Source organism: Zophobas morio, unplaced genomic scaffold (assembly GCF_036711695.1).
Source record: "Zophobas morio isolate AGI-343-1 ecotype UQ-CSIRO unplaced genomic scaffold, CSIRO_AGI_Zmor_V1 ptg000021l, whole genome shotgun sequence".
Classification (NCBI taxonomy): Eukaryota; Metazoa; Arthropoda; class Insecta; order Coleoptera; family Tenebrionidae; genus Zophobas; species Zophobas morio.
This window is the reverse complement of record NW_026972126.1, coordinates 1,605,830-1,677,918: the sequence shown is the minus strand read 5'-3', so window position 1 is coordinate 1,677,918 and position 72,089 is coordinate 1,605,830. Positions and strand designations below refer to the sequence as shown.

The 72,089-nt window shown below is 36.3% G+C and overlaps 5 protein-coding genes and 1 pseudogene across 5 annotated transcripts in view; 4 read left to right on the top strand and 2 right to left on the bottom strand.

The window, feature by feature from the left end:
• LOC135132585 (protein split ends-like) overlaps nucleotides 1-16,882 on the top strand; it is a 20,086-nt gene extending 3,204 nt beyond the window's left edge. The window contains exons 3-4 of the mRNA XM_064060711.1: nucleotides 16,345-16,506; nucleotides 16,560-16,882. Coding sequence (XP_063916781.1) covers nucleotides 16,345-16,506; nucleotides 16,560-16,709 — 312 coding nt within the window. The 3' untranslated portion in view covers nucleotides 16,710-16,882. The remainder of the gene's footprint in view (nucleotides 1-16,344; nucleotides 16,507-16,559) is intronic.
• Nucleotides 788-1,466, top strand: LOC135132893 (meiosis-specific nuclear structural protein 1-like; annotated as a pseudogene).
• On the bottom strand, nucleotides 1,962-2,462 carry LOC135132127 (uncharacterized). The gene is made up of 3 exons (XM_064060090.1): nucleotides 2,406-2,462; nucleotides 2,186-2,351; nucleotides 1,962-2,116 (listed from the first exon to the last, which is right to left on the bottom strand). The coding sequence occupies exons 1-3, from the start codon at nucleotides 2,412-2,414 to the stop codon at nucleotides 1,962-1,964; spliced, it is 330 nt and encodes a 109-aa protein (XP_063916160.1). The 5' UTR covers nucleotides 2,415-2,462.
• Nucleotides 16,883-24,174: 7,292 nt separating the features above from the next.
• Nucleotides 24,175-29,493, top strand: LOC135133233 (uncharacterized). The gene is made up of 8 exons (XM_064061560.1): nucleotides 24,175-24,372; nucleotides 24,431-24,715; nucleotides 24,968-24,991; nucleotides 25,036-25,171; nucleotides 25,230-25,286; nucleotides 25,356-25,451; nucleotides 25,507-25,748; nucleotides 25,805-29,493. The coding sequence occupies exons 1-8, from the start codon at nucleotides 24,175-24,177 to the stop codon at nucleotides 29,462-29,464; spliced, it is 4,698 nt and encodes a 1,565-aa protein (XP_063917630.1). The 3' UTR covers nucleotides 29,465-29,493.
• A 1,171-nt stretch (nucleotides 29,494-30,664) lies between these two features.
• On the bottom strand, nucleotides 30,665-33,161 carry LOC135133232 (uncharacterized protein F54H12.2-like). Its single transcript, XM_064061559.1, has 3 exons — nucleotides 32,114-33,161; nucleotides 30,969-31,117; nucleotides 30,665-30,898 (listed from the first exon to the last, which is right to left on the bottom strand). The coding sequence occupies exons 1-3, from the start codon at nucleotides 33,159-33,161 to the stop codon at nucleotides 30,665-30,667; spliced, it is 1,431 nt and encodes a 476-aa protein (XP_063917629.1).
• An 18,162-nt stretch (nucleotides 33,162-51,323) lies between these two features.
• On the top strand, nucleotides 51,324-54,079 carry LOC135133224 (uncharacterized). Its single transcript, XM_064061552.1, has one exon. It carries the CDS (start codon nucleotides 51,324-51,326, stop codon nucleotides 53,793-53,795), a length of 2,472 nt encoding a protein of 823 aa, XP_063917622.1. The 3' UTR covers nucleotides 53,796-54,079.
• Nucleotides 54,080-72,089: the final 18,010 nt, after the last annotated feature.

Sequence of the window (72,089 nt, the reverse complement as noted above, 5' to 3'; positions counted from 1 at the left end):
TGTGTTGAATTGAATCAAAATCTCGAGTGAAATCAGTGTAGACTACATCAGCTTGACCTCCAATAGCAATGATTTCACTTAAATATTTCGTGATAGTGGCTAAATTACTAACTGTAGACCAATCACTAACAAAGCCATGCTGATAGGGGTAATTTAACACATCTGAACCTTTCTTCAAAATTGTGCAGATCCTGGCTTATTTCCACTTTGATGGAAAGGTTGAAATTTTAATGGCAAGGTTGAAAATAATTGACAATGGTTCTACAAATGCATATCTACAATCCCGAATAATGAAACTCGGGATTAGATCATCTCCCGCTGTGAATTTATCATAAAATTTGAACATTATATTCATAAGTTCAAGTGGACTGACGTAAGGAAATTGAAATGGTAAAGCGTTACTTGAAGATTGAGATGGAATGTGCAGAATCATTTGAGTATGATGTCGAAAAAATTTCTGCAAAAGCATTGACTATACTTTGTGGATCAGTGTATTCGGTTAAACCATTGTGAACTCGACCAGAAATTCTTGTAGAACTACATCGTTGGTTTAAATAGTTCCATAAATTAGAAGGATTTGACTTTAGATTTCTTTGAACTAAGAATTATGAGCTTCAGAAATCTTCATGTTCACTAGACTGCGAAGACGTTTAAATTCAAGTTGATATGTTGCATTGTGAGTTGTTATCCATTTACGTCTATAATTTTCTTTGTTTCTTAAATTAGCTATAATTTGAGATGTGAACCATACGGGATACTTTGTTTTACGAGGACACTTTTTTGCAACATGCGCGTCAAATTGATCATTGATGATACTGTGCAACGGATATTTGCTGAAGATGTGAGAGAACGTATGGAGAAGATATATAAAATGCAGAAGACCAAGGAAGAAATGGATGCGTTTAAGAAAGCGCAGCAGATTTGGAGGAACAAGGAGAAGGAAGAAATTGATAAAAAAAAATCAAAGGATACATGAATTCTTAACAAATAAGGCGATAGAGATGCAGTCTAGGGAGCCGAAGAAGAGTGAAATGGAGGCAGTGAAAGCTAAATTAATTGAAAATATAGCAAAACAGCTCCAGGAACAAGAGATGTAACGAAAAGAACGAGAAGAAATCATGCAAGAACTATACGAAGAAAAATAAAGACAAGCTATAGAACAACAGCACAGAGCCAGCGTTGAAAAAGCTTTAAGACAAACAATCGAAGTCCGGGAGTCTCTGATGCACCAGATGATAGAAAGAGAAGATGCTAAATATAAGAAGAATTGTTGGCGAAGATGGCCGAAGATAAACGATTCGAACTACTATCGTACGAAAAAAGACGGCTGAAGATGACAGAAAGTCGGAAAGAAGTGGAAAAAATGTTGATCGAAAAAAAACTAGAGACACGCGGAAGAGATGCAGCTGCTGCTAAAACTCAAAACACAGGATGAAATGGAAGCCGAAGATTCATTTCTTACGTAAAAACGTATTTAGAAAGCAAAGCACAAAAATGTTTTAATTAAATAAATAAAGTTCTCCTATACCTGCTTACACTCAATCTATTATTAGCATTGTTTGGCGTTGCTAAAATACATCAATATATCATCGAATAAGATACTGGTTTCAGTATCTTATCGAATGAGATACTGATTGCTAAGAGACCAGTATTTCATTGCTTTACGAATTTACTAATAAACCACTATTTATTATGAAAATGTACGCATATTTATGATATTCAAAAACCGATGCAGAACCAGTCGATGGTTCTTGAAGTTCAACGGAGTGGTTCTCCTTCGTCGCCGTTTCCACACCATTTTCCACAACATCACATGAAGACACACTGACAGAAGAATCTATTAGGAGTAGTATTTTTCGGGCAATTTTTATCTTCTGCTCTAAAGAATCTTCCACGTAGTCTGTTGCAACTTTATCAGAGGACCATCCACCAAACCTTTTAAGCGTAGTCATGTCAGCTCCCTAGTCCGCCAAAATAGTTGCTGAAGATCCTCTTAGAGAATGATCCATGTATTGTTCCGGGTTTTCAAGTTTCAGGTATTCGGCAATCACTCCAGGCATGCGATAGAAACTAATGATGCCTACTCGCTGTACTGTACATTTTCCATTGCGCATTCCTAAAAATACATAGGGATGTGTGACTTTCGATGGTCGGAGAGCCGCATATTTTCTATGTAACTCTATACCATTTACACAGCCTTCGGACAAAACCGTAAATACACGCTTCTGGTGAGTTTTCGTATGCGGAAGTGTAACAACTAGGACATTTCCTTCTTCTCGGATACTCGTTATCTGCATTTCGTGCATCTCTTCACTCCTGCAGGCTCCCGCCACTCCAAATGCAACAACAACCTACATTAAATCAATTAGTATTCCAAGTTTTAAAACATAAAAGCCTGTATGTACCTTCATCATGAGAAATTTTTCGTCAGGAGCTTCTTTCAAAAATTTCAACAATTCCTCTCTCCTAAGCACTTTTGACTTCTTGGCTTCATAATCATATCATGCTTCTTTTTTAAGAACGCTGTCAACCTAAAAAGGAAATAAGAACGATCCTTCCAATTACCGACCTATTGCGCTTCTCCCTATATTTGGAATGAGAGTTTATTTCCGAATGTAGCGAAGAGTGTTTCTGAAATTATTAATTCTAGAATTTTACATAAGCCTGGAATTATGCAGATTGGTCTGTAATTAGTAATGCTAGATTTATCTCCAGATTTAAAAAGGGGTAAAACATATGAGATCCTCCAAGTGAAGGACACACTCTTTCAGAGATGGATTCAGAGTATATAATCGAGAGGGGCCACGCTAAACTGCGACTGCATTGCTTAAGAAGATAAGATGCTACACCGTCAGGACCTGGGTTAAAACTTGCTTTGATTTTATTTAATTTGTTAGAAACAATATCTGGGGATATTTCAATATTATCTAAGCTATTACTGTTATCAAATAAAAAAAAACTCATAATAATCTCATTATTATGAGTTTTGTAGACAGATTTGAAGAATTTTGCGAACAGATTACTAATTGGATTGGAAGAAGATTCATTGCCGTAGTTCATTATATTGGGAATATGGAAGTTGGATTTACTTTGTTATTGAAAAATTAAAAAAAAAGTCTTACAGTCAGAATGAATATTTGATTGTATGTAACGCAAATACCTGACATAATTTTTGGCAATTTCAATTTTTGATATTTTTCTTAGTTCCTTATATTTGTTATAAACAAACATGTTCGATAATGATTTATAGTTGCAGTATAAGTTGCGCTTCTTTGTAATTAGTTTTATGGTTTGTTTGGAGTACCAAACCGGATAACGTAATATTCAAAGTATAGATCTTATAAAACCGTATCTCAGCAACAGATCACAGGTTGTCAAATTAAATGACAAAATGTCCCATAGACTTTCAATAGAAAGAGGTGTGCCTCAAGGTTCCATCCTCCGCCCACTGCTATAAGCGTGTAGCACATTTGACTTCAGCGCCCTCTACCGCCAAGTAATTAAACAATCGAAACATCCATTTGAATGCATGAGTTTTTTGGTGTTTTAAAAATACTTAACAATCATTTATTAGAACTAAATCTTGAATAAATCTTTGTTATTCCAGTAAATGTTGAATGTAATATTATGAAAGAAACTAGAAATAAAAAAGAGGGAAATTCAGACAATATCAAATGCAAAGGGTTTCATGGACAGTGTTCTGTTAAAGTACTGAAAAAATGCCTTTGTGGATTTTTTTTAGCAGTTTTTAATTTATTGTTAGTACACGTAACTAACGAACATGAACCTTTTTCCGCGATGTAATGTTTATATTGTACTGCCTGGAACCCAAACTGAATTATTACGTCCATTTTCAATCTCAAATATAGCATTTTGCATCTTCAATAACGCTAAACCACGACTGAAGTCGCATAAAAACAATAATTAAGCACGCGATAGAGTACTGGGTACTGACGGCGGGGTGTTTATCTACCAAATATGCAAAATTGGCCGCATGAGGGCGCTGATGCAAGTTTTATGCTACACGCCTATTTCTAGTGTTCATAAATGACTTACCGAACCACTTAAATTTGAACTCAATTTTTTATGCAGATGATGCAACCTTAATGAATAAAGCAACCTCTTTACCAACTGTTGTCCATTTGAGTAAAAACACATATTCGAAAGCTTGGGACTGGTTTCATAGGAATATGCTTTTTACCTTAAAAAAGGTAGATATTAATAATTATGACGACTCAGTAAAATTTCTAGGATGATATATTGACTCGAAGTTGAAGTGGGGTATTCACGGCGAAATGATTGCTAGCAAAATGTCAAAAGGAATATTTCTTTTGCGAAATCTAAAAGATCGAGTACCACCTAAAATATTGCGGGTAGCGTATTTCGCACTTTGTGAATCACATATTTTGTATGGGGTCAGCTTTGGGGACATTCTGTGATAAGACATCGCATCTTTTGGTTTGCAACGCAGGACAATCAGGATAATTGCTAGGCTCAAATATAGGGGAAATTGCAAAATGGCTTACACTGAACTTAGTATACTCACTTTTCCATGTTTATTATATATTCTCAATTGTCTTTTGGATGTTAGGGAAAATGTGGCAGCTTATAGATATCATGGCGATGTACACAATCATAACACTCGTCTGAAAGATCTTCTTTACAGGAAAAGATTAAGAGTAAGTAAATTTAACAACCTTTAAAGATACTGTAAAGTCATTTTTAGTATCTAAAGCTTACTATGACAATAACGAATTTCTATTAGATCCTACCTCGGATCCTACTGTTGTTTTCATGTAGTATTCTCAATTGTATAAACTTGACATGTACAAAGCTGTATAGCATTATATGTATCAAGAAAATTTCTTATTATTATTATTAATATTATTATTATCATCATTCATAACAACATAGACAACTTTTTATTGTTCAAGTGCACGAACTAACCAGGATAAAAATTCACCTATATTATTGATGTGTACATTATAGTTATAATGAGTTACAAATATTTGCAGATATCTTTCTAAATAAAAAAAAAATCTATTCTGATATTTCAGCAGCACTTAAAATGCGTGTATTATTGTAAGTTAGATACTTATTTAGTATCTTATATTTCTTTAATTTTTTAATTAGGCACAATATGTATTTTAATTAATTAATTCTTTATTATCTTAAAGTGTGTCCTAAATGATACCCTTCTTGGACATTTTGTATTTTGTTCTTGGGTTAAATATATATATTAATATTATTATTATTATTATTATAACTATTTTGAAATAATGAAAAATGAACACAGGAATACAAAATTCGCCAATTTCTATAACTCATTGTAGGTACAGCAAACGGTACTAAATTTAACAATGTTGAACTATCAGTTTTGTTATTTACAAGTTTCTGAAAAAACAATGCAGCTGAAATTATCGTTCTGCTTTGTAATGATTCCGTATTGAACATAGAAGTAATAATTATCCTGGGGACAGTTTCTGTTTGGTCATTTTTTCCAGACTTGTGAAGTTAAAGTTGTAGTTATGAATAAGAATAACGAACAGTACTATATATGTTTATTGATTCGTGAGAAAAGATTAATGATGGAATGTGTATGACCGTTTGGTCCAGAAATGAATGTTGAGTGAGTGATTGATGAATGAATGAATGATGTATGTCTACGAATTTACCTGGTGGTCCTAAATACTCTGTATTCAAAGAGGAGGCCCTTGCGGGTGCAAGGGATGGAAAAGGTATTTCCGCCAAAAGCGCTAGCAAGGACTTCTAGAAATTTGCTCTGCACTTTTTCTAATACAATTGTTTGTGATTATAATGAGGAAACCACACAAGAGCGCAGTATTTGAATCTAGATCAAATGATTGAATTATAAAGTGATTTTATGTCACTTATTTCTTTGCAGTTTTTCAAGACGAAACCTAATGTTCTGTAAGATTTCTCAATTAAGTTATTAGCATGGTTATTAAATGAAATTTCTCACCAAATACAATTCCTAAATCTTCGAAACATGTTTTCCTAGCAATGAATTTATTGTGTATTTTATAATCATAAAGTTTATTAAAGCAACGTGCAAAATTGATGACTACACTCTAAGTATTGTACAGTCGCATTCCATGAAAAAGCGTACTCTTATGTTCATTTTCTATTACTTTTTGCTATTATAAATTGGGCTAATATAGTATTATGGAGTGTCTATATAATTTTGAGATCATAACTATAAGCAAAATTTATTTAAATATATTAAAGGAACTTATAATTGCATTATTATTTCAAGACCTAAGACAAAATAAGAGTAACATTAACACAAAAATTTATTACATGTACGCTTGGACACAATTGTGATTTCAAATAACATACGTAGTGCTGACAATATGGTTATAAGCTTCGTTTTGGGAAATGATTGAGCTAGTCTATTTAGCATTGAGTGGATTAAATTTCGAACATCATCAGAGACATGGTTGCATCCAGATATCAAAGATAATGAATTTATAGATAACAGACATATTGTGTACAGGACGGACCGCTCTGAAAGCAACAGCACGAAGAGCATTGGAGGCGAGGTACTTATAGCTGTAAAAAAGAATTTTCAATCAAGTAAAATGAATTTGTTTTCTGAGCTAGAAAATTTGTGGGTAACCTTGCAAATCAATCATAAAATATTAGTTTTCTGTGCTATATACCTACCGCCTGATATTTCGGCAGAATTGTATGAAACTTATGTTAATAAGGTAAAGTTCGTTTGTTACAACAATTTGTACAGTCTAATTTTCATTCTTGGTGATTTTAATCGGAGGTAAAATGGATTTATGACCACGAAATTATAGGTCTTATTCCAATCAATGTAAGGTCAGAAAAAGAAATTCTTATATGTGATAATTTTGTTTCTTATGATCTTTATCAATTCAATGACGGTGCTAATTGCAGTGGTAATATCTTAGATCTCTGTTATTCTAACTGTGATAATATTGTTATAAGTAGTACTCAAGAACTTGTAAAAATAGATAAACATCATCCCCCATTTAAGCTGGTAATAACGGGCTGTGAAAATTCTAGTGATAATTTCTGTGATATTTATTACGATTTTAAAAACTGCAATTATGATATAATTAATAATTATCTGTATAATTGTGATTGCCATTTTACTAACGATGACAATAATATTAGTGACATTGTGAATGTATTTTATTGTTATCTAACTTTCATCTGTGATAATTTTGTATCTATGCGGAAATCAAGGAGCAAAAAGTTTCCGGTGGGGTTTAGTTGTGAGGCTCGTAATCTTGTAAAAAAGAAAAACAGTGCGCATCGTCGATTTAAAATAACTGGCGATATTAGAGATTATACTGACTTTGTTTTTTTTAGAGCAGAATGCAAGAGAATTATTTCTGAATGTTATAATATGTACATCAACAAAACGGAATCAGAGATTAATTCCAATCCCAAACACTTTTGGAATTTTGTTAAAAATATGAAAAATAGTTGTGAACTTCCGAACACCATGAAGTATAATGATAGTCATATTCTTGGGTACGAAAACATAGTAAACGCTTTTGCCAATTACTTCTCTTCTGTTTATACGAAAAGTAGTGTCAGTAGTTACCATAATTATTCCTATGAAATTAAATCACTTGTTGATATCAAGAATGTACATATTACAGAAGATATTGTATTTAATGAATTGAAGTCTCTCGATCTTAGTAAAGGTGCGGGCCCTGATGGACTTCCGCCTATATTTTTTTATAATTGTAGAGATTCTCTGACGGTACCACTTGCCAATATTTTTTCGATCTCGGTTGGCTCTGGTAAATTTCCTGATTTATGGAAGTCGGCGCGTGTTGTACCAGTCTTTAAATCTGGCGATAAACATCATATTGAAAATTATCGCCCTGTCAGTATATTGTCCGTTCCATCAAAACTTTTTGAGAATATTGTGTACAAATCTGTATTTGAGTCGTTTAAGAATGTAATTAGCTTATATCAGCATGGTTTTTGTTCTGGCAGGTCAACGTTAACCAATCTTTTGACTTTTGTTGACGAGATTCTTGATGCTTTTGAAATCGGTGCGGAGGTTCATTGCATTTACACCGATTTAAGCAAGGCTTTTTATACTGTTAATCATAGATTACTCATGTGTAAACTCTATCTTTATGGTGTAAGAGATCCATTGCTTTCATGGTTCAATTCTTACATTAGAGGCCGATTACACTTTGTTGAAGTAATGAAATTTAGGTCATTTACTTACGAGTTAACATCTGGCGTTCCGCAGGGGTCAATAATTGCACCTTTATTATTTAATATCTTTATAAACGATATTTGCTCAAATGTTAACTCTAGATCTCTATTATATGCGGATGATTTGAAGTTGTATAAGAGAATTGAAACAGCACAGGATGTGAGTGTTTTGAGAGACGATCTCTTGCGTCTGGAGATTTGGTGTAGACGCAATGAAATGCTTCTCAATATTAAAAAATGTCAAACAATGTGCTTCAGTCGCAAAAGTCAACCGTCCATTCCTTTGTACTTACTAAACAAAGAGCCGCTAAAAGTTGTTGACAATGTAAAAGATCTAGGGATTTATTTAGACAAAAAACTTTCTTTTGTTGATCATTATGATTATATAGTTGCCAGAAGTCGTAAAATTCTTGGTTGTATAAAAAGGTGGACAGCGAATTTTAAAAATATCAGATCCATCGTGATTCTTTTTAACTCCTCAGTACGCTCTATTTTAGAGTTTAACTGTATCAGTTGGTCGCCTTTTTATACATATCACTTACATAAATCGTATCGATGCTGTATAACATAGCTTTTTAAGATTTGTTAAATTTAAATTGTATTCTAATGGACTTATTTTAGACAATATCGATCTTGTAGCATCTTATCTTTCAATTCCATCACATCACTAGAAAAACGTAGAACGTATCATAAGTTGTGCTTCTTGTTTAAACTGTTAAATGGGATAATTGATGCTCCTGAGTTGTTGTGTCAAGTTGGTATTAATGTTCCTATTCGTAATGTTCGCGGTACACGTTTATTTTATACACCTTTTCATAAATTTAATTATGCACTGCATGCTCCTTTGAACGGGGGCCCGTGTAGGGACGAAAAATATTTTTCTAAATAAAATTTTACTAAAAAATATTGTGGTAGAATGGGATTGTGCCATAAATGTATTCACGTAAAATAACATTTATTAGAAAGTTCATCGGTTGGAATGTAAAAAAATTAAAATATCTGAAAATAGAAAGTTTACAGATCAAAAAGTTTTAACTTGCGTCGCTCCAGCTGTCGAAAAGTTCCTGGACCGAGTGGGCCAAAAATGGAAAAAGGAGTGGGTGGTAATCAGCCAATCCCGTGGCGTAGCGAATACAATAGTGAAGCACTGGGTGGGTGGAATGCACCCTGGGTAACAGTAACGACCTTCAAGGAAGATGAAACGAAACCCACAAATGTTTTCTTTATCGGACATTCATTTCAACTGTTATTTAAGTCTATCATAATTCATAATATGTAAGACGATTCCTGGCCAGATAGCGGCTTTAGCGCAAATTATCAACAAATATTCATTATCAATGACGGTCAAACGGCTACAGCCAATTGCAAACTACAGATTCACTCACCCCTTACATGTGACGCTCTAGTACAGGTCCGGCCCCGCGACAATTCGGCCCCAATCACGAATATGAAAACAGACACACCTGACTTATCTGTCGCTAATGATTAAGAATGGGGTCACTCACCGGGGGGTCTCCACCCCCTAGCCCACTCCTTGTCGATCAACGGTTCCAACTCACGGCGTCGTCTTCAGCGCGCGATCTTCTGGTGATGTTGTCGAGTTACCTGTAATCGCCCTAGCCGTACAGTTTGGGATGTACTGCCCGCCCACAGCCCCCTCAGAAGGAGCGCTGTCTTGGCCAAAGTGGAGAGGACACGTCCACGTTCATACGTCACTATGTTTCCTCCAGAAACCGGGTTAATCTCCCAACCTAACCAGCAAACGTATTCTCTGTTGCATTCGGTTGCCACCACCGCCACCACCGGTCGGTCAACAGCCAGGACACCCCTTTCACGGCTTTCGCCAACCTGCCGTGTCATGAGCCAAAGGCGCCCCACCTGAGTACGCCCTCAGTGCTCAGGTACATACCATGGTATCTGCCGGAGATTTTACGCGTTCACAATACTCTCGTGGCCCCAGGTTCACCCTAACCTGCCACCTTCTCTTATCAACACCTTAACACCCAACTCTTTGGGCTTAACACTCAACCCGAGTCCGGCCCTGTCACCACACAGCTGGGCCTTCACGCCCATCGCTATTTTACACACTCTCACGGACTCTGACTAACTTGGACTCACTGCCCTCAAAATGCACCCTCTGCATCTGAGATATGTGTCTTAAGTGGGGGTTAATTATTAAAACTGATTGGTTTGTCGCCTTAAAGACCTGCACTAAAAATTCCGCTTACAAATATATGTACCGTATATTACGGGAACACCAGTAATTTGGTAAAAATCTACACCCCCTTTTTAAACACCAAAACTAGGCGTTAAAATAATCGTACATCAAATACTTAATTGCATACAAATAAAGTGGTGTTAGTGTTATTATTGTGGATGTAAACGTAATAAAAATTATAATTAAATTGTCACTACATCTGGTAAACAAATAATCACTACTCGGATGTAAATAAAATGAATCCTATACAGCTGTTAAGAAAAGATTAATAATTCTCAGCTCTTAGAACAAAAATAAACAAGAAATATTTAATAAACTACTAATAAATACATATTTAATTAGTAAACATAAGTTTTGGTACAATATGGCATCTACCATCACTTCAATTTTTTTTACTGGTACCGATACCTAAGTGTATTAATGTGTTACATACTTACTGACCGACAAAAAAAAGGTCGCCCTAAAATATTTCGCAAAATCGCTTGAAAGTTAATTTAACTAGTGATTGTTATTTTATTTAAAGAACTATTTTGGTACGACAAATGTCGGTTTCTAACATTTGAAGTTTAAATTTTCATTATAAATATGAGAAGATAGTAAGCATAAATTGAAAATAATGCGACAGTTTTTGGGAAACTTGTTACCTAATAGCCTATGATTTTTTAAATTTTATCCTCATTAATATTTGCCTTGGCAAAATGAGAAACTAGAGATGATCTTGCAGATTGATTTGTCCTTTTAACTTTGAAACTATCCGTCCCGATTCTCTCAGCTGATTCTTTTATCTATATCGACATTGTATCATGAAAAGCACGGTTTATTTTTGTTCCGCTTACTTGGTAATTTTTTCAGCTGTCGTTCAGTCAGTTGTGTTGTTTTCGAAAAAATCGGATTACATATCCAGTAGCGTCACCATTTTGTAGTATTTTGCGCTTTATATTTCTAGCATCTCACGAAGATATAAATTCCACATTGACTCTGTTAAACCTTTTATAATATAAATTTTGAATAAGTTTGGCGATTTTTTCCACACTGTTTTAATAATCCCGTGTTTATACTTAGTCTTCACCATTACGCCGTTTCATGTTGAATCCGCAGTGTTTTCAAATGTGGGTCAATTTTGTGATTGATAAATAATGTATGAGATATTGAAGAACGCGCTTAGTGACTCACCTTGTATATTAATACTTAATTTAAAAACATAAACATATTTTGTAGTCGAGTAGTCTGCTAATTGCCTTTTGACACACTAAAATTTGTTTATAATCCGTTACAATACGGTACGATTTCATTATTACACGATTTATAGTACCATAAAGTGATCTCATGGAAACAAAATAGAACACTAGGTATTTTTCAGGAGACATTGAAATTGTTTGAAAAAACGTCATAGCAACCAATATGAATTGTTATTTGTATCTTTATTAAACTGAATATAAAATTGAGATAAAAAATTGGAATTGAGGTTCCATTATAAAGCATATTAACGATAATGAATGATACTACTGTCACTACTGTTATTATATTAAACTTTGTTGTGGAGGCTAACATTTATCAATATATTTTTTTAATATAACAAAATAATTTATGTCGTTATTTCAAAAAATACAAAAGAATTTCATTTTGATTATTACTTTTCGACTTTTCCACGGACGGGCAAGATAACAGTCAAACCCCTGCCGCTCTTAAGCGACAGATAGGCGGGATGCATCCATCATTCATCAGCCAATCAGGAGCATCGATCGTTATAGATATTCTGAAAACGGCCGGTCTGCGTTGAAATGGGTCTTACAATAAAATGGTTTAGTCTTCGTACATTTGACAGATTTCCCATCTCACGCAAAAACACTCTGTGCTAAAACTTTTTATAAGTTTTACTTTTTGCCCGATTACATTTTCTGAGAAAACTTTCTATGTAATACTCGTTCTGTCAAAAAACATTTTTGTAAAATTTGTTTTAGTCATTTTTATTCTGCTCCTGAAACACCCTCCCAAAGGGTGATTTTGCCAATTGTCAATAAACATAACATCCTGAATTATTTTTGGAGTTTCTTTTACCGCATTCAAAAGGGAATGTCAAAATTTAATTTTAAAGTGTTAGATTATTTGTGCTGTTTGTTATTACTGTATTGCTTAATTGGCGTATAATAAAGTATTATTATTATTATTATTATTATTATCATTTTCATCGATTTCTTCCCAACAAGTTTGAATTCGCTCAGATAATGGACCCTTTTTCTGCAAGCAAAGTGAGTAGACATTATATAAATTCCAATGATACAGAGTGAGACAACATCGCGCAGGCGATGTCAGATTTTTGGAGCGCCAAGTTAAAATTAACCAATGAGCGACAGATTACGCATGTGTAGCCGGTTGCATTCTGTCAAAGCGGTTTGTTGTCACAGGGCTTTGGTCTGCTGCCGGAGTGCCGGATACTATTTCCAACGTGGTTTTGAAGATGCGTGCGCACGGAAAGTCACTAAGGAAGTTTTATGATCTTACAGGAAAAGGGTCAATTATCAACAGTTTGTGGTTTAAATATCTTGCAGAATGAAATTGATTCGCTCTTAAATGATTTTTTAGGATACTGCTTTAATAACTAACGTTTACATTGTTACAAATGAGTGCAGTAGCTAAAATTTACCAGCCTAGGCCAGTAGTAGTTGACAACGGCCGGTTCAAATTAATTTGACAATAAACATTTAACAAATTTATTATCTGAACAAACAATTTTACTTACTTATACATATACAGGGTAACTGCGAAATATGTGCAAAAACCCCCATGAACCACCCTCGATACGAAGGCACTGAGGCACCTTGTAAACAGAGTTGGAAAAACGTTCGAATAAAAAGGACGTCAACACTTTCAGTTTCAATTAAAAGTAAAACTGACTCTTTGCTGCTTATCATTCATTCATGGAATTCATTCTCGTTAAAGGTCAGTAAGTTTCATGATGATCGACTTTTGATTCTGACGGATGTTTGGTCCTTGCCATAACGATTTTACATTCTTTATTGGAACAAAATAAGAGTAACTTAGAATGCTACTACCTTTTTACAAGAAATGTTCAAAATTTTGCCCTTGACTAGCAATACAGGCGTCAGAGCGTCGCAAGATGTTTGTTAATAGGTAAAAAAACACCGCAGTAGCGGCTGCCACTTTCACTTGTTGAAGCTCTTCGATTATTTCTGGACACTGTTGATTTCCACAAACGAATTGTTTCATCCAACCAATACACATTTCTCGAAAACCGTCTCTTGAAATCGTACTTGTTGACGACTATGTGAAGTTCCATCGGAGAAAAAGTGAGTTACACAACGTGGACAATCAGTGGACTCCAAACCGTGCACTTTGTCAACATGGTATGGTCGTGACCGTGTACTTTTAATGTAGGATGCACTACAAGCTGCGAAAATCCAATTTCTTCTTTCTGTCCCATCACGACCACGATCGTGAGTTTGAGGTTGAAGGACCATGATCTCGGAGATGCTGTACCACTGACGTAAATGTTCGCGCATATGGAATCGCGCGATGTGGAAAGAGTTTGATCCACAATTCGCGAGCCAAGCTTGAGTTCCCATCCGCCACCCCATACAGCATTACCATGTCGGCCCGCTCTGAATTTATAAAATTCACCATTGTCAAACACAACCGAACACACCCAGCTACGGCAAGTAACTGATACACTACTGTCCTTATCGTCTTTTTCCACTAGTTTTTTGGTTCTTAAACTTCGTCGCTGTGTGCCATTCATTGTAGTAATGGTGTAGGTCAAGAAACACTACCAGCGGCGTGTGTAACAATTTATATGTAATTTCAAATAATTTTTTCTCGACACTGCTACCACTTAGGACCGTGAATTTTATACAGTGTCATACTTGTATCGTGAGCTATTCCCCATTTTTTTTTTTTTGCACATATTTCGCAGTCAGGCTGTATACAAAAATTGCACCCGTTGTTAGCATTACCTAATTTTTATAGTCTCCGACGCGTGGAGGGGTAATGTCGACTTTTTAATGGACACACGTGCGCTTCGCGCCCTGCACCCCATTATAAACATACTCCTAAACGTGGAACTTCTTGCTCCGTGGATCATTTAGTTATTGGAATTTGTGCGAATGAAACTGTGTATTTGGTTGCCTACACTTTGCATAAATAACAGTTACGAACAATAAATATTTTTTATATTATATACCGACGTACTCGCGCCTAGATGGCTTGCGCCAAAGTGTCCCTGCGCCAAGTCGGCCGCGCCAAATAGACCCATTCCGCCAATTACCATACCGATGCACTCTGCATGGGAAAACTGCACCATAAACCGATTTCAACGCCTGCTCGATGATGACTAGTTATTTTCGTGTTTTCCACGTTGCGATTAAAAAAGTGCCTAATAAAGTCACTTTTTTGGTTCTTAATCCGAGTCGCTCTGCCCCATTCATTCTAGTAATCATGTAGGTCACGAAACATTACCAGCGGCGCGTATAACAATTTATATTTCATTTCAAATAATTTTTTCTAGACACTGCTACCACTTAGGACCGTGAATTTTACGCAATGACATACTCGTATTGTGAGCTATTCCCCATTTTTTTTGCATGTATTTCGTAGTCACCTTGTATAGTAAGTCAATAATTAGTACCTGCCTAATAAAATATGTTTATATAATTTTCAAAGTGTAGATCGTGTGGATGTTTTGAAATTAAGAATTTTGATTGAATTGTAAGTAATTAAAATGAAACTAGTGCAAGTACAAATCTATTAATAAATTACCGTATAAACTCGCTGACTAATTTTAATTGTATTGTATGTATGTAAAGTGAGGTTATTTCCGTTTTTCCTTCTTATTTTTAAAAGGAAATAAAACTTGAATTGTTTCTCTGTACACAACAGTTTTTATTAAATTTTTTTTCAAGTACTTAATCTAATTACTAATCCTACCTGTAAACAACAAAGAAACAACGTTCAATGTTATTATTAACGCGCGGAATTGTATCTCATACGCTAGATCCAGTGATGTTGCGGCGATAGTTTGATTAGAAATATATTTTTCTTTTGGACTATATCAACATAATATAACATTTCAAGATCACAAATCTGTGGTCCTGTGGTTGAAAAATTAAAAAGGGCATCGAGTATTATTATTTGAAGTAATATAGAAGTAGTTTTTTTACTAGCTGTAAACACTCCTAGCGACGCACTGGCTACGACCTTGTGGACCAGATCAAAGCGTCCCCGCTACTCGCCGTAAAACACACATTACTTCAACTGGGGGATTGCAGCGGTGAGATAGCATCCCGCGTACTGGTTATTATTCACCCTATTTTACATTATTACATGAAATCTGACTTGCTTCGTCACTCATTGCCACATGCAATAATAAGAATTAATCATCGCATTCAGAGATCTAACTTACCGACCTAATTGCGCGTTAGATTCAATAAGAGTGAGGATACTTAATCCGTATCCTTACATGTATGTTCTTAAAACTGCTAGTTTTTGGTGTTTTGCAGTCTATTTTAATTCAGAAGAGATATTATTGTAATAAATGATCGGTTACCATGGTAAAAATATCTTCCACTTGCGCGATTTTAAAGACAGGTGTACGCAACGTTAATAGCAGAACTGTACACGTTTCTATTATTATGAACGTGAAACATGTGCACTCTTTTGCTAACGACATACAAGAATAAAACGGTGGTGTCTGACAAAAACTCCATACATGTTTAGCTCTGATCATGTCGAAAAAGAATTAATATCATAAAATTCAAATCTTCTTTGCAAGTGAAATAATTTGAAAAACCAAATCGTAGATGCAGTTTGTTTGACAGCGGCGTTAATTAAAAATTTTCAATGTTAATATAGAAAATGTAACTTACGTTTTATTGCAGATGGAAAACGAACACTGCGTGCTGCTGGCATTACCTTTTGGACGCGATCATATCGATGTAGTTAATCAAACGACAGCGTTGACCGACGATTTCATCACTTACCTACAACAAAAACAAGCTATCGGTATTGTGAACGTTGCCGCTGCTGGAACTACTCAACCAGTAAGTTTCTGAAATTTAATTGATTGATAGATTTTTATATCGTTTTCTTCCAGCCGGCTTACGTCGTGCACATTTTCCCTTCGTGCGACTTCGTTAATGAAAATCTGCGTACGATAACACCACATCTGCGTATGACAATGCCGGATCTGCTCGAAAGAGTGGCAGACATCCCCCATTTACTTATTGTCATAACTACGGTGTGATAGCATAATTTCATCGATGTGACTGTTGCATACCTATATTTGAATATTTAATTTTCAACTACATTGTAACACTTTGGTGTGCAAGATATTCGGTACAATATTTCTTGTCCCAAATCTTGTACTAAATAGTGCATCGTGTCAAACGGGCTTAATATATCAGCGCAACTAACAAATCCCTTGTCTATGCTTATCCCCAAGAATCCTCTCTCCAGTAAACTAGTGGTTTACTTGTAGTTTTCGAAAATACTCGTACTTTGTAAAAACAATCTTTATTCAGCTTAATAGCTTTCATCCTAAGGTAGGTACTAAACGTTCTAAATGACCCCTGATTCTCGTTTTCCTAATTCCATAAAAAAAAGTCAACGGACATCAATCTGACGAACCTGCTGGACATTCGGTGGCACTTTCTCCCTCAGTCCATTGTCCAAATCAAATATTGTTTAACCATGAAGGTACCTCTATGTGTTTAACAGACATTACAAACTGCGGAGGAGCTCCATCACATTAAAATATCAACGGAACTTGGAGATAAATGATTATTGATCATCATTATCCGTAATATCTCAAAAAATGTGATCGACAACGTCTTCTAAAAATTGGTCGAAAGTTATTTCGACAGGACTTCTCTCGCCCCCGAAGTGCAATGCCACAAATCCCGCTTTTTTGAAAAATTAAAATAAATCGTACGCATATGCATTCATTAATTTTATTGAGGCACCCTGTAGGTCCAAATCCAAAAAATATTAATGGAATGATAAATTACAAGTTCAGACTCATCATATTTTGTACATTTTATATAGGATGTATTCCGCAAACGTTTGAGCTGACGTCATCAATTTTTTGGAGAGGATAAGCAAATATATTTTGACTAAAAATTTATTATGCTCTTTCTAACCTTAAAACATCTGCAAGATTTCAAAGCATTCGGTTTAACAGATTCAAAATTAAATAGCAAAATTTTGTTTTATAATTTTGATTTTTTTTTTCAAAAATCTGGACGTTTCGGGTAAAAACTATTCGGTGTCATAAACTACATGTTTAGGACTGTGTTATTTTATACAATTTAAAACCCATTTGCTATGTACAATTTTGAAGTGACATTATCGCATCAGTGGTGGGGATGATTAGACAAATTTTTGGTTAGCGTTTTACCATCTACATGACAGGGGCGGCTTGTCCTATGAGGCAGGTGAGGCAGTGCCTCACCAATGAATTCTACGCCTTATTAGGATTTTTATTATTTTTTACCGACACATTTCGGCCAATAATTTGTGTCTTTTTTCTAAAATTTTAAAAACAAACATGGAAAATTATATTCTTATTTTTATCTCGGTAGGTACACGTTGCTGCCTTAATTAAACAGCGCGCTTCAATACTCCACACAACATGTATTTTGTGACGCGAATGAGGCAGACTCGAAGCTTGCCTCTACAGCAGATCCAGAAATGATGTAGCATTGATTAAATACATATAGATAGTCCCATGCTATTGTTTGGAGCGAACAGGCCAACGGCCGGCGAACAAGAGATGGCGCACCAACAGTCGGCCGTCAAACGCCGGCGAAAAGCTTGGACACCAATCACGCGCATAGGTAACACAAATCACAGCAACAATACATTTAATAAAGCTACCACTCGACAGAGGGCGACGAAAAAAATGTGTAAAAATCTCATAGTAAGCATTTATATAATTGACAACGTTGCCAGATGAGCCTAACACAAGTTTGCCGTTATTTCTAGCCAAGTAGGTTTTATTTCGTTTAAAAGTTTCTGATAAAGAAATGGAATTATTATAATGAATAAAAATAAATAAAACAAATTATTACTTGTTATTTTAAATACTTGTTAGCAGTGGCGGCTCGTGACTTTCTGTTGGGGGGGCAAAATTAATACACAGTATTATGCTAAATTTAAAATTTATGCTAGGTAAAAATTATTGTTTCTTTTTATTAAAAATTTAGAAAAATGTCAAGTTAGAGGTCCGTTAGCCAGAAATTATTGATTGAAAATTGATAATTGAAAATCGATAATTTCTGTTTACCATCTGGAACCACGAGGAGGTGGACCTAATTCCAGACTTCCCCAACGGTGATGGGGCGAACTCAAAGTTCCTTTTAAATTTGTTGACATAAGAAATATAAATAAAATTTTGTTAATCGCGTGTCCAGTAGATGCAATAGGTATCCCCCACTTTAAATTATTTTCAATTTTTTTAATTAATGTTTCTATATATAAAATCCATACGTCTTTCTTTGTTACGAACAAAATGTTCTATAACTAGTTCATTGAAATTCGTGGTTTCTTGCACTAGTTTTTTTTCTATTGAACACATTGCCAAGGCACACAATCTTTCTTGACACATTGTATTTCGTAAAAATGTCTTTATACGTTTTAACGTCGAAAAACATCGTTCGCATTCACTTGTCACCATCGGTAATGTGCAAATAATTTTCAATAATTTTTTTGTTTCTGAAAATACGTATAATAAATTGTTTTCATACATAAACTTCAAGAATGTTATGGCACCATTTGCTGTCGAAAAATCGGGATGATTATAAATAACGTTTAACTCATTTTTTAACACATTAAAATTTAAATCATATTTTGTAGCACATAATTCAACTTCTTTTGATGGAAAATTTAGTTGAAAATATGAAAATAAGCTAGTCTGAAACAAATTTGCTGCTGTAATATAATCTGCTTCTAAAAATCGATCATTTATACTAAATTTAATATTGTCACAAATTTCTTTAGCAATTGCAATTTTATTATCATTAAAACGAGACCGCTTTTTTGAAGATTCACCCTCTTCGTTTTCTTCTCGATAATAATCGTAGTCGATAGAATCTGTTACATGTTGTATGGCAAGTTTAAAAGAAGTAATGTTTTTCTGAAGTTTAATTAAGTCCATTTCGCGAATTTGAAGTTGGTTGAAAAGTATCTCGGTACTAGGCATGATTCTGTGAAAGAAGTATAACCAAAAATTAAAATCGTAATCTTCTAATGTTTTCCGTAAACTACTTGCCTTGGCAATTGTTAATTTATCACCATTTTTATCTTCCATTATAATTTGAAAGCAGTTAATCAAATCATTTTTAAAACTATGTACAGTATTAACTATTCGTGACTTAAAGTTCCATCTAGTCGGACAATTTCTTGGTAATCTTTTAGAAACGATATTATCAAGTATTTTTATACGTTTAGGAGATCTTGAAAAAAACGAGGAAAATGATTCTAAATTTGAAAAAAAAATTCTTACTTGGCTGTGTGCTGATGCCGCCTTTTCTATAATTAAATTCAACTGGTGAGCATAGCAGTGAATAAACTGAGCTTTAGGGTAATGTTCCTTGATTTTTGCTTGTACCCCATTTTGTCTTCCACTCATAACCGAAGCACCATCATAAGACTGAGATATAAGTTTTTTTGGATTTTGATTGATTTCAAGTTTTTCGAGCTCATTTAAAATAATACTAGAAATACAATCAGCTGTGTGATCTGTTGGATTAATGAATCCTAAAAATCTTTCAAATATTTTACCTTTCAATTCATATCTAACGACAAAAACCAGCTGCGACTGTGAAGCTACATCTGTAGTTTCATCAGCTAAAATAGATATATAGTCCGCTTCCAAAATTTCATCTTTGATTAAATTAATACAAACAGCATAAATTGAATCAAGTAGTTCGTTTTGTATGGTTTTTGAAAGACCCATAAAAACGCGATTGTTCGTTTTTTCTATATGAGATTTTAATGTAGTGTCAAGCTCTGCCATTAAATTAATTAAACCTCTGAAAATTCCCGGATTTGTAGAATCATGCGTTTCATCATGCCCCCTTAAAGGCAACTCAAAGACTCCACAAAATTTTATACCGTCAATCAGTTTACTTAAAATGTATCTATTCTGTTTTACCTGATCATTATGTTTCTCGACGTTCTCTCTATAAGCACTATTTAACTGATTTCTTATGTCTACTTTACCTAAGACTGCGAACGATACGTTGAGATTTAAGTGTTTTTTACTCGAGCGATGCTTTTTTACTTTTTCTCCCAAATGTTTTAAATCCGTGATTCCGGTTTCAGTCCAAGCTTTATCAACATCTCCGTTATTCATAAGGGTACATACAAAACAGAAAAGGGCGTTTTTCGCGTTGCAACCACATAACCACCACTCACTTTGATACATAGTCGGGCCTGTCTAATTTGCAGACCACAGTTTATCTTGCAGACTGGGGGTTAAAAATGCTCCAATCAAGTTGAAACTCAACATTTGCTTATTTCTCAATACGAAGATTGTTGGTATAAAATTTCAACCCGTTCGGAGAAACCCTTAAAAACCACCCCCAAAACAACCCTGCAGACTGGGGGTTAAAAATACTCCAATCAAGTTAAATTTTGACATTCGCTAGTTTTTCAATACGAGGATTATTGATGCAAAATTTCAGCCCATTCGGAGAAACCCTCAAAAATCACCCCTAAAACAACCTTGCAGACTGGGGGTTAAAAATGCTCCAATCAAGTTAAAACTCCATATTTGCTTATTTCTCAATACGAAGATTGTTGATACAAAATTTCAAGCCGTTTGGAGAAACCCTTAACAACCACCCTTAAAACAGATTTGCAGACTGGGGGTTAAAAATGCTCCAATCAAGTTAAAACTCGATATTTGCTTATTTCTAAATACGAAGATTGTTAATACAAAATTTTAACCCGTTCGGAGAAACCGTTAAAAACTACCCCTAAAACAACTTTGCAGACTAGGGCTTAAAAATACTCTAATCAATTCAAAATTTGACATTCGCTAGTTTTTCAATACGAGGATTATTGATGCAAAACTTCACCCCATTCGGAGAAACCCTCAAAAATCATCCCCAAAACAACCTTGCAGACTGGGGGTAAAAATGCTTCAATCAAATCAAAACTCGATATTTGCTTATTTCTCAATACAAAGATTATTGACACAAAATTTCAACCCGATCGGAGAAACCGTTAAAAACTACCCCCAAAACAACCTTGCAGACTGGAGCTTAAAAATACTCTGATCAAGTTAAATTTTGACATTCGCTAGTTTTTCAATACGAGGATTATTGATGCAAAATTTCAGCCCATTCGGAGAAACCCTCAAAAATCACCCCTAAAACAACCTTGCAGACTGGGGGTTAAAAATGCTCCAATCAAGTTAAAACTCCATATTTGCTTATTTCTCAATACGAAGATTGTTGATACAAAATTTCAAGCCGTTTGGAGAAACCCTTAACAACCACCCTTAAAACAGATTTGCAGACTGGGGGTTAAAAATGCTCCAATCAAGTTAAAACTCGATATTTGCTTATTTCTCAATACGAAGATTGTTAATACAAAATTTTAACCCGTTCGGAGAAACCGTTAAAAACTACCCCTAAAACAACTTTGCAGACTAGGGCTTAAAAATACTCTAATCAATTCAAAATTTGACATTCGCTAGTTTTTCAATACGAGGATTATTGATGCAAAACTTCACCCCATTCGGAGAAACCCTCAAAAATCATCCCCAAAACAACCTTGCAGACTGGGGGTAAAAAATGCTTCAATCAAATCAAAACTCGATATTTGCTTATTTCTCAATACAAAGATTATTGACACAAAATTTCAACCCGATCGGAGAAACCGTTAAAAACTACCCCCAAAACAACCTTGCAGACTGGAGCTTAAAAATACTCTGATCAAGTTAAATTTTGACAATCTCTAGTTTTTTAATACGACGATTATTGATGCAAAATTTCAGCCCATTCGGACAAACCCTCAAAAATCACCCCTAAAACAACCTTGCAGACTGGGGATTAAAAATACTTCAATCAAAGCAAAACTCGACAGTCGCTTATTTCTCAATACAAAGATTGTTGATACAAAATTTCAAGCCGTTCGGAGAAACCCTTAAAAATCACCCCCAAAACAACCTTGCAGACTGGGGGTTAAAAATGCTCCAATCTAGTTAAAACTCGATATTTGCTTATTTCTCAATACGAAGATTGTTGATACAAAATTTCAACCCGTTCGGAAAAATCGTTAAAAACTACCCCCACAACAAGCTTGCAGACTGGGGCTTAAAAAATACTCTAATCACGTCAAAATTTGACAATCGCTAGTTTTTCAATACGAGGATTATCGGTACAAAAATTTCAGCCTATTCGAAGAAACCCGCAAAAATCACCCCCAAAACAACCTTGCAGACTGGGCGTTAAAAATGCTCCAATCAAGTCAAAATTTGATATTCGCTTGTTTCTCAATATGAGGATTATAGATACAAAATTTCAGCCTATTCGAAAAAACCCTCAAAAATCACCCCCAAAACAACCTTGCAGGCTGGGGATTAAAAATAGTCCAATCAAGTCAAAACTCGACATTTGCTTATTTCTCAATACGAAGATTGTTGGCACAAAAATTTAACCCGTTCGCAAAGACCCTTAAAAACTACCCCCAGACAGAAGTAGAAGTGATGGCAGTTTGGGTATTAGTCATCAATTAGTTACTCATCAGGTGTGATAAACATGACAGATGTCAATTACGTTATCAATGATAATGGATTTTTGACATGTGTGATAAGATACTGCTCTTAATGGATTTTGTTTACTCATAATTAAATTTTTAATCGCGCTCGTAATTATAAAATTAATTTAGATGTATTAATGAATTAAATAAAATTATTGAAATATATATCTCCTCACTTATAATTTATCAAAGTAACGCTGTCTCATTTCCTCTTACATGTTTTAGTATAATTTCCAGCGCTCTAAGATGGCCATCAAATACATTTATTTAATTTTTAATAGCGAACGTAATTAAATTAATTTGATGGCATTTTAATGGCGTGGGTTTGGTGCTTTTTTTCGCCGAAAGTGCAGAGGGTCCAAAAGTGCAGCGGTCTGCTATCACCACTCTAGCAGCTCCCTTATCATCGGATATTGGTTTGTGTTTTCTTAAGTGCATCCGGTTGTTATTACCGATCCATCAGAAATGTTTTGAAGATGACATTCGTCATTTGTGCGGTACGTGAATTTTCCATTTTGCATTCTTTAGGTCTTTATGATTATGCACACAGTTTCTTAACAAAATATTGCAGAAGGGTCATTTTGGCACAATACTATAACGTCGCGAAAGTGCAGCGGTCTGTTATCACCACTCTATCAGCTCCCTTATCACGGGATATTGGTTTGTGTTTTCTTAAATGCACCCGGTTGTTATCACAGCTCCATTATACATACTATAATGTCGTTACGTAAAGCAGGTACAAAATTTCCTGTAAATGGGGATTTAAAACACTCATCCGTTTGTTTGGCAAATGAAACAAAATAACCATTACCACACCGACCCTTGAAGAGTTCACAGTCTTGAGCATTGCTGTGTCGACATTGTCAGTTGTTAAAGTCCGTTGAAATAAAATGGAATTTTCTGTATTTCTAAATAATCTTTCGGTCACTCAAATCCTGGGAATGTATTCTCAAGGGTTATTTCCCAATATAAATATTTTGAGAGTGGTTAAAAACCACATCACCGAAAAAATTGTTAACGGTAGTGTTGTACTTTCGCATGATGAACGAAGATTGTACGATCAGCTTATGGTCTCGTTTATGAAAGTGTGGCGTCGCGCCGCAGGCTGTTCGAAGGACCGTATAACCGTGTCGTACACGGCAAGAAAAGAGTGTTGTTTTATAACTATATATTAATAGTGTGTAAATGTATGTACAGTTTGTCGACCGATCGCGTGTACTGCGAGGTGCGTTCTGTCGTCCGGCTCCGTACCACCCCGGTGCCGTCGAAGGGTGGGTGGTGGGGTTGTACCGCTCTTGTGCAGGGCTGTACTGCGCATTCCGGCCCCCCTTGAACCTATGGTCTCAAACCTGGGTGTCGTCGTCGTTGGGGAACGGGCAGATGATGGTGGCTGTCCGGACGGCCACCATCAGGACATCATCGGGACCTGTCGTGCGGGCCACAAACCGAATCTGCCCGTTCCCCATCGACGACGACACCCAGGTTTGAGACCACAGGTTCAAGGGGGGCCGGAATGCGCAGTACAGCCCTGCACAAGAGCGGTACAACCCCACCACCCACCCTTCGACGGCACCGGGGTGGTACGGACCAAGACAGAACGCACCTCGCAGTACACGCGATCGGTCGACAAACTGTACATACATTTACACACTATTAATATATAGTTATAAAACAACACTCTTTTCTTGCCGTGTTCGTACCGTGTACGACACGGTTATACGGTCCTTCGAACAGCCTGCGGCGCGACGCCACAGAAAGGTAAGGTTTTTTATTTTTAATTTTTTAATTGATTTTACATATAGGTATACTTAATTTTCTCTACTTTACTAGGTGATCTGCGTTCTTCTAATGATAAGTCATGTAAAACGTCTAAACCTTTTTGCAATAATGATGACGATGATGACGACTTGTCTTTAATACTGGAAGTGATTGAGCAAGGTAAATTTGAACTCTTATTTGTTTATTAAACTTTCTAAATCATATTACGCTGTTACAGATTTGAATCAGAACAAAACCAATGACAGTCAGGGATGTTCGCGGCGTAATACAGCGAGTGAGTGGTTATTTGATATAAGAAATTAAATAAGGAATAATATTATTCTAATATTTCATATTATTTCAGCTAGTGATGGGTTTACAGCTCCAAATCAAATTGTTAAAAGGCAATCCAATACTGATGATGACGAATTAAGCTTGTTGTTGGAAGTTATAGATGAAGGTAATTTCGGTAAATTGATTAGGTAAAAAATATTAATTTAAACAATTTTTTGTAGATTTAAAGACTACAAGCGTTACCCGTAATAGAAAAATTATAAATGATACGAGCCTGGCATGTTCCGTTAAAAAGCAAGTAGGAAAAGGTGTCCGGCAAAATAGTGAAGTGGAAAATTTTACCTACTTTATTAAAAGAGGTGAGAGTGAAAACTTCAACAAGAAATTTTCATTGACCAGTCGAAGAATGGAATTTTCTTTTAAACCGTTGGGGCACCTCCAACAGCCGTTACAATGGCTTAAGGTGATTATGGAGAGTAATTCTATACTCATGTTTATTAATATCATTGATGGTTACAGCAAGCATTACGAGAACTGTTGGACCACATAACGCGAGAATGCGAAGCAGACGATATTGTGGGATTTGTTATTGAAAATGACGATTTTCCTGATAAACCTATTGGCATTTCGTTGCGCAAACGGTTCCAACTGGATGAAAATGTGATCCTTGCGGTTTTAGCGAAAGTATTCCAGAGTAATTCGTCTTTTTTTACCAATGACCGTCTACGTGTAAAAGTAGATATACTGAAATTACCGTCAGGTAATGGTTACAGCGCCGTCGATGGTAAGTGCGTAACGTTTAATGAATTTAGTATTCGGAAACATAGCGTGTACGTCATTACGGAGGATCAGTTTTGTCTAGCTGCGGCATTAATTGTAGCTATTGAATTTATCGCGGTTAAGTTCAACCGCAAGGCCTTACATAAAAAATTTGCGGGACATGGTGCGTTGCGACATCAATCTGTAGAGCTGTGCCGCAAAGCCGGTGTTGATTTAAGTCAGGGTGGAAATTACGAGCACATTCAATTGTTTCAAAATTATTTGACGGAGTATACGATTGTAGTGTACGCAAATCGAACTGGTGACACAAGGTATTTTGTCGGGGATATGTCTTCAGGGAAACCACGCCTAAATTTATTTATGGAGGGACGGCATTATAACGTTATACTAAGTCTAACCGGTGCTTTTTCAGCTAGTTATTTTTGCGAATTTTGCGCCAAAAGATATCAAAATGGCAATCGGCATCAGAAATGTTCCTATGTGTGTCCGTGTTGTCATGCGAAGCCTCCATGCGAAATTGCAAATAACACAATTACGTGTGCAGCATGTAACCGAACTTTTAGGGGACAAATATGTTTTGCTAAGCACATCTCTTTAAAAACTTGCAACAAATTTCAAAGGTGCAATGAATGCCACATGAGTGTATGGGTAACGAAGAAAAAAAAGCATGTTTGTGGTATCAAATATTGCATCACGTGCCAGAGTGACAAACCCCGCAATCATTTATGCTTTATTCAGCCAAATAAATCACCTGTATCTAAGAGTAGTGACAATAACAAATTTTTAATAGTATTCTTTGATCTGGAAACAAGACAAGAGAAGGCTTTAGGAAATAATTTATTTCTTCACGAGGTAAATTTGTGTATTTCCCAGCACGTTTGTGAGTCTTGTATCTCTGACACTATTATTTCTACGAACTGTGAATTTTGCGGTGAGCGTGAAACAATTTTTTATACTAAAAATCCAGTGAAAGATTTTTTAAATTATTTAGCTGACATGAGTAAAAATTTTAAAGTCACCGTAATTGCTCACAATTCGCAGAAATTCGATGGATGTTTCTTACTACGTGAGTTGTACTCTGAATTTTCACGTTGGAATCCGCAAATCATTAGATCGGGTACAAAAATTATGTCTATACAGTGTGGATCATCGTTACGCTTTATCGATAGTCTAAACTTTATTCAGTTGCCCCTTTCACAGTTTCCGAAAGCTTTTAATATTCAGTCAATCAAAGGATACTTTCCGCATTATTTTAACACTTTGGAAAATCAAGAATATGTAGGCCCTATGCCTGCAATAGAATTTTATGATCCGAATTCTATGAAGGAAGCCGGAAAAGTTGCTTTTCAAAATTTCTATGAAGAACAAGTCGCGAACGGTTATATTTTTCGTATGAAAGATGAGTTGATTAAATATTGCAAAGCGGACGTGAAAATCTTGAGAGAGGGCTGTCTAAAGTTTAGGGAGTATTTCGTTACAGCAAATAACGTCGATCCACTCTTGGAATGCATAACAATTGCATCCGCCTGCAATTTAGAGTATAGACGAAATTTTTTAAAACCGGAGTCGATACGCATAATACCTCGCGGCGGTTACAGGATGAATGACAAACAATCCACTATCGCTATAAAATGGTTACTCTGGGAAGCCAACAGTAATAATTTAGATATAATGCACGCAGGTGTAGGTCGCGAGGTGGTTCTTAAGGAAAATCTGCGTGTGGATGGGTTTTGCTCTGATAATCAAACAGTATATGAGTTTTATGGATGTTTCTGGCATGGATGTGAAAGATGTTTTGCAAATCAAACAGCGCGCTTGAGTGACAAAAATGATACCCTATTTTTTAGACGCGAAAATACAGCGTCAAAAGAAGTACGCATCAGAAATGCCGGTTATAATTTAGTTACAATGTGGGAGTGCGATTTCCGTAAAAGTTTAGAACAAAATGCTGAAATGCGTGAATTTGTAGGACATAATAATGTTACAAAAAAGACACCTTTAATTGCAAGAGACAGTTTTTTCGGAGGTCGTACTAACGCGTCGAAGCTATACTATAAATGTGGTGTAGGGGAGAAAATTAAATACTTTGACGTATGTTCGTTGTACCCGTTTGTTAATAAATACGGAAAGTATCCTATTGGTCATCCGACGAAAATTCACGTAAAACCTGAGGAATGCGCTCTGATTGATTTGCAAACATTTGAAGGTTTAATTAAATGCACGGTAGAACCACCTAACGACTTATACCATCCCGTTCTGCCGTACAGGTGTAATGGAAAATTAATGTTTCCGTTGTGTCGCTCATGTGTAGAAACAGAAAACCAGGACAATTGCTATCACCAATCTAAAGAGCGACAGTTTACGGGAACTTTTGTGGCTGACGAGTTAAGGAAAGCCATTGAAAAAAATTATAAAGTTATTGATATCTCTGAGGCATGGGAGTACAAAACTGTGCAATATGATCGTTACACCAAAACAGGTGGATTGTTTTCAGAGTATATCAATAGCTTTCTAAAAATTAAGCAGGAGTGTAGTGGCTGGCCTAGCTGGTGTGTCACAGATATCGATAAAGAACGATACATAAACCTGTATAAAGAACGGGAGGGTATTGATTTAGATCAAAACAAGATTAATAAAAATGCTGGTCTTCGCTTTGTATCAAAGATTATGCTCAATTCCTTCTGGGGCAAGTTTGGCCAGCGGGAAAACATGCAACAAACTCAATTAATTCATCAACCTAGTGACTTATTTGCGTTGGTAACAAATCCTTCAATTGTTGTTAACACTATGACAATTTTAACCGACGACGTTTTGTTGACGAGTTGGGAAAGAGTTGAAGAAGACATTGCCCAGTTAAAATCTGTGAATGTTGCTATAGCGGCGTACACTACGTCGAATGCGCGCTTAGAACTGTACAAATACTTGGAACAATTGAATGAGCGCGTATTGTACTATGATACCGATAGTGTTTTCTTTGTTAGCGAGTATGAAGGTCAGGCAGAACCACCCACAGGCGATTTTCTTGGGGATTTAACTGATGAAATGGCTGAGTACGGAAAAGATTCCTACATCACAGAATTTGTCAGTGGAGGCCCTAAGAATTACGCCTACAAATTTTGGAATGCTAACGAAAAAAAATACGATACTGTGTGTAAGGTAAAAGGTCTGACATTACACTACGCAAACTCGCAAAAAGTGAATTTTGATGTTTTGAAAACAATGGTCTTGGAAAACCCCGACTTTGAGGTGCAGCTCGAGGATCGTTCGATAATACGTAACGCTCAATATGATGTGCTTACAAAAAACACAACCAAAAAATACGCTATGAGTTATACTAAAAGGCGCAGACTTGAAGGTACTTTTGAAACTGTTCCTTATGGGTACAACGACGACATCTAAGTAAGCTTTATTTTATGTGATGATTTATATTTTCGTTAGTTGTAATTTTTTTTTTTTTGTGTTTATATTTATCAAAAAAAATATTACAGTGTTTGTAGACTTTTACTCCTAATTAAATAAAATGTATAAAATTTGGTTCAAATAAATAAATATTTTATTTTGAAAAGTATTTATTGAAGTTTTTCTTACAAATGTCATTATTTTGTTTAGTATTATCAGTAAACATTTTAAAAAACATATCTACACCATTATCAAGTACATAATTAAAAAGAAATAGAACGCAATACTTTCCGCACACATCAGACGAAAGATGCTGTATGTGCCTGGTATTAAATCCAATAACGACAATTTACTCTGAGCAACTTTTCCACGTTCTTGTTAGGCGGTCTCCCAAAACTATCAAAAAAATAACCAAGCCCGTTTTCGTCTACGTAGATAGCGGTCCAGTGACTACCTTTCATGTAATTCGGATCATCGTTGACTATGATAGAAGCTGGTCTACTTACGCGGAATGGCAAACGATTATTTGCAAATACACCCGCAAGTGATAAGTTCTTCGTCGTCATCATACACATCTTCTTCAAACATATCTCTAGGTCTCCGGTGTTCATTATGATAATTCATCATACAATTAGCAATGTATTTTGCACAAAACAGCTTTTTGTCATGTAAGTCGTTATTATACTCGTGATGATCACATTGAAGTTCTGTCGAATTGCTCATTAACTCTGCTAAACATGGAAATTCGTAGTCCTCTAAATTTAAAACGGTCTTGTGTGGTATGTAGTTTTGTAGAATTTCTTCTTTTGCCGACCCTTTTACAAAAATAACGTTCGCTTTTTTAGTATACTTCGTGAGTGTTTCTACCAACTCCTCGTAGGGTTGGTCGCCATTTTGCCACTTTAATCCGTGATGATTCTTAGTAAGCCATTTAACAATTTGCCGTTCGCATGTATTTAGTTCAGAAATATTGTGGGGTGGTTTAAATAAACAATGTAAATTTACCGAATAGTCTTCACTAATGATTGCCAATTCTTTGAAAACAAATTTTTCTTTGTTAAGAAAACCTTGGAAATCCACATACACCTCACTCATAGTGTTTTTCTTCGAAAGTGAGCTTTGAGTTTAAAATACACAGTTATATATATACATACAAACGTTTTTTTTCAAAAAAAAATTGTTAGCGCCGGTAGTGGGGTGTTAGTGCACTAGGTAGGGACTCGGCTGCGGGTAGTGGCCCTCCTCGGGCGCGGCGGGACGGGCGGCGGCGCGGCGGGACGGGCGGCGGCACGACGGGACGGACGGCAGCGGGGCGGGACGGACGGCGGCGCGGCGGGACGGGCGGCGGCGCGGGAGGACGGCTCGGACTAGCAATTGGTTGGGTAAAATAAATAAATAAATTTTATTACATATATGTTTATTAACTGCTATAATCTATCACAATATTTCTATTTTTATCTATTTCCATTATATTATCAAACTCTGCATATACTAAACAATTTACTGTCTCGTTCAAAGCTTCTTTAAAACCAACTTCTATGCGTAGATTCCCGCTCTTGACGAGATTCCAATGAGAGGTAGAACTTGCCGATAAATCAGGTGTTAAGTCGAAAGCTATCAGCGTATAACCACCATCATAACGCTGCCGACTATCTATGTCGATGGTGCCAAAACAGATAGTGGTTCAGGAGCCGGCATCTACTCCGAACAACTGAACGCACAAATTAGTGTACCTCTCGGCACCCACACGTCTGTCTTACAAACAGAACTGATGGGAATAATGCTGGGAGCTAGAATCATTGCTGAACGTGAAATCGGCAACAAATCAATACGCATACTTACTGACAGCAAGTCTGCACTACTAGCCCTGGACAGCTGTATGGTTCGATCCGGGCTGGTTTGGGAGTGCAGACAAACGCTAAAGTATATAACGCAGAGGAATAGTGTGGAACTTTGTTGGATCAAAGGACACAGTGGCAACGAAGGAAACGAGAGGGCAGATGAGATGGCGAAGCGAGCCGCGCGCATGCCCTTCTGGGGACCTGAACCGGCAATCACGCCTTCGGTCGCCCTCTCGAACGAACTCGTAAAGCAATATACCCAGAGACGCCATGAGCAGATATGGGTGAAGTTGAGCAGCTGTCGGCATAGTAGAGCTTGTATGGCGACACCAGACCGCAAGTTGACGAAATTTTATCTCTCACTTTCAAGGGACAAACTGCGTAAACTGGTAGGATTCCTTACGGGACATTACCAGTTTAACAAACATCTATATACGATAGGGGTGGTAACAGACCCAATCTGTCGTGGATGCAATGAAGAAGAGGAAACAGCTGAGCACATTCTTCGTGAGTGTCCAGCCCTAGCCTCCTACAGGGAATCCATACTAGGGGACATCTGGCCTAGTATGGCAAATATCAGGGAGTTTCCACCCTCTGCATTACTCAAGTACATTCAAGCAGTTGGGTGGCTTGACGAGTAGAGGAGCGGGAAAACACCCTGATATGGACTTGGGGAAGGTACAATGGGCCCAAAGGCGAGGCCTAAGTGCCGGCTGGCCACGGTCAGCCCCCATAAATTAAGAATCCAGAATCCAGAATCCAGAACGCTGCCGACTTATTCCATTACCTTCATTTAAAAAATGTATACCAGTGCCAGAAAACAAAGTGTGATACATATTAACAAAAAGTTTGTTGTCGGCCCCAAAATCCGGCTGGAGTGGTTTAGATGGTAGTTGATTACCGTCGACGTAGAGAGCCAAAAAGTTCATGTTGAAATGTTGAAAGTTGAAGGGATTAAACTTGTAATGTCCATTAAAAGCCTTATTGGTGACAAATCCTATTATGACTCGTTTTGGTAATTGTCCTAAATACATATTATCTAATGATTTTGACTGAATGCCGGCTGGTAATGTTAAAACTTTTATTTCCGTTCTGGTAATTGGATACTTTGCTGTTGTTTTTTCCAAAACATTCGTTAACGATAACATTACCGATGGATTTATTTTCACCTTCCTTATCATTAAAGTTGCGTCAATAATTTTTAATTTTCCACTGCTATTTGACATTAAAACAAAATTATCACGCGATCGTACCATTTTCACTCTTAAGTCTACGCCATTGAGCAAAAATTTTTCCTGATTAAAAATATCTCCGCGTAAGTGTCCGATAAGATCAATATGTTTACTACCGGCTGCAAATTCTTTTCTTATTTTGTATCCGTTATTTGTAGCACCCAAAATATCCATTTTTGAAGATGTGTCCCCATACCAGAGGGCACTACTTAGATGCGAATCTTTTGCATCCGGCCCGTAATTGAGTAAAGATTCAATATAGCATTTGTAGGCGTAAGTATTGTTTGGTGGTGAAATTAATTTTTCGTTCAAATAGACATCGACTTGACTAAACATCGAATGCAGCAAATTATTAACAGGTGCTAATTCGTCTGTAGCTGCCAAATCGGTTCCGTCGTCTTTTGTAACCTTTACGACTACATGAAGCATTGTATGAGCCAAATCCATAAATTCATCACTGCGACCGGTAATCGAAAATTCCAAAGGGCCATCATCTGTCAACGATGATACATTTTTAAAAGGTATCCAACGTCCAGATTCGATAGTTGTTTGAGTTGATGGTACGGCGAACAAATCTAGCTCAGACTTGGCACACTCGCACGAATGTGAATGAAGGAAAGCCATTGTTAATGAAAGATGTCACGAGGTACAGAGAAGCCCTTCTTATTCTTCTTCGCGGTATTGCTCTTGCGAACACTTGACACTTTATGATGTTTATTGGAAACTCTTTTCTTTTTTATAGCTCCCGAACCAGTCAACTGGCTAATTTTTTCGTCTGCTTTACGTTTCAGACTTTGTGCAGATTCAGTGAAACGCGTTTTTACACTTTCAGCCAAAGGTCTATGATTAGCTATGTCGCCTAAAATGTAAGAACCTGTCTTAAGAGCTTCTTTTCCCAACGTCTTTACTCCAGATTTAAAGAGAGGTGTTACACTTCGTAAAAGTCCTCTGAGAAAACTGCCGATTCCGTGTCCGCGCTGATAACTGGCTCCTTTGTATATGGTACCAACTCCTGACCCGGCCTGATTTGCGTAATATTGATGATATGGACACATATGCATTATTTTTCTTGCTCAGTTCTTTTTAAAATGCAGTTTCACGCACAACGTTCCAAACTGAAATGGTATTATATCACCTGTACTCGACCTTATATCAATTTGAATATTTTCAAATTCTCGCTTCAGAACTGGTACGTAGTGAGGCTGTCCGAACACGCGCGTCATTTGAGCTCCATATGTGTAATTATTGCTGTCAACCACCACAACTCTTAGTACTTTGGCGAAAACATCGCCGATGGCTTGAGGCTCTATTATATCTGTGTACACGAAAAGTTGTGACGGAATACCAAGTAAAATATTCGACGGAAATGTTCCGGTTCTATTTAATACGTTTGTCATTGGCTCATACCCCAAAATGAGGCTTAGCTTTGCGTTTAAGCGCAAGCTTTCTAATTCCTTTGTAGGACATCCAACACTTACTTTTTGAGTCATTTTATTAAAATTGAATAATTCCTTATCACGCACAAGCGTCTTGTTTGAATTCAATATTGTCAGAATGTCTTCAACGCTACCGTAATTTCCAGGTAAAATTTTATCCTTGTATAATATTTCCACCTTTTCTGAAATTTTACTCTTGTTTGCAATTATTTCTTGCAGCGACTTGTATTTTCCGCTTTTTATCATGTTTTCTATCCAGTGTTTTAACCGATCGTCACGAAAGCCTCTCTCAGGCATAGACTTGATATTTAAATTATATTTGAAATAAATACCAACGTCATCGTTTGAGATGTTAATTATCGAACATGGATATTGAATTTCTGTTAATGCAACACTCCACTCCCCGTCTAAATGAATAGATTTTGGTAATTGTGTACAAAAGCTTGTTGTCTTGTTTTCGGGAAAATATTTTATTGAACTGTTACTCAATAGAGTCAAGTAAAAATCGCGCGTCATAATTGTGTTAAACTGCTAGCCGGTATCCAAGTGTTAAACTTAGGAGGATAATTTTTCCACTGAACTAAAATTTCACAATTTCCTCTTTTATACCTTTTCTTTAATACCCTCTCAATAGGAAAAGTGGCGTCTGGCGAATAATTTACTCGCTATAGTTCTTGATGATAAAATGTGCCCACAATAGGTTCGTCCAGCAAATCTGAAATTTTGTAGACTATCGGAATCCTCTTGATCACATTCGTGATTTTAAATATTTCTTCGCTCCAATTGTTTTCATATCCTTTTTCAAAGACATGTTTGTATTTTGATATTCTTACATAATTTCCAACTTTGTAGATTTGTTTCGGTGGTTTGATATTTCTTTTATCGTGATAAGCATTGTAATATACGGTCAATATGTTGTCATCGTTAACATCTTTAGGAGCCATTTTTATTGTTCGATGAACGGTTGCATTGTACCCAGCGACGAAATTTTGAAGCATGTCAACATAACGATATGTATTTTTGTGTGTGAAATATTTAAACATTTTTGTTTTTAGAGTACGATTAAAGCGTTCAATTACAGCGGCCTTAACATCAGGGTTATTAGTTGTATAATAATTTACACCGTGACGTTTAAATAACTTTTGTACTTTTGCTGCGATAAACTCTTTACCACGGTCGGTTTGCAAGTTATTTGGTATACGTTCACTGCAAGAAAAATATCTTCAAACGCCTTTACGACCTCAGATGCAGTTTTTGTCTTCAGTTTTTTAACCCAGGCATATTTGCTAAACACATCGATGACGGTCAATAAATATTTTATACCGTCGTTATATTTTTTAAATTTCACCATATCGATAAGATCAGCCTGATAAAGTTCAGCTATGTTTGTTACATGATATTTGTTACGTTGAAATTTCCGTTTAATTTGTTTGTGCAGAGTGTATGCATTTTGTGAGCGCAACCAATTTTTGACCTGCGACTGTGGTTTGTTTGTCGCTTTACACAATTTGCGAACGCTTGAAAAAGATGCATTATGTTTTGGATTATAGTAAACTTCTTCTAAACTATCCATAATCTAATACTGAAGTTTTGACCACTTGATTTTACTTTTAGAATTTTCGAATTCTCGATGCTGCGTAGTAGCTGTTGGCGTTTCAAATAAAAGTTCTGGACTAGATTTCACTTCATCTGGGGATGTGTTATATTTAGTCTTTCTTTTACGGTTCTTTTGCGAATTATTTGATTTCGATGTTCCGACATCTTCAATATTATTCTGAGGCGTCTTGGTACCGCCAACAATAAAAGCGCGACGTTTCCAATTACCAATCACCTCAAACGGCATATTTATGTTACTCATTATTCGAGCAAACGACTGCCAACCCGTAGGGTCAGGTATATTTTGTCTATACCTCAATATGTCATTAGTCAAATCTATTATATTCGAACCATGAATCACGACACCATCAACCGAAATTTCTCCTTTTTCATTCCACTTAACACTACTCGCAGCTTTCAGTCTACTTAACAAAAATTCTGCCTTAGAACGAAAAGTCTTTGGTACACTAATTAGAATGTCATTTTCGCTAAGAGAGGTTGTCATCGTTTCGACCGTGTCTTTATTCTCATCCGTTACAGACAAAGCTATCGGCTTACGCGTCACATTAACAGCATTGAGATACCTTTGAAGTACTTGACTGTACTTGGTCCATTTGTCGTGATCACTTAATTGTTTGTTCATTAACACAGATTTCATTTCTTCATCTAGTCGCGATAATGTGTCAGGTAATGTAGATTTGATTTTTTGTGTCTGTTCATATACTTCGGGGTCGATTAATACCATCTTCTTAGCGTGCTCCATCTCTTGGTAAATTATTATTAATTATTTGTTGAACAAACTGCTTAGGACTCCAGAGATTACACTATGCAACACTAAAAAATTCACAGAAAGTTCAGATAGTGTTTGAGGTTGGGTATACTCCATATACTAAAGAAAAAAATGTTTTATAGTCATATCACATCACAAAACATAGATAACGGGTGTTTTGTTTTTCTTACTTAATGGGACACTTGATTGCATTTAATCGTAAAAATATCGCTTTTATGTATCCACCCATGTTTGCAGACTTCTGTTGGTGTCTTCACAGGGATACTGCGAGATCTGGCTACAATAGGAATGCCAATCGTTCGAAAAAAAGACCTTTTTCAATGAAAAATGAAGTATTGTTTAAGTAATTTTGTATGATTTCAAAAAATTCAATAAGCACTTTTCATTTTGAAACCTGATGTGATAGGTTGGGTAGCTATACTCCATATACTAAAGAAAAAAATGTTTTATCCTCATATCACATCACAAAATATAGATAACGGGTGTTTTGTTTTTCTTACTTTTTGGGACACTTGATTGCATTTAATCGTAAAAATATCGCTTTTATGTATCCACCCATGCTTGCAGACTTCTGTTGGTGTCTTCAGAGGGATACTGCGAGATCTGGCTACAATAGGAATGCCAATCGTTCGAAAAAAAGGCCTTTTTCAATGAAAAATGAAGTATTGTTTTATTAATTTTGTATGATTTCAAAAAATTCAATAAGCACTTTTCATTTTGAAACCTGATGTGATAGGTTGGGTAGCTATACTCCATATACTAAAGAAAAAAATGTTTTATCCTCATATCACATCACAAAATATAGATAACGGGTGTTTTGTTTTTCTTACTTTTTGGGACACTTGATTGCATTTAATAGTAAAAATATCGCTTTTATGTATCCACCCATGCTTGCAGACTTCTGTTGGTGTCTTCAGAGGGATACTGCGAGATCTAGCTACAATAGGAATGTCAATCTTTCAAAAAAAAAGACCTTTTTCAATGAAAAATAAAGTTTTGTTTTATTAATTTTGTATGATTTCAAAAAATTCAATAAACGCTTTTCATTTTGAAACCTGATGTGATACGATTCTTTCAAGTATAATCCTCAATTGAGTTTGAGGTAAGAAATTTTAACTACATACTGTGCATTCTGTGAATTTTATTTTTTTTTAATTTGTTGCATAGTGTTATCGGCGTTAACAATAGAGGTAGGAAATCACCACCCTTTTGTATGATAAGCTTCTTTCTCGATCGGAAAGAAACACCAGGTTTGATTAATCTACGAAGAGTAGTCTTGTGTTTGGAAATATTTACTTTTTGCGATTTCGTTAAAGGAACTTTGCCGATTAAAATATTATAAACACATTCGCAGATACTATGAATAAGATCTTTATCAGCCGATTTTAACAACGCTTTCCTGTAGTGTGGTTTAGTTTTGCATAAAAATTTAATAACATCCGAACTGTTTCGAACACTGCGCGACATTGTTGAATAATGAAATCGTTTTAATATGGCTTCGCGTATTTATACCCTTTTTTGGGAATGTAAGCATAAGACGGTTGTTCATCTGGCAAAATATTCGTACGCAGTCGGTAGTGTTCAGGCGTGCTCTGTTTTAAGTCGAACATTAAATATCCGTGAGGTCTATTGGTAGCATCGGCGTATGCTTCTTGTACGTACTTAAAATTTTCTGGAAACACTTGTCTTGCTAAATACTTAATCTGAGACCTATCTCTAGGGTTTTTGAAAAAAATCAAATAATTCGCATTCAACGAAATATCCCTCTGCCCTCTTCCTTGATGAAAAATATTTTGCGTCAAATAAAATACACTCAAATTCCGATGATGTGATCCTTTAGTAAATATATCGACGACGGTTTTTCCTGTTTCACTCATAAGATCATCAAGTATTATTAAAGTGGGCTGCAAGCCTGTGAACGAGCTCATGTCCGGCAGGCCTTGTTTATATTCTATTAGTCCGCTGTTTTCATAAATTGACTGCATTTCGTCATAGTACCATATAATTTTCTTAAATTCGACATCACACATAGCACCAATATTATCTATAAACTTTTTCGTGAACACTGTTTTACCACACGATGTAGGACCAGCAACGATAGCTGTGAATGGATGCTTAAATCTCAAATCCATGTTAATCGTAAATGCAGTTTCGTTAAAATAAGTTTTTCACAGATGGAATACTAAAGAAATACTGAGACAAAATATTATTATTTATTTTATTTATACTATTTTGGTTACATTTATATAACATACGTGTTACATTTTTTGCGTACAATAATAATAATCGTTATGTTCCCTAAAGTACTTGATGCGTTTATTAACATGATATATTAAAGTGTGTGGTGTCTTCATGCACATCTCATGTAAAATCCAATCTTCGGCATAACCTTTTGATATAACATCAAGAAGTGCTTCTTCAATACTTGTATTGTTATTCTCCATCACGTGAAGTGCTACATCATTAATAAATATATCATAGATAGGTCGACGAGCTGATATTCGCTTGCTTAGCAGAGCTTGGAAGTACGAATTATGTTTATGTATCTTCAAGAGGGTATCATTTTTGACATACAAAGGTTTGTGGACATCTTCTTCGGAGCACGATATTTTAAACGCTTTTTCTTTGAAATGAAATGTTACATTGTGGCGTCTTGTTGAAAACACATCAGCATCACCTGTGTAATTTACACTTCTTATTTCGGCTATCTTTCTACCCAATTTCTTAACAAAATCATCATATTCTTCATCGTCGAAGATCACTGCCGCTGTCAATTGTGGATTGTGGATTTTAACAACCGCTTCAAAGTTTTTAAATGGTCTCACACCGAATGAAATAAATTTGCTCCCCGATTTAGTTAGCGGAAGCATTATTTCATCAACTAACCGATAACGTTCATTTGCGATCCTACGACGCTCCTGTATCGCCTCGATCGCATCGACTGCAGCCGACATGGCCTCATCTAGATTGTCGTCGAAGATGCTGTGAGCAGCTTTATCTTCGCCTGCACTACGTTGGGTGTCGTCCCAAAATGGACACTCAGGGGTTTGAGGTACCGGCGACGTCGGCGACATAGCGTTAATGGACGATGTACCCAAATTGTTTTCACTAGCTGCTTCTTCTTCATCATCATCAGCTTTCTTTCTCCTTTTCATATCAGGACCACGAATATTCGCAAAGCGCCGTTTTGGGGTATCCATTTGTTTCTATAAATTTAAATATTTTTAAAATTATTATTATTATTGTTTTAACAAGAAAATTAACTTACCAATTTGTTGTTGACAAGTAAACAGGTTTTTAGAGCACGAAACGCAGGTATCTTTCAAGCAAGACCAGAAGAAGAACACTAATACTGAACTGGTTTGAACGCTATATATACATATATCCTCAGCACAAATGACGAATGTCATCTTCAAAACATTTCTGATGGAGCGGTGAGAACAACCGGATGCACTTAAGAAAACACAAACCAATATCCTGTGATAAGGGAGCTGATAACAGACCGCTGCACTTTCGCGACATTATAGTTTTGCCAAAATGACCCTTCTGGAATATTTTGTTAAGAAACTATGTGCATAACCATAAAGACCTAAAGAATGCAAAATGGAAAATTTACGTACCGCACAAATAAAGGATGTCATCTTCAAAACATTTCTGATGGATCGGTAATAACAACCGGATGCACTTAAGAAAATACAAACCAATATCCGGTGATAAGGGAGCTGAAAGAGTGGTGATAGCAGACCGATGCACTTTTGGACCCTCTGCACTTTCGGCGAAAAAAAAGCATCAAACCCAACGCTATTAAAATGCCATCAAATTAATTTAATTACGTTTGCGATTAAAAATTAAATGTATTTGGTGGTCATCTTAGAGCGCTGGAAATTATACTAAAATGTGTAAGAGGAAAAGAGATAGCTTTACTTTGATAAATTATAAGTAAGGAGATATATATTTCAATAATTTTATTCAATTCATTAATTCATCTAAATTAATTTTATAATTACGTTCGCGATTAAAAATTTAATTATGAGTAAACAAAATCCATTAAGAGAATTATCTTGATGTCACATGTCAAAAATCCATTAAGAGCAGTATCTTATCACACATGTCAAAAATCCATTATCATTGATAACGTAATTGTTTTATCACACCTGATGAGTAACTAATTGATGACTAATACCCAAACTGCCATCACTTCTACTGACAGACTTAGACTGGGGGTAAAAAATACTTCAATCAAGTCAAAACTCGAGATTTGCTTATTTCTCAATACGAAGATTGTTGATGCAAAATTTCAAGCCGTTTGGAGAAACCGTTAAAAGCTACCCCCAAAACAACGTTGAAGACTGGGCCTTAAAAATATTATTACCAAATCGAAACTTGGTGTTTAGTTTTCATCTATACGAGAAGTGATAATGCAAAAAAAACAGCCTTTTTTAAGCTGCTCTTAACAAGTACCCCAAAGCAATCTTTCATACGGGAGCTTAAAAATACTCCAATTGAGTCGAAAGTTACCACTTGCTGAGTTCTTTACACAAAAAATTATCATTTCAAATTTTAGTCACCTTGAAGCAACTTATAAAAATGATTGATTGTTGAAATTCATTTAAAGTACAAGTAGCAGAAAAATTTCAGACACATATAAAGAGACAGTACATTATGTCTAGAATGAGAGGAGGTAAGATTGTTTGAAAAAATGCCTGGTACCGCGTTTTCTACTAGGATCATAAATGGTTCTTCCAGGTCCTCCGAGAAACTGGTTGTTCCAGTGGTGTGCTCGAAAGCGTTTGCGGGATACTAGGCATAAAACAAAAATAATTTCATAAGAAAGCATATAAAAGTAGCAGCAGCAAATTTACTTGAGTTTTTAATTGGTTAAGATTCGTTGCTACGGTCGTTGTGTTATCTCCACCTTTGCGCAAACCGAGCTAATTCCTACAATAATTAATCACCTAATGATCTTAATATGCATTGTTAATTATGAAAAATATTGTTTTGTTACCTTTTATAACTGTATTTTAATGCGTATACACTGACCGGCAAAAAACCTACCACGCTGTAAAATTTCGCAAAACCAAACTTTAAAAATTGTTAATTTAACTAGTGATCGTTATTTTATTAAAGAACCATTCACTGTTGACACATGATGTATAAATTAGCAACAAAAAAGAAGACAAATAAACGCAGAATTAAATTTAATTTAACAAAATAACAGAAACAGAGCCACAGTTTGGGAGACGTCTGCTTACAGACAGTTAACATTATTTTCGCGTTTATTAACTGCCAAACTTATAATCAAATGATGAAAAATACTGTTTACAACAACACCTCCTTTATTATTTTAATTAAGAAAATATCGTAATTGGTCTGTTTCTGTTATTTTGTTAAATTAATTTAAATTTTGCGTTTATTTGTCTTCTTTTTTTTGTTAATTTGTACATCATGTGTCAACAGTTTATAAATAAGGTATGTAGTGCCATTGGAAAGATTAAAATCATGTATATTTTCAAATTCTATATATTTTTTTCTTGCATTTTCACATCTATATCGTTATTTCCATCTAAGAATTTAATTTATCAATACAACTAAAATTTCTCTAAATACATGCACTCAACTAGATTAGTCTTAACTGTAGTCGTCTTTACTTTTACTAAGATTTTCCAATTCTATGTCACTTTCACCGCTAGTACGTAAAAGAGTTTTGAGAAAAATTTACATATACTCCTATCTTTTTTTTAACTTAAAATGCAACCGAATCAAGTTACATTTGCAACAGCGTAACCAAACAACCTTTCTTATTTCCCATTTTATACAATTTATGTTATAGATTTATGTCAATTAAGGCTTAAACAATGTCATACAAAATAGAGTTGCAAAGAGCCATATACCAGTTAATATAGTGAATATATTTTGGACCAAATATATTACACGCGCAACTATACAGGGTGACTGCGAAATAAGTGCAAATATTTTAACCACGGCATCCCCCACCCTAGTAGAGTCGAAATATAGAAAAAACAAATTAAAAATCGAATGGGGCAAAACCCCCATGAACCACCCTCGATACGAAGGCACTGAGCCACCTTGTAAACAGAGTTGGAAAAACGTTCGAATAAAAACGACCTAAACACTTTCAGTTTCAATTAAAAGTAAAACTGACTTTTTGCTGCTTATCATTCGTTCATTCATTTATTCATTCATCGTTAAAGGTCAGTGCGAAAATTTTTTGGTAATGCTTCATGATGATCAACTTTTGATTCTGACGGAAGTTTGGTCCTTGCCACAACGATTTTGCATTGTTTATTGAAACAAAAATAAGAGCAACTTAAAATGTTACTACCTTTTTATAAGAAATGTTGAAAAATGTTGTCCTTGACTAGCCATACAGGCGTCAGAGCGTCGCAAGATGTTTGTTGATAAGTAAAAAAAGACCGGAGTAGCGGTTGCCACTTTCACTTATTGTTGAAGCTCTTCGATAATTTCTGGACACTGTTGATTTTCACAAACTAACTGTTTCATCCAACCGATACACATTTATCGAAAACCGTCTCTTGCAATCGTACTTGTTGACGAGCATGTGGAGTTTGATCGGACAAAAAGTGAGTTACACAACGTGGACAATCAGCGGGCTCCAAACCCTGTACTTTGTCAACATGGTATGGATGTGGCCGTATTCTTTTAATGTAGGATGCACTACAAGCTGTGAAAATCCAACTTCTTCTTTCTGTCCTATCACGGCCACGATCGTGAGTTTGAGGTTGAAGGTACCATGATCTTGGAGATGCTGTACCACTGATGCACCAATTACCATATCGATACAATCTGCATGGGAAAACTCCACCATAAACCGATTTCACCGACCGCTCGATGCTAACTGGCCCTTTTCGTGTTTTTCACGTTGCGATTAAAAAAGTGCCTGATAAAGTCATTTTTTTGGTTCTTAATCCGACTCGCTCTGTTCCATTCATTGTAGTAATTATGTAGGTCACAAAACAGTCCAGCGGCGTGTACAACAATTTACATTTAATTTCAAATAATTTTTTCTAGACGCTGCTACTACTTAGGACCGTGAATTTTACCCAGTGACATAATCATATTGTGAGCTATTCCCCATTTTTTTTTTGCATGTATTTCGCAATCACCTTGTATACAGAACAATTAAAGACTGCGAGGTAGCAATACCACAATAAGTTTAGAAAGATTAAGAAGAAAGACAAGAGCCTGAAACATCAACAAGAAGATTGGCTCGATTGTTTAGAGTTCCTATATAACAGTTTCTAGAGAAATAGGCAAAAACAACTTAAAATACAGCAAAAGAGCTAAATGTTCAAAACATACAGCATCGCAGTTAGATAGAATTCTTAGCTGTTGCCGGCTATTGAGAATTCATCATTCTCTGGACAATCGTGTGGTTGTGTTGGGCGATGAAAAATATTTTACGTTTGCCCATTCAGAGATGGAAGGTAACGATGGATTTTATACAAACATTATAGAAGAAATTACAAGTAAAATTTAAGTCGAAGGCAAAGTTTGAAGATAAAATTTTGGTTTGATGGGCTATATCTCCGGCCGGCGTTTCAGCACAATTCATTGGCCGTGCTAAAGGTGACGCGGTCAATACATAACAATATATGGGAACACCATAATAACGAAGATGTAATATTTTGGCCAAATTTAGCAAGTTGCCATTATACTAGAATGTCCAGGGATTGGTTAGAAAGCAATAATATAAGTTTTGTACCTAAGAAAAGGTAATCCCCCCATAGTGCCCCCAGTGCAAACAACCGAAAACAAAATTTAGGGAATACTAAGTAGAAAGGTTTACAACAACGGCTGGGAAGCCAATTTAGAAGAACAATTTACCAGACAGTTAGAGAAATGGACGTGGACACCATCCAAAGGCTGTAAGACCTACATATGAAGACAATTTTGCGTCGTATTGAATATAACGAATCTTTATGTTTTCCCATTAATAATAATTAATTAAGAAATTAGAACATTTCTGGGTTCTTTTTGAAATCCAAATAAAATTAAGTTTGAGCTTCCTATTATTATTATTAATTTAAACTTTCTCTCAAAACGTTTTTTTACGTTAGGTTTCTCGGAAATTAAAAATGTCTCTAATTTTCTTTAAAATATCTTTAAGATTTTGTTTCCTCTGAATTTTAAATTTTCTCTTCTGGACACCACTAACTTTGTATTTTTTGACTGATAATGAAAGTTTAATTATATCTCAAAGAATTCAAAACTAGCATATAGTATGTACTGAATGAACCAAGTCAACAGCAAAAATAACGTGTAAAAACGCACAAAAAATGAGAGATTGGACGAAAAAATGCCGAACTTATGCATTCTTACATAGTAGCAACAATTATCTAACAGCGATAAACATGAACTCAAATTATCACAATTCACGTATCTCTAACAAATACTCCTATATTCGTAATTTATATATTTTTTAAATTTAAATATTAATAAATTAATTAATAATTAACAATAAAATAATAAAAAAATAAATTAATGTCAAATTTTGACTTGATTAGAGTATTTTTAAGCCCTAGTCTGCAAGGTTGTTTTAGGGGTAGTTTTTAACGGTTTCTGCGAACAGGTTGAAATTTTGTATTAACAATCTTCGTATTGAGAAATAAGCAAATATCGAGTTTTAACTAGATTGGAGCATTTTTAACCCCCAGTCTGCAAGGTTGTTTTAGGGGTGATTTTTGCGGGTTTCTCCGAATGGGCTGAAATTTTGCATCAATAATCCTCGTATTAAAAAACTAGGGATTGTCAAAATTTAACTTGATCAGAGTATTTTTAAGCTCCAGTCTGCAAGGTTGTTTTGGGGGTAGTTTTTAACAGTTTCTCCGAACGGGTTGAAATTTTGTGTCAATAATCTTTGTATTGAGAAATAAGCAAATATCGAGTTTTGATTTGATTGAAGCATTTTTTACCCCCAGTCTGCAAGGTTGTTTTGGGGATGATTTTTGAGGGTTTCTCCGAATGGGGTGAAATTTTGCATCAATAATCCTCGCATTGAAAAACTAGCGAATGTCAAATTTTGAATTGATTAGAGTATTTTTAAGCCCTAGTCTGCAAGGTTGTTTTAGGGGTAGTTTTTAACGGTTTCTCCGAACGGATTGAAATTTTGTATTAACAATCTTCGTATTGAGAAATAAGCAAATATCGAGTTTTAACTTGATTGGAGCATTTTTAACCCCCAGTCTGCAAATCTGTTTTAAGGGTGGTTGTTAAGGGTTTCTCCGAACGGCTTGAAATTTTGTATCAACAATCTTCGTATTGAGAAATAAGCAAATATCGAGTTTTAACTTGATTGGAGCATTTTTAACCCCCAGTCTGCAAAGTTGTTTTGGGGGTGATTTTTGAGGGTTTCTCCTAATGGGCTGAAATTTTGCATCAATAATCCTCGTATTAAAAAACTAGCGAATGTCAAAATTTAACTTGATTAGTATTTTTAAGTGCCAGTCTGCAAGGTTGTTTTGGGGGTAGTTTTTAACGGTTTCTCCGATCGGGTTGAAATTTTGTGTCAATAATCTTCGTATTGAGAAATAAGCAAATGTTGAGTTTCAACTTGATTGGAGCATTTTTAACCCCCAGTCTGCAAGATAAACTGTGGTCTGCAAATTAGAAACGCCTTACATAGTCTTATTAAATTTTCGATGCACGAGTTTGTCTTTAACTTTAGACGACACAGCAATGTCCAAATCGGGTCTTGGCGGTCCAACGTTTTTTATTAATAGTTTTTCATCATGGCTTAATTTATTTTCAGATTGTAGCCGCAAAATTCTCTCAATCGAATTCATATTGATATTATTGACAACTCTACAACACAGTTTTTTAAGTTTCTTAAAATCACTGCAAACGCACAGAAAACTAAAACTGACGAAGTTGGCAAATTTCACTCGACCGTTTTGTTTCAAAATCGATGACTAAATCGATAAAAGTGTATGCAATCGTATATGCATTTAAGTACTTAAGTTGCAGTACATAATTAAGACCACAGTAGAGATAACAATCAGTAGAGACAGCTCGTGTCGGCGCCTTTGTTCTTTCTGACCCGAATTTTAAGCCGTAATGGGTGGTCGTTGCCTAAACTATTCCTAGATGTCGCCACCCAATTTAAAAAGTATCACTTCATTTACAATTTCAAAAATTGATTCGTGTACGCAATTTATTGCAAACTGTGTAGTTTTAAGGTGGTCTTCTGCATCGTGGTGACTTATTCTTCTTCATCAAAACGACGACCTACATTTAACTTTAAAATTTCTTCCATATTAGGCTCGCAGTTTTGATTACCTGTGTTCGTTTCATCAAAATAATCTTGTATGATTAATTTTCTAAAAGCCATTTGAAATTTATTAGATGTGGGGTTAATAGAATTTCCATTTTGTTTCCTAATCCATCCAAAACAGTTTTCTAGTGCGTCTTATTAATATATAGTCAAACCCATTTTACCTAACAACTTAACCCGTAAGCGTAATATCATATAAAGTAAAATTTTTATTAAAAAAAAATTATTACAAAAAAAAATGCATATTTGTCGGCTCACATAAAGTGCAGGTAATTGGTATGGGTCGACGCAGGTAAGAATAATTAAGGAATTCATGAAACCGGAAGTCCATAGGGATTAAGCGAAAAAGGATATTTGACAAAATGTACGGCTTGGGTCATTTTTATCCACGCGCGACTGCTTATGGGTTAAGCAACGTTTCAAAATAAAACTCAAGATTGTGTAGGTCAAAAAATATATATATACATGATGAATAAAAAAATTGTTTATTGAGAGAAGGTCTGCTTATATAATTTTTTGTTACGTGTAGTTTGTTTCTTATTATTTTTATATTTAATTTTACCACAACAACGGAATCATATATAATAAATTTTTATTATTTATTTCATAACCACCGTTGTTGTCCGTTTGCGACGACTTTTTAAACAAAAGGTGTGTTATGTTTACTATCTTTTCCAAGAATTCCAAACACGATGGAGAGAATAAGGCGCACAACAGGGATCCTGTATGAAAATTCATCGGACAAAGATTTTGATTTTACCTTTTATTGTGAAAATTACATTTTTACACTATTTGTACAATTCTACCGGAAAAGCAGTCTTAAACAAGCAAAACCGGCAAAAATATTGTAACAAAACTGTCAAATTTCAAATATTTTAGACGTCAGTTGGGCGCCCTCATTCGGTCATAATGCGAACGACCATCCACGAAAACGGGTCACGAAAAACGGCGAGCTGTCTCTACCATTGATCTAATAAAGGAGTGGATGGAGCCTTGTATACGTTTCCATACGCGAGCGAGTGTAATCAACACAAGAAAGAAATAGCAAGAGTTGTTATGCATCAGTGGGAAAAGGACGGCTGACCACGTAGCACGTGCTGGGTGGCAAAAAACGCTTCATTTGAACGGGAATTAATATGTTTTCTTACGAATTTGTGCAAACAATCAATTATAACAAACGTTTGTTAATGAAAACTATATTTTTACAGTTTACATTAAAATTATGTGTAATATGAAACAACAAAAATCATGTTAAGTGGTGGAGATAGTCTTTTAATAAAATGAAATGTATACAGAATCTACAATATATTACGAATTCAGTTAATACAATAATCTTTAACAAGTTAAGTAATCTTGTAATGTATGTTCATTGGTAAATCTGAAATTTTTAGGATAAAATTAATTAAACTTTCGATAAAAGTGACAGGGTGCCTAATTAAATTAAACATATTAAATTGTGTGGAATCTTCTAGTAAAATCTATTTTCTAAATCCACGTACAAATAATTAAAACAATAATCAATGGATATAAAATTCCCTCTTTTTGTAACAACAATCCTTTTTTTTCGTAACTCGGAATGTTCAAGGAATCTTACAAAATTTTTAAATTATAATTACGAAATCCTTCGTCTCTATATGTGATTATTACCTATGAAATGAAACAGGATTGCTTTCTTTGTACGTTCTTTGCAATTATACGCACAACACGATTTCACGATCTTTAACAAATAGTCCGATAAAATACAACTTAAGAAGAGTGCAGTCATTTAAATAAGGTAACTTGAGCCTAAAAAACTTAAATTTGCAAAAATGCACCTTTAAATACCATGCGACAGCACGAAAGAAACCGCCAGAAACACAGTAGTCTGCAGTTTCGCCTCAATGTTTTGCCACCCAGAGAGCCCTATCTCTGTCCCACTGTGTTGGCAACGCGCGTCTCTCTCTAAGTTACTTCCATATAATATTATTTCTATGGTCTCTACCGATTGTTATCTCTACTGTGTTAAGACGAAGCGATTACTATGCCCTGCCGAGATGTTGCAATATCGTGCATTTGTGCATATAATCGCGAAGATTGCCAAGTACGGGTCAATGAAAATATTCACAATTTGGCAACATGCAGGACGGGCAAAGGTGTATGATACCCCGCCGAGATGATGTCAGATTGTGTTCTGAACATAGGCAACTCGTAGGTTTCGTAATTAAATGCATTTTGATAATTAATAGCGCGAAATTCTCAGATTTAAAAATGTGCTTTCATTTTGGTGGGGCATTGCCCGTTTGCCCTTCCTGCACCAGCCGCCACTGCTTGTTAGTGCTAACATTATTATAAATACGGTCTGGTAACTCAAATTTTACAGTACGAGTGAGATGTTTCAGGACGAGGCGACTGTAGGGAGCTGAGTCTTTAATTTCGAAACGAGTACTGCGAAAAGAGTTACCGGACGTATGTCGTTATGGATTTTATTTCATACTATCAACATATTTTTTTATTCGATAAAATAATTACTATTTTGAGAAAAAGTTCAAATCGAGTCATTTTTTCTGACATCGTCAGCAACCGCTGTTTGGTAAATGCTTTAATTTGTTTATTCGTGCAAATCAGCATCAAAAATGGTGTTTAAACACATAGTAAGACTTTACAGGACTTGTTCTTTTTAGCTCAATTTTACCGGACTTGTCCGTTTTTTTTTATTTTATCGGACTCCTTCGAATCCAGTAAAACGTGAAATTTGACACAGTATGAAGTAAAATAAATGTAAATAACACATTGGAAATTTTTTCTACGCTCTTATGTGCTCGCTTTTGTTACTAATAATACAAAGGAAAATGCTTTTAAATGCGTTTTCTCAAAACTTACTATATTTTTTTAGAAAATTTATTAGACTAGAGACGGACAGATATATACTAAAGACAAAACATATGCATTCATATATTTATATCTTAAAAAACGGGTAACATATGCCGCATAAAGTCAAAAATCAGACATTTTCTTTCACATTTTATGATGTAAATACAATTAAGTATATCGATAACTCGCTACTGAAAATTTATTGAAATATAATTTGTGTTAAAAAAAGGTTTTTGTGGTTTTATGGTTTATTAACATAATTTACTTATTTAAATTAAATATTTTTAATACACATACATAGCACAAGTTCTCGATATTCTTTATTTTTATTCCAAGTAATAATTGTGTTTCCTTTAGTTTGAACCAAGAAAATTTTTCGGTTATTATCTAACATACTTTTGTACATTAAGAAACTCCATTCCACGTCGCAGGACGTTACAGGACAATATTTAAATAAATAAAGAAGTCCTTTTTATGTGTTTTAAAATTCACTCTGATTTCCGAACTTTAGACTTTTTGGTGTTTCACTTCGGCACAAGAACTACTCGTATCTCAAAGAAAACAAAGAGTGGAAAAATGGAACAGCTTTAGAAACTATTCTTTTATTTGTTCTGTCTTGCAGCGAGAAAAGAATATAGCGTATTGTACCTATATTTCATAGTAAAATTGTCGATCCGGTTTAAAATTCTACCCACCTAATTAGGTAATTACGTTAACAAACTAAAATTTTCATTGAAGAGACAGACTGTTCTAGGAAACTTCACTAAATCTCTTTATTTACGAGCTATTCAAAGACCGCCGGTCTCACCGATATTTCTTACCTGGCTCCTACGAATGAAGCGAAAAATGCACAGATTGGAAATATAGTAAATGGGGTAGTATGTATGTATGCGTAATATGTCGTTAGACATTAAGTATTTTGCAAATAAAATTTATTTCATTGAAAACAGAAGCATTAAAAAACATATCTGTACAAGTTTGGTATCGATATGGCCAGTTGTTTAGAATATGCAAATATGCTTTTGTTCGTATTTACAATCATTACGAAACAGGTTATCAAATAATCTATTTTCACAAGGCTGGACCTTCAAGCGGCAGAAGAGTTAAAAACCATAAATTTTCATTGAAGAAACAAACTCTTCCAAGAAAATTTACCAAATTGTAACGCGAGGCCGCTAGATGGCGCTACCAGAGTATCACCCCCATTGGCGGAACCACCCTCGTACCTTCTTCTTCCCTGGTTCGCGGACGCGGACGGTCGTGTTTTACATTGCGTCCATATTATTTTAAAGTTTTATACATTTACTATCCGTTTTGTGAATAAAGTTTTCGTAGAAAGGAAAACTGGCGCTCCAACTCGGGCTCGAAAAGCAACCACGCGGTAACAGTTTCGGTAACTTGGTAGTGAAAGTGAAGCACTGGAGTTCGGTCTTCACGCTGCTAATACGACGGAAGGACGCGAAAACAAACGGGGAGGGAAGAAGCACTGGTACGCCTACATCTCCTAAGAAAACGTGTAGAAGCCTTAGAAGACAGAGAAGCTGGAAAGGAGAAAATTCCCAAAGAAGTAGCCATTGTGGACATTTTGGTTGTCCGCCATCTTTGACGTCAGAAGCATCACGCGCGCACGCATCCGGGTTTGGGGAATTCGGACGCGACCCTAGTGACTTTGGTTCTGTGACGTCGGCCATATTAAAAGTGCTCATCGGTCGCGCTTTTACGGTGACTTTGGGGACTTTATTTCGCGTAAGTTGTCGAACTGATTGTCAATTATTCTAACCTCTTTTCACTTTACATTGTGGATGAAAGAGGGTACAACGGCGAAGCGCTACAACCTGAGGAACAGAAGCGGAGAAATCGCAGCAACTTCGGCCCCAGTAGACGGTAAAATGACGAACCTCGTGTTTTCCCCCGAGCAGTTCAAGCAATTCTTAGAAGGCATCACGACATCACTGAAGGAGTCGAGACCAACACCGTCAGCGGGGTACTCTGGGGATGACAGTAACGCCACGACGGGTAACTTTTCTGAATGCAGGTCAAGATTCTCGGCTGCAAAAGGGGAATCGGTAGACGCATTCATCGATGCTATAACGGTGTACAAGGACTGTGTGAATATCAGTGAGGAAAACGCGTTAAAGGGACTGCCAATGCTGCTTGATGGGGCAGCCGCAACATGGTGGCAGGGCAGCAAGGCTTCGGTCAGGTCGTGGCAAGAAGCAGTCGAAGCTCTTCGAAGGAGCTTTGGGGAGCAGAAGCCTAATTATAGGATTTTCCGCGAACTGTTCTCGACCGAGCAGCGGGAAAGGGAGCCCACGGACGTCTTCGTCAGCCATGCTCGCGCTTTGCTGTCAAAACTGTCCGCAACTCCGGTCCTTGATGACATACATCGGATTGATATGGTCTATGGTTTGCTCCACCAGTCAATTAGGAAGGCAGTACCAAGAGATCAGGTTGGTACTTTTGAGCAGCTCATCAGCAAGGCCCGGCAGATCGAAGATGTGAATAACGAATCAAAGGGAGGTTTGGAGGATGAGGCACCACGTCGAAACAAGCCCAGATGCTACTACTGCAAGGCTACAGGTCACACCCAACTCGAGTGTCGGAAGTTAGCAGCTACAAATAAAGCTGAGTCAGGCCCGAGGCCCACAAGGGTCTCTCCAGATAGAATTAATCAACCCAGTGACCAGCTGATTTGCTACCGGTGCCGCAAGCCTGGCCACATCAGGTCGCAGTGTCCGAATGGCCAAAGCTCTCGAACTCAGACAACGACCAACAATGGTTTCGAGGTTTTGTCTCTGGATGTCGAGGACCAAGCTCGTAGGGCATATATACCTGTCACCATATGTGCCAAATCTGGAGTAGCAATTGTAGATTCCGGCGCAAAACGCAGCATAGCAGGTAATAAGCTGTACAATCACATGAAAAGTTCCGCTGTCCCCTTTCAGAGCATTGTCCAAGTCCTCACGATGGCGGATGGGAACCCGATTGAAGTGGCTACGGAAGTTTTCGACGTGGCCATCGAATTACATGGGAGGCAGATACACACCACCATTACTGCTGTGCCAGAGCACAGACAAAGCAAAACGCTACTGGGGATGGATTTTATCAATCAAGCTGATGTCATCCTGGACTTTCCCAAAATGAAATGGCGTTTCAGGGAAGACGGAGGGTGGAAAGATCTTTTCGATGAAGCCACCATCATGGAGGGAGTTCAAGTTTGCAGCGCGGTCGTACAACCCCTTCGGCTAGATGAGGGCACTGACCTCAGTGCAAGCGAAAGGTCACAACTGAATGGACTGCTAAATGTCTACTCAGATAGGTTCGAGGTGAATGAAGAGCCTACTCCGTATGCAGAACACTGCATTGAGCTGACAAACACCACACCCATCGCGACGAGGCCGTACAGGTTGTCGCCACAAAGAAGAGACATCCTGGAAAAGGAAATAGGTGACATGGTAGACAAAGGCGTGATAGAAGAGTGCGAATCCCCTTATGCGGCTCCGGTTGTGATGGTACCAAAGCGGGACGGTAGTTGCCGCGTATGTGTGGACTTTCGAAAACTGAATAGCGTTACGGTGCCGGACCGATACCCGCTGCCGCGTATCGACGACGTGCTCCATGCTGCCCAGGAAACGTCCTATATGAGTACGATCGATATGAAAAGTGGATTCTGGCAGGTTCCAGTGCGCGCGGAGGACCGGGACAAAACCGCGTTCGTGACACCGTTCGGTCTGTACCGGTTCGCGAGGATGCCTTTCGCATTATGTAACGCGCCGGCGACGTTCCAAAGACTTATGGACCGTTTTAGGGCGGGGCTGCATGAGGTGTTTCTCCTGGCGTACATGGACGACATCATCATTTTGTCGAATAATTTTGAAAAACACTTAAGCGATCTAGAAAAGGTGTTTCAGCGGTTGCGCAAATTCAAACTTAGTGCGAATCGGGAAAAGTGCGTGTTCGCATGCAAGCGGGTCAAGTTCCTAGGCCACATAATCACGAAAGAGGGCATTTCAGCGGATCCTGAAAAAGTCGCGGCCATTGCCGGCATGTCAGCACCAAGAAATGCCAAGGAAGTCATGTCGTTTCTGCAGACATGTAGCTGGTTTCGCCGTTTCGTTCCGGAGTTTTCGAGAGTGGCGCGACCTCTTTCAGATCTAACAAAGAAGAAGGCTACGTGGATTTGGGGCACTGAGCAAGAAGTGGCCTTCACCGACCTAAAGGAGAAACTCACAACGGCGCCCATATTACGTCAAGCCGACCCTGCACTTCCCTAGAAGGTTGAAAACCGACGCAAGTTCATACGCGTTGGGTGCATGCCTGTTGCAGGGTGAGGGCGCGGATGAGAGGCCCGTAGAATATGCGAGCCGTCTTCTGACACAGGCGGAACGTAACTACAGCACGACTGAGAGGGAAGCTCTGGCCATTGTCTACGCGGTGCAAAAGTTCCGCGGCTACCTGGAGGGCGCGAAAGTGCGGGTGGCTTCTGATCACCGGCCACTTCGTTGGCTGATGACCCTCCGTTCGCCGGCTGGGAGGCTAGCGCGGTGGGCGCTCCTATTGCAAAGCTATGATTTGACGATTGATTATATTCCAGGCAGGAGCAATGTGGTCGCCGATACGTTATCACGACCACCAGGTGTCGACGAAGCCCTACAAGCCTGCCTCGTTAGCGTCGACTTACCCACCGCTTCTCAACGAGGTATCCGGGACGAGCAGCTGGAGGACCCAGACGTGGCAAACGTCATTTCTGCCTTCGAAAGTGTTGACGGCGACCTGTCACGGTGGACCGACAGGGGGTACACTATGAGTGATGGAGTGCTCTACCGCTACTCCCCGGATGAGGAAGCAGATGAACCGCAACTGGTGGTGCCTCAGTCAAGGGTTGTTGAGATATTGAGGGAGTTTCATGACTCGCCCATGGCGGGCCACCCAGGTGTAGAGAGGACGCTCGCGAAGATGTCGCAGAGGTATTACTGGTCCACCATGCGTCGCGACGTCCGGAAGCATGTGCAGCAATGCCTGGAGTGTCAGCGCTATAAATGCAGCAACCTGAAACCTGCAGGTTTGCTGAGGACGCCGGTCATGGCCCAGCGCTTCGAGGTCCTGGCGATGGATCTCTTCGGACCGCTGCCACCCACCGACCAGGGGGAGAAATGGGTGTTCGCAATCGAAGACACCGCCACCAGGTGGGTCGAACTTTTCGCGCTGAAGAAAGCAACTGCCGAAGCATGTGCGAAATGCTTGGTGGATGAGGTAATCTTGCGATACGGCACGCGGCGGAGGGTTATCAGCGACAATGGTCCGCAGTTCGTGAGCGACATCTTGCAAAAGGTGTCGTACTGCCTCGGGTTCGAGCAGAACCTGACTCCTGTGTATCACCCGTCGTCCAACCCGGAGGAAAGAAGAAACCGCGATTTGAAGACACAGCTGGCGATAATCGTGGAAAAGGAGCATACAAAGTGGAGTACTGCTTTGCCCGCAGTGCGCTTCGCGATGAACAGTGCTCTCCATTTAGGTGTCGGTCAAAGCCCCGCGTACTTGTGCTTTGATCGCGAATTAAGGACACCCCTGGAGGTGCATGATGACCTGCGTGCGGTGGTCGAGAGTGAGAACTTTGTCGCGGAAATAACTCCGTATTTGCAGACAATTTCCGAAACACTAAAGTGCGCGCGCGAAACTTCCGAAAGGAACCAGGACCGCGCCAAACTTTACGCGGACCCAAAACGTCGGCCCGGTCCCACTTACAAGAAGGGCGACCGTGTGCTCGTTGATGTACATGCCCTGAGCAAGGCCGACAGCCGCTATAGCAGCAAATTCGCCCCGAGACGTGATGGTCCGTACGTGATCATCGAGGAGGTATCCCCGGTCACCTACGTCGTGGCCTCACCTAACAAACTGGACGAACCCCTGGGGAAGTATCACACTTCAGCCCTGCGCCCCTTCGAAGAAGGTGCCCGTGAGTCAGTTACACCGCTGGTGCCCCTCAGAAGACGTGGACGTCCAAGGAAGAGCACTGAGGAAGAACCTGAAGAGGTCCCGTCCCCGGAGTCGCCACAGAATACAATAGAGCCTACGCCTTCCCAGCCTGGAACGCACCGCCGCCGTCGGGGTAGGAAAACTTGCTCGGCGCCGTGCTGCCGCTAACTTTGTTATAGGTTTTGGATTCCTCCTGGGGCAGTGAGCGGAATCCAAAGGGGGAGTGTAACGCGAGGCCGCTAGATGGCGCTACCAGAGTATCACCCCCATTGGCGGAACCACCCTCGTACCTTCTTCTTCCCTGGTTCGCGGACGCGGACGGTCGTGTTTTACATTGCGTCCATATTATTTTAAAGTTTTATACATTTACTATCCGTTTTGTGAATAAAGTTTTCGTAGAAAGAAAAGTGTTTTCCTGGTCGTGGCGAAAAGTAATCGTCGCGTAACAAAATCTTTTAGTTTACGCACTATTGGACGAGCACTCCTTAAAACGGTCAGTATACCTAATCGCATTATTGCATTTAGAAGGTTCTGGTAAATAAATGGGATTATTATAATGAACAAATAAAACAAATAAATTATGATTATTATTTGTTGTTTTAATCCATTAGACGCTTATAGGCTTATAAGCATACTTTTCTTGAAAAATCGGTAATAAATTCAGTGAAGCATCTTTGTGCCTTAATTACTCTTGGTAAATTGGGATTTTGAATAGAGGTTGCAGGAAAATTTTGTATGGTTTTATGGTTTATTTACATAATTTTCTTATTTACAAAGAATGTTTTTAATATATAATACAAGTTCTTGATATTATTTATTTTAATTACATTTAATAAACCATAAAACCACAAAAATTTTTTTTAACACAAATTAGAAATTATATTTCAATAAATTTTCAGTTGCGAGTTATCGATATACTTAATTGTATTTACATCATAAAATTTATTTATTTTACTTCATACTATGTCAAGTTTGACGTTTTACTGGATTCGAACGATTCCGGTAAAATCAAAAAAACGGACAAGTCCGATAAAATTGAGCCAAAAAGGACAAGTGTTCCATTTCCGGAAGCGGCCACTGACCCTTTTGGGTCTCTTTTGCTTTACCTGTTATTGTAAATACAAATGTAAATTTAGTACTTCTGTAACCGTCCTGTATTAAACATCGAAACCGAACGCTGTCTATTATTTCGCACGCAACAAAACAAAGGTCCTTCGAGCAATATCAAAGTACAATTCGTTATTACATTGTCGTATCAACCAGATTACAAAAAACACTGGTAGGACGAGCCGAGTTGCACAAACATTGGTCCTTCGAGACGGATTGCACAAAACATTGGTCCATCGAGTCGGATTATACAAAACAATAAGTCCTGTAACGTGTTATACTATGTGTTTAAACATATGATGCTGACTTGCACGAATAAACAAATTAAAAACATTTGCCAAACAGCGGTTGCTAACGATGTCACAAAAAGTTACTCGATTTGAACTTTTTCTCAAAATAGTAATAATTTTATCGAATAAAAAAATATGTTGACAGTATGAAATAAAATCCATAACGACAAACGTCCGGTAACTCTTTTCGCAGTACTCGTTTCGAAATTAAAGACTCGGCTATCTACTCGTCCTGAAACATCCCACTCGTACTGTAAAATTTGAGCTATTTAGAATAACTTTAATAACTAACATATAGATAGACCCATGCTATTGTTTGGAGCGAACAGGCCAACGGCCGGCGAACAAGAGATGGCGCACCAACAGTCGGCCGTCAAACGCCGGCGAAAAGCTTGGACACCAATCGCGCGCGTAGATAACCCAAATCACAGCAACAATACATTTAATAAAGCTACCACTCGACAGAGGGCGACGAAAAAAATGTGTAAAAATCTCACAGTAAGCATTTATATAATTTACAACGTTACCAGATGAGCCTAACACAACTTTGCCGTTATTTCTAGTCGAATAGATTTTATTTCGTTTAAAAGTTTCTGGTGAATAAATGGAATTATTATAATGAATAAACAATACAAACAAATTATTACTTGTTATTTTAAATACTTGTTAGTGTTGATGAAAACATAAATGGTAATTAAAGTTATTCTAAATACGGTCCGGTCCGGTAGCTCAAATTTTACAGTACGAGTGGTATGTTTCAGGACGACTAGGTAGCCGAGTCTTTAATTTCGAAACGAGTACTGCGAAAAGAGTTACCGGACGTATGTTGTTATGTATTTTATTTCATACTGTCAACATACTTTTTTATTCGATAAAATTATTATTATTTTGAGAAAAAATCCAAATCGAGTCACTTTTTCTGACATCGTTAGCAACCGCTCTTTGGTAAATGTTTTAATTTGTTTATTCGTGCAAATCAGCATCATATGTTTAAACAGATAGTACTTATAACACTTTACAGGACTTATTGTTTTGTATAATCCGACTCGATGGACGAATGTTTTGTGCAATCCGTCTCGAAGGACCAATGTTTGTGCAACTCGGCTCGTCCTACCAGTATTTTTTGTAATCTGGTTGATACGACAATGTGATACCGAATTGTACTTTGATATTGCTCCAAGGACCTTTGTTTTCTTGCGTGTGAGATAATAGACAGCGTTCGGTTTCGATGTTTAATACAGGACGGTTACAGAAGTACTAAATTTACATTTGTATTTACAATAACAGGTAAAGCAAAAGAGACCCAAAAGGGTCAGTGGCCGCTTCCGGAAATGGAACACTTGTCCTTTTTGCTCAATTTTATCGGACTTGTCCGTTTTTTTGATTTTACCGGAATCGTTCGATCCAGTAAAACGTCAAACTTGACATAGTATGAAGTAAAATAAATAAATTTTATGATGTAAATACAATTAAGTATATCGATAATTCGCTACTGAAAATTTATTGAAATATAGTTTGTGTTAAAAAAAGATTTTTGTGGTTTTATGGTTTATTAAATGTAATTAAAATAAATAATATCAAGAACTTGTATTATATGTTAAAAACATTCATTGTGAATAAAAAAATTATGTAAATAAACCATAAATCCATACAAAATTTTCCTGCGACCTCTATTCAAAATCCCAGTTTACCAATAGGAATTAAGGCACAAAGATGTTTCACTGAATTTATTACCGATTTTTCAAGAAAAGTATGCTTATAAGCCTATGAACGTCTAATGGATTAAAACAACAAATAATAATCACAATTTATTTGTTTTATGTGTTCATTATAATAATCCCATTTATTTACCAGAAACTTCTAAATGAAATAATATCTGGTTGACGAGAAATATCCGCAAATTTGTGTTAGGCTCATCTGGCAACGTTTTCGGTAGGTAGGTATCAATGGAATAATGCGATTATGTATACTGACCGTTTTAAGGAGTGCTCGTCCAATAGTGCGTAGACTAAAAGATTTGGTAAATTTTCTTGGAAGAGTTTGTTTCTTCAATTAAAATTTATGGTTTTTAACTCTTCGGCCGCTTGAAAGTCTCGCCATGTGAAAATAGATTATTTGATAACCTGTTTCGTAATAATTGTAAATACGAACAAAAGCATATTTGCATATTCTAAACAACTGGCCATATCGATTCCAAACTTGTACAGATATGTTTTTTAATGTTTCTGTTTTCAATGAAATAAATTTTATTTGCAAAATACTTCATGTCTAACGACATATCACGCATACATACTGACCCATTTACTATATTTTCAATCTGTGCATGTTTCGCTTCATTCGTAGGAGCCAAGTAAGAAGTATCAGTGAGACCGGCGGTCTTTCAATAGCTCGTAAATGAAAAGATTTAGTAAAGTTTCCTAGAACAGTCTGTCTCTTCATAAAAAAATTTAGACATTTTTACTATGAAATATAGGTACAATACGCTATATTCCAATGCTTGTTTTCTTTGAGATACGACTAGTTCTTGTGCCGAAGTGAAACACCAAAAAGTCTAAAGTCCGAAAATCAGAGTGAATTTTAAAACACATAAAACGACTTCTTTATTTATTTAAATATTGTCCTGTAACGTCCTGCGACGTGGAATGGAGTTTCTTAATGTATAAAAGTATCTTAGATAATAACCGAAAAATTTTCTTGATTAAAACTAAAGGAAACACAATTATCACTTGGAATAAAAATAAAGAATATCAAGAACTTGTGCTATGTATTAAAAATATTTAATTTCAAATAAGTAAATTATGATAATAAACCATAAAACCACAAAAATCTTTTTTTAACACAAATTATATTTCAATAAATTTTCAGTAGCGAATTATCGATATAATATCCGTTCGCAAAACTCCCGCACTGTCAGTGTCAGATTTGGAAAAAATGACCTGAGTGTACTCAGTTGTGAGATGCGAAAAACCTGTACAATATGTTGCAAAATTGCAATCTAGTGACAAATTAGTAACTAAAAATAACTTGTCAAATAAAAATGTCAAAAGTACATTAATTGAATATTTTTATCAATTCAAGTAAAGAAAGAGTATGACACACGAACGACAACGAAAGCTTTTTTTGAATAATATATATTTTTGACCTTACTGTCCACTTCTACGCTTCTGGTGCTACAATTTGTTTGAATTACTGACAAATTCTTTAAACACATTGAACACTTCAGCAACTCAAAAAGGTAAAATAGTTAATAAACATTTGATTTTTCATTCATTAATTTTGAAAATTTGAAATTCAAGGCGGTAATCATATAAACTTAAAAATGTTTTAGGGGATTATTTCTCATACCAACAGAATGTCATTCTGACAGTGCGGGAGTTTTGCGAACGGATATTACTTAATTGTATTTACATCATAAAATTTATTTATTTTACTTCATACTATGTCAAGTTTGACGTTTTACTGGATCGAACGATTCCGGTAAAATCAAAAAAACGGAGAAGTCCGATAAAATTGAGCAAAAAGGACAAGTGTTCTATTTCCGGAAGCGGCCACTGACCCTTTTGGGTCTCTTTTGCTTTACCTGTTATTGTAAATACAAATGTAAATTTAGTACTTCTGTAACCGTCCTGTATTAAACATCGAAACCGAACGCTGTCTATTATCTCACACGCAAGAAAACAAAGGTCCTTGGAGCAATATCAAAGTACAGTTCGGTATCACATTGTCGTATCACAGATTAAAAAAATACTGGTAGGACGAGCCGAGTTGCACAAACATTGGTCCTTCGAGACGGATTGCACAAAACATTCGTCCATCGAGTCGGATTATACAAAACAATAAGTCCTGTAAAGTGTTATAAGTACTATCTGTTTAAACATATGATGCTGATTTGCACGAATAAACAAATTAAAACATTTACCAAAGAGCGGTTGCTAACGATGTCAGAAAAAGTGACTCGATTTGGATTTTTTCTCAAAATAATAATAATTTTATCGAATAAAAAAGTATGTTGACAGTATGAAATAAAATACATAACAACATACGTCCGGTAACTCTTTTCGCAGTACTCGTTTCGAAATTAAAGACTCGGCTACCTACTCGTCCTGAAACATATCACTCGTACTGTAAAATTTGAGCTACCGGACCGGACCGTATTTAGAATAACTTTAATTACCATTTATGTTTTCATCAACACTAACAAGTATTTAAAATAACAAGTATAATTTGTTTGTATTGTTTATTCATTATAATAATTCCATTTATTCACCAGAAACTTTTAAACGAAATAAAATCTAATCGACTAGAAATAACGGCAAAGTTGTGTTAGGCTCATCTGGCAACGTTGTAAATTATATAAATGCTTACTATGAGATTTTTACACATTTTTTTCGTCGCCCTCTGTCGAGTGGTAGCTTTATTAAATGTATTGTTGCTGTGATTTGGGTTATCTACGCGTGCGATTGGTGTCCAAGCTTTTCGCCGGCGTTTGACGGCCGACTGTTGGTGCGCCATCTCTTGTTCGCCGGCCGTTGGCCTGTTCGCTCCAAACAATAGCATGGGTCTATCTATATGTATTTAATCAATGTAACTATTTATGTTTTCATCAACACTAACAAGTATGTAAAATAACAAGTAATAATTTGTTTGTATTGTTTATTCATTATAATAATTCCATTTATTTACCAGAAACTTTTAAGCGAAATAAAATCTAATCGGATAGAAATAACGGCAAAGTTGTGTTAGACTCATCTGGCAACGTTGTAAATTATCTAAATGCTGACTATGAGATTTTTACACATTTTTTTCGTCGCCCTCTATCGAGTGGTAGATTTATTAAATGTATTGTTGGTGTGATTTCTGTTACCTACGCGCGCGATTGGTGTCCAAGCTTTTCGCCGGCGTTTGACGGCCGACTGTTGGTGCGCCATCTCTTGTTCGCCGGCCGTTGGCCTGTTCGCTCCAAACAATAGCATGTGTCTATCTATATGTATTTAATCAATGGATGTAGTTAATAGGCAAGCAACCTGCAACACACTCATAAGCGGTATGAGTTGAAAAAAGACAAAATTGAGGCTAGCCTCATTTCCGTGCTTGCAAAAGAGATGGACAACAATATTTGCGCGCGGAGAACGTGCGATTACACTGCAGCCTGCATTGGCAGAAATATTCAAAATTAGGCCGTTGTAATATCAAATGATATCAAGTCCCCAAAATTACACAGGGAAAAGTAAACGCGAGAGCAAAATCAAAATGCGTCTTTATTCCTCAAGAAGAAAGAACAGACTGCCCCCTTCACTGCTTCCCTTGCACCTTATCTAATGTTTATATTAACCGACGATAATAATCAACCCTCAGACGGCTGGAATTTCGGCTGGCGCGACATCATATCGGAGCACCAGCGAGGTCCCGTTGCTAACAGTTGATTGTTTTGCCACAAATCTGTGTGTGTATAAATTGATTCAAAATTTCGGTAACAGAATTTTGTCTTAAAAGTGCCTACCTTTGCGTGTGTCGCATTAGTGCTTTGTGCTTGTCATAATTTGATTTCGGTAATCGTTATTTAAGATTACGAGTAAATCGGAATTTTTCTCTACTAACGTTAAATGACAATGGCAGTTCTGTTTTTTCTACTCTCACGTATGATGATAAATTGTATGTAGTTAAGGCATTAAACGACCAGTTCCAGATTTGAGTAAATCGTTAATTGATCTATAAAAAAAATTAAAATAAATCCAGAGTATTTATATTTTATATTTTTTTCGTTTTGTTTTTGTTATAAATCAAATTAGATTTATTTTATGTTGTATTTGCTTTTTTTCTGTATGTTTTCTTTAAAGTTTATTTTAATTTTGTTTTTTGTTAGAAGTTATATTAGTTTTTTCTGACCACGTTTCCCTTTCCTTTTGTCCTATCATTCCCATCCTTTCCTTGCAAGAGTTCCTTACACCTTCACGTTGGTTCTTTGTGGACAGTTAAATGAGTTTACAAATTTGTTTATTTAACTAAGTAGAAAATATTTAAGTAATCTTGCATTATTTATATTTTGGAGCGTTTTGTGTTTGCCTCATCAACTTTTCAAGTCATGAGCCGCCCCTGCTACATGATATTCCTAATATAAATACAAAATTTCACAACAATGAACTGTGACAATGACGTGACGGCTCAGGAAGTAATAATTGATTTTGCGAATTTGTATTCAATAAAACAAATACAAGAGTATGCTATTTGATATAGTTTATTATAAACATTTTTGAGATGTCATGACATTGATAGTGATAGGGAGATTGTGCAAATTCTGGTCTGCGTTTTACCATCTACACGATAATAATCTTAACATACATACAAAATACATTCGGTCCGGTAGTTTTGGAGATTATCTGCCTAATAAAAATTTGAACAGACGGTACACAGACTGAGCCATGAGATGTAATTTTTCATACTCTATGGGTCATAAAATGTTCGAGCAAATATAAAAGTAGTCAGTCGCCCCCTGATAGACTCGATTACAATACCTACTGTGACAATACTTTCTTTGCTTACACTCAGGAAGTAAAAATATAATTCGCAAAATTAAATTTTATAATTTTTCGAACATTTTGTATTTTATAGAATATGTATTTCCACAATACCAAAAACACAAAATATTTGTCGACGCGTTTCGCCAACCACGTTGGCATTATACAGACAAAGCTAAATTATGTATGTATTCGACTGTATTTCAAGGCCGAGTGAAGTCGTGAATAAGTAAGCCTAGACCACATTTTTGTTCAACATTCAGTGATGTAACAGACGTTTGTTTATATGTTTGGACGAATTGTTTATGCTTGGGCGCGACGACGAAGGTCACTCCGCCGATAATGGAGTACACGTTATTCTTGTAAAGTTTCTGGGAGACTTACTTCCCGAGAGTAAGCAAAGGAAGTATTGTAATCGAGTCCGTCGGCCGACTCTCTACTTTTACATTTTCTCGACCTTTCATGACCCCTAGAAAATGAAGAAATAGGTCTTCCGTTTCCGTCTGTCTGTCCGTCTGTTTGTCATCCCGGATTTTTATTAGTCAGGTAATCTCCGAAAGTACTTTACCGATTGTTGTGAAATTTTGTATTTATATTAGGAATATCATGTAGATGGTAAAACGCCAACCAAAATTTGCCTAATCATCCCCACCAAGTATGTGATCAGGTCACTTCAAAATTGTATATAGTAAATGGGTTTTAAATTGTATAAAAGAATATAGTCCTGCACGTGTAGTTTATGACTATGAATTGAGTTTTTACCCAAACGTCCAGATTTTTTGAAAAAAAAAAAAAAAATCAAAATTAAGTATGAAACAACATTTTGCAATTTAATTTGGAATCTGCAAAACCGAATGCTTTGAAATCTTGCAGATGACTTACAATTATGATAAGCATGATAAATTTTTATTCAAAATATATTCATTTGTCCTCTCCAAAAAATTGATGACGTCACCTCAAAAGTTTGCTGAATAAATCCTATCTTAAATGTGCAAAGTATGATGAATCTGTACTTGTGATTTATCATTCCATTCATATTTTTTGGATTTGCATATACAGGGTGACTCAAAAAAATTAATGAATGCGTCAATTTATTTTATTGATTTAATCAGGAACTACAAAACCTAATGCTTTGAAATCTTGGAGATGTTTTAAAGTTATCATAAGCATGGTAAATTTTTGATCAAAATGTATTTGCTGATCTCCCCTGAAAATTTGATAACGCCGTCCCAAAATTTTGTTGAAAGTTGCACTTGAATTACAATCAGATCTTAATAGCTTATATGATTGGACAGAAAACAACTTATTGCCTTTGAATGTTAACAAGTGTCTTATTATATCATTTCTTAATATCAAATTGAGAATTGAGGGTGGACTTTGACTATTATTTGGTAATTCTACCTTGTCTCGTGTTGAGGAAGTCAAAGATTTAGGTGTGGTTTTCGATTCTAGATTAACATTTAAGAATCATTATTTTATTTTTAATAAATCAATACGGACTCTTGGGCTTATTTGGAGGCATTGTCAAAATTTTTTGATTTCGAGCCTTAAAATTTTATACTTTTCTCTTGTTCGATCTCACCTAGTTTATTGTTCTTCCATATGGTATTCTAATTATAAAACAGATCGCGATTTATTGGAAAGAATACAAAAAAAAAATTCATTCGCTTATTAGAGTTTAAACTTGGTCGAACTCATATACAGGGTAATTACATTTGGGTAATGTGTAATTTTCATATTAATTCACTCGAAACTCATCGCATCATTTCCGATATTTCATTTCTTCGAAGACTTATTAATGGTGAGATAGATAATGCCTACTTACTAGAAAAATTATCTTTCATTGTTGCCTGCTGATGCAGATTGACTCGCAGTCAACTGATTTTCAGAATTCCTTTGTCGATAATAAAAATTGGTCGAAAGTTGTTTGGGCAGAACTTCCCTCGCTCCTAAAGTACAATGAAACATATGCAGCATTCTCAAGTGTTTATTTATGTTTATACATCGAAAGAATGTCACGTAGAAATCAGTTTGATTTGAATTAAACCACAATCGAGCAAAATGACCTGAATATTATAATTCTTATATTATCATTATTATTATAAAGACGAGTTTTTCACATATTCGAGGAAATTGGGTGACTCGTTCTTAATTTGACGAAAAAAAAATTGGTAATGAAGTCATCAACATGGATAATACCAGTTACAGCACAAAAAAGTAGTCGCAGCGTATTACAATGCAAGAAAAAAATGTAATCAGCCAAGTTCGGCATCGAACCACTTTCGCATGGCTTCGTTAAACCTCTTGGCGTTCTCGACTCGCCGTTGCGCCACGGTGACTCCTGTCCGATATTGGTAACAGTGGCATAACTACCGGTGTTCCATGTGTTCGCCGGAACACGGGCCCGTTGCTTCAAGGGGCCCGGTCCGGTCACACGAACATTTTTTTTTTTATTAGATTTTTTATATTATTGCCCAAATTACATCCCGAAATAAAAAAATCGAAATTGTGCTGTAATCCCAGGGTCGATCGTTCATTGCTATTTACGAATTTTTTTGCTGCAAAGGGCTGGACCTTTAGCGGCATCTCAATTCTCAATATCATAGACTCAATAAACTCGGGTTTTAGCGACGGACACCGGCGGTCGAAAATGCAGCAGCATCTGTTTTTAATAAACATGTCGCAGTGTGACAACTCTAACACCCCATGTTGTAAATTACCAATCTTTATCCGACAAAAGTATAACTAATTTATAATGCAAGACAACAAAATACTTAAATTTTGTGCTCAGATCTACAATGAAACTTCATGCTGTAATAAGACGTGAAAAAAAATTCAGTGTTTTATGAAACTTTCGTATTTTCAAAACTATTTTAATTTTGTACTTGTGGTGCTTTTTTGGAATAATAAAATATATCTGATGTATGTTACAACTAATTTTTTAAGTAGAAAAAAAACTGGACCGGGAAATTATTACAGAATGACCTACCTGCACTAGTTTCACTGAAATTATCACAGCATGTTTCACTTTTCTTACAATGCCTCTTTCGGTGGCTTCAGCGGAAAGATCTTTTTCGGAATTAAAAATGACTAAAAATTTTTTACGAAACACAATGGGCCAATGCAGATTATCTTCACTGAATCTCTTAATTGGAAATCAAATTGCCAGAACCTTAGATGTGTCAAATTTTGTATCAACTTGTGCCCATTGGAAAGCAAGAAGAAAACAATTTTGAGATTAAAAAAAATGGGCATTTTTATCTATACTTCTATACTTACTTATATTATAAAGCTGAAGAGTTCGTTTGGTTGAACGTGCTAATCTCAGAAACTACTAGTTTGAATTCAAAAAATCTTTTTGTGTTGGATAGTCCATTTATCGAGGACGGTTATAGGCTAGATAGCAGATCAATAAGAACGGAGCAGCAATGAAAAATATCGGAAAAACGGGAAAATTATTCCTCCTTTGACAGCTTACGTTGCTTACGCTGCTTAAACGGTTAAAGTTACATAAAAATCATGTATGATGGAATTGTTCCCTTCTAAAAGTTTTAAAAAATGTCCGCGACAGCATATGTCTATCTTTTAAGGTCGACTCAGTATAACCTTTTTTATGGTAATGAAATTTGTTCTAAAATAATCTAATATAAAATTCTGGTGTCACAGTGTTTGTAATCAAACTCCTCCAAAACGGCTTGACCGATTTTTATGAAATCTTTTGTGTATATTCGGTAGGTCTAGTAAACCATTTTTTATACGCCTAAGTGATAAGAGTGACCCACCAATTTTTTTTTAATTTTTTAGACATTTTTTATTTTTATTTTTTTAAGATATGGCATCAAAAAATACATACAGGGTGACTGCGAAATAAGTGCAAATATTTTAACCACAGCATCCCCCACCCTAGTAGAGTCGAAATATAGAAAAAACAAATTAAAAATCGAATGGGGCAAAACCCCCATGAACCACCCTCGATTCGAAGGCACTGAGCCACCTTGTAAACAGAGTTGGAAAAACGTTCGAATAAAAACGACCTAAACACTTTCAGTTTCAATTAAAAGTAAAACCGACTTTTTGCTGCTTATCATTCGTTCATTCAGTCAGTGCGAAAATTTTTTGGTAATGCTTCATGATGATCAACTTTTGATTCTGACGGATGTTTGGTCCTTGCCACAACGATTTTGCATTGTTTATTGGAACAAAAATAAGAGCAACTTAAAATGTTACTACCTTTTTATAAGAAATGTTAAAAATGTTGTCCTTGACTAGCCATACAGGCGTCAGAGCGTCGCAAGATGTTTGTTGATAGGTAAAAAAAGACCGGAGTAGCGGCTGCCACTTTCACTTGTTGTTGAAGCTCTTCGATAATTTCTGGACACTGTTGATTTTCACAAACTAACTGTTTCATCCAACCGATACACATTTATCGAAAACCGTCTCTTGCAATCGTACTTGTTGACGAGCATGTGGAGTTTGATCGAACAAAAAGTGAGTTACACAACGTGGACAATCAGCGGGCTCCAAACCCTGTACTTTGTCAACATGGTATGGTTGTGGCCGTATTCTTTTAATGTAGGATGCACTACAAGCTGTGAAAATCAAACTTCTTTTTTCTGTCCTATCACGGCCACGATCGTGAGTTTGAGGTTGAAGGTACCATGATCTCGAAGATGCTGTACCACTGATGCACCAATTACCATATCGACACAATCTGCATGGGAAAACTCCACCATAAACCGATTTCACCGACCGCTCGATGCTAACTGGTCCTTTTCGTGTTTTTCACGTTGCGATTAAAAAAGTGCCTGATAAAGTCACTTTTTTGGTTCTTAATCCGACTCACTCTGTTCCATTCATTGTAGTAATTATGTAGGTCACAAAACAGTCCAGCGGCGCGTACAACAATTTATATTTAATTTCAAATAATTTTTTCTAGACACTGCTACTACTTAGGACCGTGAATTTTACCCAGTGACATAATCATATTGTGAGCTATTCCCCATTTTTTTTTTGCATGTATTTCGCAATCACCTTGTATAACCTTAAATTTTCACCCATCTACCACCAACCCTCATTTTTTAATAACGATATGAGTATCTTTGTTTTCATCCACAGATGCGCAATAGGGTTGCAAAATGTCTATTGAATGTAATCATTGTCGTACGATAAAGTTTTATGTATAATTTATAATTTAATTTAAATATATTTATATATATGTATTTATTGTAATTTCATTTTTTATTTAATTACCAAAATATTCACTAGAAATGCCAAAACAACGTTTGCCGGGTCGCCTATTTCTAATATGTATAATTGTATATATTTTAATTATATGTATTCAGGTAATTATTGTATTTTGTTTTTTTAATACAGTGTTTCAGGTAGAATGATTTTAATAAAACGTAAGCCCTAATTCCAATCTACTCATACTTTACTCATTATACTCGTATTTTTAAATATTTTTATTTCGCTGTTCATTAGGGGCCCCAGTGTGTTGTAGAACACAGGCCCGCTGTTTGATTGTTAGGCCACTGATTGGTAATATATGCGTATTGAAACATTGGAATTGTTTTTGCAGTTTGAACGTTTAACGAAAAAACTGAAAACGGTTTCGTACACTACAAGCGTAGGAGTATATTTTTATATAAGATTAAAATTATTTTAAGATACTATTCAACAGGGTCGGCTCTAAGGGACCAGGCGCCCCGATGCAACTTACTGTTCAACGCCCTTAAAAAATTTTTTGTAAAAAAAAACAAATAAAGTTTTGTAATCACATATTTTGTAGAGAGATACTTTTTATTAACAAACATGCATAAAATTATGATGAATCAATCTTAATATATAAAAGTGTTTGTCTTAACTGACAGACTGACTAATTCATCAACGCAAAGCCTAAACTACTGAAGCTACAAACATGAAATTTGGACAGTAGGTTCCTTTTGTGTCATAAGCACCCATTAAGAAAAGATTTCTGGAAATTCCGCCCCTACGGGAACAAAATAGGGGATGAAACTTTGTGCATAAATCCCGGGAGTTTTTAAGACGGGTTCACTGAGGAGGGAGGAGTGAACGAAATGAAAAATGATAATTTCGGAGGTTTGCACGGTCGGGATCAATACATGATCGTTTTCCGAGTTGGAACCGTGTAATTTCTCAAAAACGTTTCGCCTCTGATATGGTTGACATACTGAGTTACCGTGTTCTTTTGCCTTATTCTTAACCCTGCTCCTGAAGATACAACTTACAAAAGTGTGCGAAACGTTGAGCCCAAAAACTCAGTTTACACGGTTCCAACCCAGAAAACGATCGTGTATGAAAAATGATGAGTCCTAATTGCGAATTCCACGCAAACGGAGCTGCGGGCAACAACTTTTCTATAGTTTAGGAAATATTGTTGTACCCTATAAAATTTTATTGACAATAACGAGACGGACAATAGTACAATAGCAAGAGATATTTACAACTTAAAGTTGTCGCGTGGCGGTAATCCGCCGACCTTAAATTTCTAAAGCAGCGGAAGTCCGACCCTGTGCGTACAATTACTTGCTAAATGTTCTCCGACAAATTCAGGGGGACTGGTGTGAGCCATAAATATTTCTTACCATTGTACTACCGTCCGTCTCGTTATTGTCAATAAAATTTTATAGGGTACAACGATATTTCCTAAACTTTACACAGTATAAGTATAAAAATATTTATATTGCAAACGTTTTTCAATTTTTAATACATATTGTAAAATTGATACGATTTCAAAGTTATTTTTAATTTAGACTTACCTCAATGTTAATCGAAATTTAAATTTAAAATTAATGATGACAAAAAGCCACGAAATGATACACAGAACCAAATTCGGCTACAAACAGGAACAGTGAAAAATATAACAAAACTGTTGAACGACCACCCCAACCAAAACCAACCGACTAGACTTGGAAAATAAAATTTTTAATTATGCCGACATGGACTTTTATGGTAAAAACTAACGTGACAAATGTTAGGAAAAACATCTGGTTGTGGTCATACCGCTGTCTCGTCAAATTGTTACCCAGATAATGCATCATAAATCTGGTTATTTTTTGTCGGTATTGATCTAAAGGTCTCATCATCCAACCCAAAGGCGCACTTTTTTTCAATTATTACAGTTTGAAAGTGCCAGGAATTGACTTGGGATCTGCTTTGGTGGTCATAGTGGAATGTTAAAATGTAGCTTTTTCTGAAAAGTTTTCGCCTTGGTCTGTGACTGCTATAATATTTTGTTGGTAGTGGTTCAATGCAAATCTAATATTAATTTATTTTTATAGAGTTAATATAATAGCATAGGCGGCGTCCGCCGCCCGGCGTCCCTTGTCACGAGCGCCCCGATGCGGTGCATCTTTCGCTTACCGTGTTGAGCCGGCCCTGCGATTCAATGAAATGACGTCATCAAATTGTTGGTGGGGATGGTTATCCAAATTTTGGGTAGTATGTAACTTACTACGTGATATTCCTACTATCCATACAAAATTTGACAACAATCGGTCCAGCAGTTTCGGAGATTACTCATAGATACAGACACCAGACAGACAGACAGGGGTCATCCAGAAAACATAAAAGTGGCACTTCCTCCGATGGACTCGATTACTAGACTTCCTTAGCTTACGCTCGGGAAGTAAAAAGATCGCAAAACCATCCAATTAGACGAATGATGAACACAGCCGACACACTCGCAGAGGACCAGAGGTTCAACATATTTAATATTAATAAAATTGCTGTTAACAGTTTAATAAGGAATATAGGCTATTTTGTAAATCTTTAATTAAACATTTTTAATTTTATTTTGCACGTATTTATTATTTAATATTTATTATAAATAATTTTGTAAGTTTCTTTCTTGTATTATTACAGATATCGGATAAACGTAAACACGGATAGGAGAATAATCTCCGAAGAGACGATCTGGGTTATATCCTTCCGCCGTGAAGGAAGTCAGAGACAAAGAGGTAATGAGTAGTGAAGGGACAGAAAGAAGAAAATGGATAGAGAACTAGAGTCTCCGAAAGAAAACGAGCAGGTCTTCCAAAGAAGCAAAATAACAGTAAGATCACCTCTCCAATCGAGAGACAAGAAAAAGCAAGGAGATATAGAAATGGAGGAGGTCAAGAAGATGATCAGCGAACTTGCGACACAAGTCAGAGATGATATGAGAGAAAGTAATAAAAAATTAATGAAGGAATGGAATATACAGCTCAAAGAGGAGCTTAAAACAATAAGAGAAGAATTAAAGCAAGCAATATTGGCCTATAATTTGTCACTACAGATGGATTACCTTTCTTCAATATGGGACATATCCATGCCTGCTTCCACTAATCAGGGGGAAAGTACCTGATTTCAGTGCTAAGTTAAATAAAATATACAAGGGTTTCACAAATACCGACTGACAGTCTTTGATCAAGAAACTAGGAATTTGATCAGTACCTGAAGTTAATTTGTTTTTCAATTGTTGTAATGCAAATAATATGTCTTTTTCAGTAATACCAGGAACGCTAATATAAAAGGAGTTTGCTGCGGAGCTTTGGATATCAACAGGCTTTGATCCACTATAAACACTGTTAAAGTATTCTGAAAAGACGTTTACAACTGCTTCCGGTCCTTCATTTACAACATTTGTTGATAAATCGACTACATTGCTTGCTATTCGAAA

Bases quoted from the DNA above. Each gene is read 5' to 3' on its own strand.
- LOC135133224 (XM_064061552.1), top strand. From the start codon at position 51,324: ATGAAAGAGGGTACAACGGCGAAGCGCTACAACCTGAGGAACAGAAGC.
- LOC135133233 (XM_064061560.1), top strand. From the start codon at position 24,175: ATGTATTCTCAAGGGTTATTTCCCAATATAAATATTTTGAGAGTGGTT. The intron at 24,373-24,430 runs GCAAGAAAAGAG...ATGTATGTACAG, and splicing joins GTATAACCGTGTCGTACACG to TTTGTCGACCGATCGCGTGT. The intron at 25,287-25,355 runs GTGAGTGGTTAT...ATATTATTTCAG, and splicing joins TTCGCGGCGTAATACAGCGA to CTAGTGATGGGTTTACAGCT.
- LOC135133232 (XM_064061559.1), bottom strand. From the start codon at position 33,161: ATGGCTTTCCTTCATTCACATTCGTGCGAGTGTGCCAAGTCTGAGCTA. The intron at 31,118-32,113 runs GTATACATTTTT...CCATCGACATAG, and splicing joins CACTTTGTTTTCTGGCACTG to ATAGTCGGCAGCGTTATGAT. The intron at 30,899-30,968 runs GTAAATTGTTTA...ATATTGTGATAG, and splicing joins AAGAAGCTTTGAACGAGACA to ATTATAGCAGTTAATAAACA.
- LOC135132127 (XM_064060090.1), bottom strand. The intron at 2,117-2,185 runs GTATAGAGTTAC...ATGTATTTTTAG, and splicing joins GTCCGAAGGCTGTGTAAATG to GAATGCGCAATGGAAAATGT.